The sequence below is a fragment of the Cibotium barometz genome, chromosome 16 (assembly GCF_041138505.1).
Source record: "Cibotium barometz isolate CiBa-2024 chromosome 16, ASM4113850v1, whole genome shotgun sequence".
In the NCBI taxonomy this organism is placed as follows: Eukaryota; Viridiplantae; Streptophyta; class Polypodiopsida; order Cyatheales; family Cibotiaceae; genus Cibotium; species Cibotium barometz.
Genome location: NC_141061.1, coordinates 49102910 through 49174998, shown reverse-complemented (window position 1 = coordinate 49174998; position 72089 = coordinate 49102910). Strand labels below are relative to the sequence as shown.

The window sequence follows — 72089 nt, the reverse complement described above, 5'->3', positions numbered from 1 at the left end:
TACTAAAAGACCGTGGAATATAAGAATACAGGAGGTCAGTGGATGAGAAAGCATTTAACAACATCAAGACAAAGAACCAAACCAAGTGGTGGCTCCGCTACCCACACTGCTAGTCTACATACTATGATGTGCCAGTTAATCAATGTATAAATCCAATGTATATGCCACTGCATAGGTGATACAGTGGATGACAAAGCATTTAACAACATCAAGACAAAGAACCAAACCAAGTGGTGGCTCCGCTACCCACACTGCTAGTCTACATACTATGATGTGCCAGTTAATCAATGTATAAATCCAATGTACATGCCACTGCATAGGTGATACAGTGAAAGGAGTATGAGGCCAAGAAGAAGATTAGCCCTCTCCTCCTCAACTACCCTGAATTTGAATCTCTGCCATTTGATATAATCCCAATAGAAGAATAGATGTGTTGTATAATTGTCCAATTCATTACTTCATATTAAGATGCCCTATATGTCGCCATCCACACTACCATCAACAAGTTCCTCGACACCATTCACATTTGCTTATAGAACTTCAAAAGAAGAGAAGGGCCTACCATGTAGTAATGGCACAAATATGAGGAATCATGTATGTAGGGCCTCACCTTCGTCGACATCAACCTCATGCACACACTTCGTCGACATCAACCTCATGCACACACTTCGTCAAATCTATGGGTCATTCATGCACATCCAATTTACGAAAGCATTTAGGAAGCGAGCATTTGAAGGGATATCTCATTTGAAGGGATATCTCATTTGAAGGGATGCAAGCATTTGAAGGGATGTCTCATCTGAGTTCTTTAGAGCTACAATTTTTTGTTCACATACAATAATGGGAAAACCATTTGAAGGGATGCAAGCATTTGAAGGGATGTCTCATCTGAGTTCTTTCTTTAGAGCTACAATTTTTTGTTCACATACAATAATGGGAAAACCACTCCAATGTTTAAACATGGTGCAACATTTTCATATAATGAGGTCATCACAAAGATAATCTGAAGATCCTTTTATCAACATGCCCATCATTCACAACTTTCGAGGACAGAAGCATGTCTAGAGGAAGGGGGGTGTTACCTCCTTTTTGTACATTCATTTTTTTTTGCCTCTAGCCTAGGATTAGTTCACATTATGCTGCATGGCCCCACAAGCCCAATGATGTATCAATAACCAGCCCCCATAAGCCTTGTATATATGGGTAGAGATAAGCAATGGGCACCCACTTAAGTTTGGCAATCGAGCAAAGCCCACTTGTATATAGACAATTTTTGATAATGTAAATGGGGGAATTCAATCATTTCTCAAGTGCAAAGCTTTCTTCTTCTCTTGAGCTCTTACCTTCTTGCTTGCTTGATTATATAATGCGTGTTTGTGTGTGTAGATGGAGTGTGTTGAGTGTGCATGCATATTAGCTTGAGTGAGAGTGTGATTGAGCATGAGAGGAGAAGAAGGTGCTTTAAGCTTTCTAGCTTGACCATTGCCTTTTGGAAGGATTACTTAGTTGATTTGAGAGTAGAGATTCAAATAAGAGAGATTGACACACCTCTTAGCCTCTCCAATAGGGACTTCCATGACCCAAGATAAGCGGTCTAACCACTAGCACTATGGTTCTTTGCTAGAGAGCAAGAAGGTTCTTGACATAAACACATATAATTACTGAAGATGGAAGAAAGACATATAGTTACTGAAGATAGAAGAAAGAGCATCCCGTGTATATAAAGTGCCTATTTGAGGATAGAGACAGATGATGCCAACCCAAAAATCAAAGATTTTGGCAGCATTTGGTCCAAGTGGAGAAAATAGTTTTTTACAATTCAAGAGTATGGACAAAATTATATATGGGCTTTATCAACACAACTGGTGGACCCTCTCTTCATGCCAATGAAAAGAAGTTTCACCCCACCTGAATTCGTAGGCTAAACAAAGAGTGTTATCTCATGCATGTTATAACTTTCCATCGTTTGATCTAGCTCATTTTCGATAGCATAGAGAGTCAACGATAAGGTCTCCTTTTGTGGATAAGAGCTCAGCATAGAATAGTAGAGGCAACAATTGTTGCATCATGCCATTTTATAAAGATGATCGTAGTATTTCTTGACCAGAAGAAGCACTTAAAAAATTTGACAAGGAGGGTCTATGTTTTGATGTGAATAGGGGTCCAGAGGAGCATTAGAATTTATACTAATATCATCGTCTTAGATGCTTGTCTAGATATATACACATCACATTTGAGGACATGATTGATACATCTTTATGGACACCCCATCCATACTTCAAGAGAACATTGTGCGCAAGTTGCAATCACAAAGAAATCACTACAAATTCAAAGCTTGGTAACTAGGCATTCAAGCCATGAAGAAGTTCCAAGGATGGAACTTACATTAGGTAGGGGAGGATGTGAACCCCATTTTGGGCTTAACAATCGAACTCTCTAATATTGACAAGAGTAACACAATAAGTGTCATGAAAAGGCACTATAAACATTGTACATATTATGAGAAAAGTTGGAAATGACCACGCTTAGTAGTTTAGGGTTTAAGTTTGGGTGCCCAAGTGTGAATAAGGACTAGTTATATATAAGTCAATTTCTCATAATACAATGACACAATCCACCATTGTGCTAAGTAAGTTTTCTTACTCTTTGCTCTATTGTGTGGCGAGCGAGAGAGAGAGAGAGAGAGAGAGAGAGAGAGAGAGAGAGAGAGAGAGAGAGAGAGAGAGAGAGAGAGCGGAATCACTACCATCCCTACTCTTTTGATGACAAATTTCTTTCTCCACAAGCATGACACTAAATTCACCTAAGTGTTCAATGAGGTGACCAAGCTATCATACTCTCTAGGATAAGATCCTGATGCTCCATTATGTGAGATCTTTACTTGATTTAATGATTCCAACTCCCTTCACTTGATCTTTCCACACATCCTTGATCCACATAATGAACTACTTGGCTACTTCTCCATCATGCCTCTCTATTACTATACCTAATTCTCAAGATTTTGTTTCCTTATCTAATTCATTGTTTCATAATGGTTTTGTATCCTTATTTGATTGCCAAGGTTTTACATCCTTATCTAATTCATCATTTTATATTGGTTTTATAGAACCATCCAAGCATGTGTTGTAGTAGCGTGTATGCATAGATCACTAACACTATTGATAATGGTTTTATAGAACCATCTAAGCCTGTGTTGTAGTAGCGTGTATGCATAGAATCACTGACACTAGTGACAATGGCTCACATAGTATCTATGTTCCTCCTCCCCCCCATGCCAAAGCAAGCGTGGAATTTGATGGTATTGTTTGTAGTGGTTTGGATCTATCGGATCCGCATTTGGACATTGCTTCACATTAATCCTAGTAGTAGCTATCTCAGTAGTGGCTATCTCCTACAACTCATAAGCATTCAAAGAATGGAACTTATCTCAAACTTCCAGTGTGTATAGTTAGCTCCATTGCTTCCAGTGTGTATAGTTAGCTCCATTGCTTCACATCAATCCCAATAGTAGCTATCTCCCACAACTCATAAGCATCCAAAGAATGGACCTTATCTTGAACTTCCAATGTATATAGTTAGTTCCATCTAATCCAATTGCCCATGTGTGGTGGTTGAGCCCTTATAGTTTGTGCAAGTTGTGCATTTCTACTATTAAAGAAACACTTTCCCCTAATCTTATCTAGAGCTTAAGCTCTGATACCACGTAAGAAAATACAATAAGTGGGACTTGATTACAAGAGAAAGTAATTGAATTAAGAGATATGGAGAATAATGTTGAATTAAGAGATATGCAAACCAAAGTTACAACCTAATGGCATCTAGCCACCCATGCACTCCGTCGGCTAGGAGTTTTAATGGTGATCTAGGTAGACTTTTGATAGAGCATGTCTTGCACATACAAGGGTGGTGTACTATTGCAACAATGATGGTGGTGATCCAGATTCTCCTTATGGCTTGGCAACAGGAATTAGTTTTATCCATGATGATTTCTCACCTTCAAGACGCAAGCGAGTCTTTGAAGAAGGATTTTATAGAACTGTATGAGTGCTCACTTTTTCCTCACCTAGAAACTTCTATAGCTCAGACCAAATGGCGGACCTATCAAGACATAACTAGGGTAACACCCTGGGGTCAGCAGCACTTTCGTAACAATGTCCGCTGGCCATGGTTATTAAAGCTTTGGGTTTGGGTCCCCGATACTACTGCGTCATGAGATCAAGGCATCTTGGGTTTTCTGAGCGGGTCTTCTTACTGGCGTGTTTTCTTCCTCATCAGAAGATATGCCTTTACCCCGTTTTTGGCTTGCCTCTTAGAGGTCCTTTTGTAAGCTATCCTCCTCTATCAGAGTCTGGATCACCACCATCATTGCAACAATGATGGTGGTGATCCAGACTCTGATAGAGGAGGATAGCTTACATATACAAGGATAGTTCACTATTGCAATGGTAGATCTTGAAATGAAATGAGGACTGTAGGACCTCAATTGCAACAATGATGGTGGTGATCCAGACTCTGATAGAGGAGGATAGCTTACATATACAAGGATAGTTCACTATTGCAATGGTATATCTTGAAATGAAATGAGGACTGTAGGACCTCAATTTGAAATAAGGACTGTGGAACTAATATATATAGTGTCCAATTTTAGTTGCATCATAGGTCGGCCACCTTACGATTAGTACAAATGAATCAAATCAACTACAACATCTACTGAATCAAACCACATTAGACTATAATAGAGACATACGGTTGTAGCACAACTTCCAAACCCATATGAGGTCATCTAGGTGCCTAAAAGAGGCCTCGTAATCGAAGGACAAGGTGTTCCGGGGAGGTCTTCTTCTACCCAAGAGGGCAGCCAATTGCTTACACAGTACCATGCATCCTTCCTGGAATGGTGCCAAGTGGAATGGTGCCAAGTCTACATAAGTTGTCTCTCCTACATGCCACACATGGCCAACATCCAATGTCTAAAATTGGGGGGACTAATGGGCGCTCGAGTGCTTAACACAATGACTATTGCTCATACATGGAGCCTTACAAAATAGATCAACCCATCATCCAACACTAAGAGTGATGACTGTGGAGCATTAGTTTCCAATAAAACCCTACTTTGTAAGTTATCACAAGGGTGGACATGGTTCCTCAACCTACTTGGCGATTTTCGTTTCTTAATATTCCTAAGTGACAGAGAACATATTGTAGGGCCCCATAATTCTTGAAAATAAATTCTACTTTTTGTCTCATTCCCCATGCCATTAACCTTAGAATACAAAAGATAATTTAACTGGCCATGCCTATATAACCCTCAAGAGAAGAACCTCACCTCCGTGAGTAGTCCACCCATCATTGAGGCCCTAGTCCATTTTGAGGACACATATTATGATGTTCCATATCATATTATGTGAAAGATGGTCCGAAATTATATCAACTGCTCCATGCCATCTATAATTTCTCAAATTCTTTAGACACTGAGGTGTATGGCCGCTTAATTGTCAATCCCAATTATAGTAAACATTGTGGTGATGTTACTTCCATGAGTTTGCAAATGATATTATGTTTATGGGTGGATCAACTTCATTTAGAATATTTGTGAATTTTCTAGAAAAATAGTGAATTTAGCTTAAGAAACAACACTATGGCAGTGTATGTGTGAGGTCGAATGCATAGAATGAGTCTTAAGTGAAGAAGCAACACTATGTTAGTCTATATGTGAGGTCGATTGCATAGAATGAGTCTTGAGTGAAGAAACCTTATTCTTATGCAATACAATCCAAGCTTGAGAGAAGTGGCATAGATATAAGAAAAGCAATGGAATTTGTGAGCATGGGAGGTGAGCTATATGAAGCTAGGAGGCAAGAGGTAAGGGGAGAGATTTAGAGTGACACGGATCCATTTCTGGGAAAATAGGAACTTGTAAGAAAATAGATTATTCATCCCAATAAACTCATGAAAGACCACAAATTCAACATATTCAAGAATTGATAGAATACTTAGCTCAAGATAACGACTCAACATTAGGTGCAATCATCCCCCCTCATGTGTGTGGCCTCTCCCCACACATGAGTATTTACGTAATTCTTTATTCCAAAATAGTCCATAGCCTCCAAAAGTACAAAAAGGTGCTTTTACTTGCACGGAACTCTCTTATGCTCAACATAGAGTGTCCATAAATTGAGGCTAGGGTTAAACCCATATCATGCTTTACAAAAATATTAAAGTTCAAGTCTAAGCTTGATAAATCAAAGCCTTCCAAAATAAATCAAAATGTGCACAAGCTAGCATATGTATATACAAAGTTTGTTTACAAAAATGTGTGCCAACAAATAATATTGTGCGAATTCTCCTCAATCTTATGAATGCTCTTCACCTATAAAATAACCAACAACAAATTGGTAAACAAATACTTCATAAGTATACAACCATTCACCATACACATGTTTGTCACGCGTAAGTATCCTAGGAATCACTCTTTTATACAAAAACCAAATGTAACAAACAGTGTATGCCAAACATATTAATAATTAATAATGGCATCACCCATGATATTAACATGATTTGGCATGACGTAAAGATAATCCAAGCATCCCCAATTTATCTGAGAGGGTAGAATAATATTTTTAATGAGAGCTTAAAATATTTTTAATGAGAGCTTAAAATATATTCTCATAAAGGATGATTTTCAAAAGTTACTAATATTTGATATATTAATTTCCAGTACAAGTTGATGTAATCTGATGATCGATGATAGAATCTAGAGTCAAAACTTCTTCCTAACCCTCAATAAGAGGTGGCTCCTCATACACATGATGAGTGCGAAGTGATCCCCTAAAAGGTTTTAACAAACTTACATGAAATGAGTTATGAATCTGCCAATAAGAAGGCAATTCAAGTTTTTAAAGCAACATCATTGATTTTGTGAATCATCTTAAAGGGTTCATAAAATCTTGGGGTGAGCTTAATAGCTGGGAATTTTTCAACACTTTTAAGTCTACGCTTCTCAATTATCAAAAGTAAATTTTCAAAACATATAACTTTACATTTACAGTTTGCTTTTTTATCATATTGTTCTTGAGCATGTGCAATAGAATGTTTTACATCATTCAAAATGCTACTAAAATCGATAGAGAATTGATTAAAAGCTTTGATTTTGTGGGAAAATCTAGTAGCCGGAATAGGGAAAGGTTTTTCGTACACAATTTTGAAAGGTACTCGACCAATAGTAAAATGAGCAGTATTATTGTAAGCAAATTCAAGAAGATGAATATACTTATCCCATGAATTAGGTTGTTGGGCAACATGGGCTCTGAGTAGATCCAAGATAGTGCTATTAGTAACCTCAGTTTGTCCATTTGTTTTTGGATGGAAAGCAATCTTACTGCCTAAGTTAGAGAAAAGAATGATCCAAAAGTTACTGCATAATCTAGAGTCTCTGTCAAAAACAATGACTTTGGCAATCCGTGATGTACAAATATTTGCTTGATAAACATAATCGCAGCTTGTTTGTCCATTTGTTTCTAGATGGAAAGCAATCTTACTGCCTAAGTTGGAGAAAAGAATGATCCAAAAGTTAATGCATAATCTAGAGTCTCTGTCAGAAACAATGACTTTGGCAATCTGTGATGTACAAAGATTTTCTTGATAAACATAATCACAGCTTGCTAAGAAGTCAATGTTTTCTTACAAGGTAAGAGATAAGCTTGCTACTTAAACATAATCACAGCTTGCTTACTTAAACATAATCACAGCTTGCTAAGAAGTCAATGTTTTCTTACAAGGTAAGAGATAAGCTTGCTTACTTAAACGGTCAACTATAGTCCAAATCATGTCATTATGATTGGATGTAGTAGGCAAACCTGTAATGAAGTCCATAGATATTTGTTCCCAATTTTAATGTTTAAAGAATATTATATTCATCATTCGATTGAAAGTAGCCGGAGCATTAGTCAAACCGAATGGCATAACTAAAAACTCATAATGACTGATTTAGGTTCTAAAAGCAGTCTTGAAGATATCCCCTTCATCCATTCGGATTTGATGACAATCGGACTTGAGGTCAATCTTGCTAAAGTCTTATGCTCCCTTGAGATTATTTAGCAAGTCCGCTGCTCGTGGTATCGGATATTGGTTCTTGAAAGTAATCTTGTTTAAAATATGATAATCGATACAAATTCGATATATCCCATTCTTCTTTTTAACGAGAAGAACTAGAGCACCAAATGTAGAGTTGTTGGGTGTAATAAATTCTTTCTCTCACAGTTCTTCAACTTGTCTTTGAATCTCTTTTTGCTCATGCATGTTAACTCAATATGGAGCTTTACATGGCAGAGAGCTACCAGGGATTATTTCAATTTTATGGTCTTTTAGATGAGATTTGGTAAGCCAGGAGGTAGGTCGTCCATAAAGTAGTTAGAGAACAAAGAGATGAAAGGATCATGAGATACATTTGGTTTAGAGTTAGCCTAAGGTATGAGTCAAAAGTAAACCTAAGTCACCCTTGATTTGACATTGGAGATAAATTTCTTTGTAACATTCCATTAACCACATTGTATGGGTTTCATAATCAATCTAGGGATTATGTTCATGTCTCCATGACCTTCCTAAGATAACATTAACACTTTGTAAAGGACCAACTAGGAATGTTCTCTTTTCTTTCAGTGAATTCATTTCCACTTCTAGATTCTTAACCTCTTTAATGCAATTCTACTTAGTACTTACTTAGCACGATGCATCTAGGTTCAATACTTTCAATGCCTTTTTAGAAATGAAGTCATGTGAGCTACAATCATCATGCAAAAATAGAAATTGATTTTCCTTTAATTTCCCCATGAATTCTTAATAAAGCATGAATTGAAACCTTACCTTCATTTGAATAGTCAGGGTCAGCATTACCCTCTTTCTTAAAAGAATCATCGTCATCCTCTTTAATAACGTTGAGACGAGCCACCCGTGTAGAGTTCTTTCTGAGCATCTCCTTTGGCCACATCTCTTACCCTTGTGCATCTTGGATTTATCAAAAGTAATTGAGGAAAAAATTGGTTTAGAAGACTTTGTAAAATACTTTTCTTGCATTCTAGAATCTCTAGAAATAGATGTTTTACGTTCAGAATTTAAAGTAAGATCTATAGCAGAACTAAGATTAAGAGGATGAAACATATTGACATCAGCCCTAATGGTAGGCTTAAGACTAGCAATGAATTTTCTTTATTGCTCTCTTTCTTTGAGTTTCTCAATCACTTGAACCTGTAATAGAATGTCCCAGAATTTGTTGATGGAGACATTGACATTCTCTTTTCTCAACCTGGTGTAAAGTATCCCATCGCATTAACGAGCTTTAGCCTTGTATTGAGAAGGTAGAAAGTGATTCTTTAAGAGTTTTTGGATCTCCTTCCTTGTCATAGGTCGATGTTTACGCTGCTTGATCACATTCCACCACAAAGTAGCACTTTCAATCAAGTGATTACAAGTACACTTAATCTTGTCCTTTTTCGAGAAACAGTCATCCACTTGATTAAGCCATGCAATAAGTACATGTGCATATTTCTTGCCATCGTAGTTCTGGAAAGTGAACACCTTTCGACTAATCTGTGAATCTTTCCAGGAACTGTGAGCATGCAAAGTAGCATTGACAGTGTACCTAACATGATCACTTTTCTCCTTGTCAGAGTCAGAAGAGTCACACTTGCCGTGTCACTCTAGCTTGCATCGGAGTTCACACTTGCTTGCAATTTTCTCTTGAAGTGCATAAATTTCCTCTTGCATAGTGGGTTGTGCAAGTAGATTCGCCATTACAAATAAATAAATAAAGAAAGTGCAATTTTATGTGTGGATAAAGAAATAAAGACGAGAAACTTAGCTCTTGAACCATGTTGAATTTGGATGGGTTGATCTTAGCATTGTCCTTTTACTCCAATTCCGAATGACTCCCGAGCATGGTTAAGAAGCTTGAGTTTTGGTCGACTTTGGCAAGATTTTTAAAGCCACTTCAAATTCGTTGAGTATTCAAAAATCCTTCCAAAGCTTGATGTGTTGAAGAAACCGAAATCAAAGATATCACCTCAAAAACTTTCGATTTTTGATCCCCTTTGATGATACCCAAAATTTTGGTTGAAAGAAGCCTTCCAATTTTTTGAAAAATGAGATAAAAGCTTTTCTGTAATTTCCAGCAAATTCAATAAGCCTGAAATTCCCTTTTATTGAGCTCCCTTTCTTCTTCTTCTTCTTTTGAATATAAGGGGTTTTTAAGCTTTAAAGAGATTTAAGCTTTTTCAATCAAAGCTTTGCTAAAAGTAATAATTATAAGCCTTTTAAAACTTATACCATCAAGCCCCCCTTTTTTTGGAAGATTGAAGTTGTTACACTTTCTAAAGCTTACAAAGCCTTTAACAAAACGATGGTCCCTCACTGTAAAAACCTGCGTAGTGCAACTGAGGAAAGCAAGCAAATCCACCAACAATTCACAATCCGTCTGCCGCTTATGAATTGGAAGAATTAAGAAAAAATCAATTTCTTGATTTTCCTTACATAAATTTGAGCTTCCCCCTTTGATTAAGCTCTTTTTTTTAAAGATCCAAAAATTATTTAAATATGTAATGAGCGATTAACGCTTCTTTCACCAAATTGATTTGTGGAAAATTGTCTACTCTCTATAATGGATTTCCATCAATAGAGCAGTGGTTTAACATTCTGTTAATTGGGTTTAAGCCTCATTCAATTTGTTGAATTCATCCATACAGTCATCATGGAGAGGCTAAGAATTTGGAAACGCCACTTTTCCAAGAAAAGGGTGGTTTGGTGGTTTTTGCAAAGTGGTTTGTGGTGCTCCTTTGTCTCTTGGTTCTTGCCCTTTGGTTAAAAGTCTACAACTCTTGAAACCTTTGATTTAACCTTCAAGCTTTTAAATCTTGCCTCCATCTTAATTGACCCATAGCTCTCATACCACTGACACGGATCCATTTCTAGGAAAATAGAGAAAATAGGAACTTGCAAGAAAATAGATTATTCAACCCAAGAAAATAGCTCTCATACCAGTGACACGGATCCATTTCTAGGAAAATAGAGAAAATAGGAACTTGCAAAGAGGGCATGTGCAGTAAATCAAATGGCTCTTCAAGCCATGAAAAAAGCCCCAAAGCTATCACAAGAAGCATGAACTTCTTGGATTGCTTCGTGCACGCCTCAATTTGATGCTCCTTTTGCATGCAAGGTTGCAAATACACAGCTTTTGTGTGTATGTGTGTGCGCGCGTGCATGTGTGTCGAAGAGAGAGAGAGAGAGAGAGAGAGAGAGAGAGAGAGAGAGAGAGAGACCATGCACTAACATGGAGTGCAAATGAACACATGTTGTGAAAAGCTGGAGAAAATCTCCATTGTCTAATTTAGGAAGATTTATAAGACATTTGAATATCAAAAATTTAAGGTGAGAAAAAAAGGGTAACGCTGAAGGAAAAAGTGGCTGGAATAAGCTTTCCAAATTAATTAATGTGCATCGAAAAAGTCCAGCCAAGGAAGTTTGGTGGTGAGTGCAGTGTAGACGTAGCGTTAATATGTGCGCTTGTCATTTTTTACGACCGATGTGAATTGGTCCTGCAGCCAAGGACGCTTTCTCCATTTGCGTTCTCTCTCTCATTGTTTGGTTGAAGCTAAACTAATTAAGCTGTTTAGTGCTGGATTAGCACTACGCAATCTTCTTGTGCTTAGTGTGTGCAATTGAGTTTCTTAAGCAAGGGTTAGCTTTTGCTATGCCAATACGAGCAAAGAGATTGTGCTTTTGATCCGGAGAATGAGTTGGGAAGGCAACGGAGAATCAGATTATCCTGGTTTTGACAAATTAAGCGAATATCGGAAGGTAAGTGCACTCTGCTTTCATGTAAGTAACGTGATTAATCTCATTCAGACCCTGTGTATTTCGCTTCCGATCAAGCAACACTAGAGTCGTCTACAAGAGATTAGGCAGACCCATACCCATTTTTTGGGATCATCTGATTAAGAAGCCTTCCATATGCCAGAGATCCTTTCTTTGCTTTCTAGTTATAATGTATCAGTGTCTTTTTTAAAGTGAGAGAATTGACAGATCCTTGCTGCTTTGCCCTGCATTTTTCTTTTCAAGGAACGTAGTCTCACACACCCAATGAGGCGGTGCACTTACACACCTGAATACCTCAAGGCAGTGAACAAGCCGGATAGATGACTGAGCTGCTCTGCCAGTTGGAGTGCACACCCTGCACACTTGTTGGGAGAATCATGGACATGAGCAAAGTCGTGATCTTTGATGCCAAGGTCCTTATGCCAGAGACGATGAAGCTTTGAGGAGCTGAAATGCATGCTCATATCATCACATGTGTCAAAGATGAAGGTGAAGTGCGCCCGGCAAGTTGTTGACGAAGGCCAAATTCCAGTATGTGGGTGTGGCGACCACCGCTCACTTGCATGGTACACACATTAACATAAGAACCCTCTTGCAAGAGGAATGCTCTCCAAGAGGTTTTGAACCCACGGCGTCGCAATTAAGAGTTGTGTTCTCTAAACACTAAGTGATTGTCTGGAGGGGCTTTTTTGCCCTGCATTAATTTTATGCAGACCTATGTCCATGTGTTCTGGTTTCAAACCCATGATCATTCTGAAGTTCAAAGTCCCTTAAAGTGTAATGTGATTAACATGAACAGAAGTGGAGGAAGCTTTTGAGGGCTGCAACCATACTCTTTCTCTGCCATTGACATGCCATTAAATTGCTGTTGGATCAGAAGCTCCAAATGCCACAGCACTTTTACAAGATTGGATCCCAGCTCATTTATTTCAAGCTAATTGTAAACATTGAGCCCACACAGTGATAATTTGTATGCCACAAAGCTGTTTAGGTGTTTGGAGCTTTTTGGCTTGGGAGACTCTAAAGATGACGAGGAACACAGTGGTGACTTTTTTTTTTGAAAAAAGTTTTTCTGAAAAATAGGAGCTACAATGGCAGTGCCGGTGGCGGGCGGCAAGTGGCTCAATTGGGCTGAGCCACCTCTGTTCGAGCCGTGGAGGTGGAAATCCCCAAATGAAAAAATTGAAAAGGGGGATATGGAAGATGGTTGGGCTGACCTGTAGAGTGGCGGCTATTTTTCTTGCTTCTCCTAGCTCCAATAGAGCTTTGCCTCCTTGCAAATGAAGGCCTATATGACCTTTAGGCACCCCAAGCCTCAAGGGGTCTTCTGAAGAGACCAAGGTAGGGAGAGAAGGTGGTTGAAGCTGAGGTAAAAAAGGGCTGCTCTAGCTGCTCCACGTAAGTTGCTACTGCAGATGTGAGTCCCCAGAATCACAAATCCTTATGCTTTGATACCAAATGTTGGAGAGATGTCGTAGCCAAGCACAAAAATCCACACACACACTCTCAAAGAAGCACAGTCATGAGAGTACAAGGAGAGTCACAGAAAGCAATGTTAAAGATTATGTGCAAAAGTACTACAATATGTGAACCCCATAAGTGAAATTAGGGCCGGTTCACATGTACAAGAGCTCGGGGAAAAAACCCTCTCCTAAAGTGAGTAAAAAGTGCACCGACTGGTCCTTAGTGTTCACACACGACTCCCCATATGACATAGGCGTCAACAATGTCTTCCATGTTTCTTGGTTAAAGCCCTATGTTGGACCAGCATTACAGGTCGTTCGGATGAGCAATAGCTTGAGATGGTTGATGAGATGAGCAATAGCTTGAGATGGTTGATGAAGTTGAAGTCATCTAGGCCCGAGCAGATTCTCCTCCACAGATGGAAGCATGGTTCCGGTTGTAGACAAAGACAATTTTGCATGAAGTTCAAGAACCAAGGCACTCATGAAGCCATATGGCTAGATGGAGAATTCTCCCAGGAGTACCCATAGATATTGTCGGACTACGTGGAAGCCTTGAACCTGCCGCCAAGCTATGCAGGAGGGAATGTCACATGCACCTTGCATTGTGATGCTATGTGACACATTGGCTCAGCATTTTATGTAATATCATACAATATATTAATACTCTTTTTAGGATTGTCATATGCTGTGGCCCCATTGTGAGCCCCTGTTTGGGACATGTCCATTTTGTCAAGCACTCTCTTTCTCTCTCTCTTGCTGCTTATGAAGAATACCGGCTGTTGGGGATTGTTTTGGAGGCTTCCATCGCGAAGAAATACTGAAGGCAAGGGTATTTAATCATTTATTATGATTTCTATCCATTGTACTTGATGTACTAGCCCTTGTATCGGTTGTACCAGCTTCTGTACTTGCTGTACCACCCATTGTACCGGTTGTATCAGCTTCTGTACTTGTTGTACCACCCATTGTACCGGTTGTACCAGCTTTTGTACTTGCTATACCAACCACTATACCTACTGTACTAGTCACTGTACATGTTGTACCAGCTTTTGTACTTGTTGTACCTACTGTACCGGTTATACCAGCCATTGTACCTATTGTACCAGCCACACTGTACCTGCTATACCAGCAATTGTATGTAATATGCGGAAGCTCTGGAGAAGAATCGGTAACTTCAATACTCAGAATTCAGCACTCTTTTCGCGATGGAAATTAACGCACAAACTGAAAGGAGAAGTGCATAAAATAGAGAAAGAGAGAGAGGGAGAGATGGAGAGGACACAGTATTGGGTCCCAACTACCCTCTGTAGGGCCCCCACCATGGATGGTGTATTTGTTTTATTAGAATGATGTGAATCTAAAAAGAAAATACAGAATTCTTGACCTTTCTTGGCTGGAAAATCCCTGCCCTTGACCTTCAGTTCTCCACTCCTTTGCTTGGCAACTCCCTTGGCTTGTCTAGCCCTTGATTTTCTTGAGCTCTTGGTGAATAATGAGATGAATGAATGGGATTGTGGGCTCTCCCTTTTATACTAGCCCAACTACAGCAGTCGGCCAGTACTACTGCTGTCGGCGAGTACTACTGCTGTCGGCCAGTACTACTGCTGTCGGCGAGCATTAAATGCTCCCACGACCAGAAAATACAGCAATAAATACTATAAAATGTTGTGCATCACTTTGATACTTGGCTGGGCACTTGCGCACATGGGAAATAGGACTGGGCACTTAGGCACTTGCTGCCTAGGAGGCTGGGCACTGAATGCCCCTTGTTTTGGAGGCTGGGCAGCCTGTATGGGTTTCCCCAAACTTGCCTTAAACCTCTCCCAGGGCTGGATAACCAGTCGGCTACCCTTGGCCTGCCCCTGGGGCTGTCCTACAGCCCTCCCATGGCCTACCAATGGCTGGTGGGGCCTTCCTGGCCCTCATGGGTGCGGTTTCACACCATCCCCATGCCCACACGACAACTTGGGGTAGCCCTATGGGCTGGCCCCTTGTCCTAAACACTAACTACTCAGTGATCTGGCATCCGGTACCATACCAGATACACAGAGTCCCTTACATCATTCTAGAGGGAGACTCACAGCGCAGACTAGCACTGTTTCATGTGCAGGACAGTGCACATCTGACCTTAGACTCATGTGCAGGACAATGCACACGTGACCTCGGACGACTGAGATGGATCCTTGGCTGACTCGTCCCGGACTGGGCTCACATGGGACCAGTTCACCATCCCAAGTCCTGCACCTTCTGTACAGAAATGTCTACGTAGCATCCAAGTGCGGGATGCACGTGACATTCCCTTCTGCTTAACTTGACGGAAGCTGCATAGCCTCCAAATAATCCGTCAATAACTCCGGATAGTCTTCGAAAAACTCTTTGTCGAGCCATACCGCTTCATGAGTTCCTCGGTCCTGAAACTTCGTGAGGAACTGTCGTAGTCTTTGGCCGGAGCCATGCTTGAAATGGTGCAGAAGGATCTATTCTGGAACCATAACTTCTGCTTCATCCACAATGTCTGTTTCCGCTTCGTCTTTGACCTCTGAAGGGGGTGGACCTGCATATGGCTTTAACCAACTGACATGAAATACATCGTGCATAGTCCAACTCGGAGGTAGCTTTAATTGCATAGACACCTCATTAATCTTTTTCCTGATGGGAAAAGGTCCGAAGCTCCTGAAAGACAACTTTGGGCATCGCTTGCCCACCTGCTTCAATCTTTGCTTCATAATCCGAAGATAAACCCATTCCCCTTCCGAAAACTTCATATCCCTTTGGTCTTTATTGGCCTGTCGAGTGTAGGCCTCTTGCGTTTTAGCCAATCTGTCTTTTACTGACTCCAAGATCTCCTGGTAAGACTCCGTCACTCTGTTTGCCTCCAGTATTGAAGACGAAGTCCTGGTTAACGGACGACTGGAAAGGTCTTCCAACCGCTGCCTCATATGGAGTCATAAAATCGGGCTATGGACACATAACACAATAATTCTTTCAATTAAATACATGGACTTTATGACACACACACAAACAGAATCCTCGCTCCCTCGCTCAACAACACATTGGCCCCGAAGTCCGGCGCCCCTTGTGGTATTTCTTTATTGTTAAAAAGTTGGCAAATACAAAGCACGAGTGCAACAGAGCACTCTACTTGCACCAGCTGAGTTTTACAAATTCTGGGAGAAATTTGCCAGCATAACTGCACTAAAACTGTTCCATAACATCTCAGAATGAGTCCCAACTGATGGCTCACTTCCATAGACATCAGACTACCCAATGGAGTCCAAAACATCACAATTCAGCTTGCTGTAATTTTCTGCACAGACCTATTTTCAGCTCTGTTTTCAGCCCAAATTAACCCTTGTACTGTCCTGGAGGACTTTAGCAAAGTCCTACTGCATTCTGGCATCAACCGGGCAACATAACAGCCCAAAAACAGCACCTAAACAGTGCTGAAACAGCATTGTATTGAAGAGGTTATTACCCTCTTCCGTCCCTGCTTTGGTGTAGGAACTAACTACACCGGTTCCTGTTCAAGGAGGCAACTAGCCTCTGCATATAAGCATGAAATTCACACAACTGTACCTGATTTTATCTGATGAGAGCATTACCATAGTCTGCAAGAGAGAGAGAGAGAGAGAGACTGTGGGGAGCAAGCTCAACCCTCAATACATGAGTTGCAGGGCAAGGGAGTGCACCACAATAGCTCTTAACCTGCAACAATCCACCATAATGGCTGCAAATGAGCCTCATTCAGCCCAAAATCCCACGCTTCCCCCTTCCCAATGTGGAAAATGCACATAAATTTGACACTTGGCACATTTTTAAGCCTTTTCCACATGCAATCTTCCAAGCTAAAAATCTCATGACTGGTTCACACTCTCACAACAGTCCTTTGCCAGCTTTTGGTCCCCTTGACATTCCGCACAAACTGACGCGAACACTTTTCAATTCCGACACTGCCCAAAATAGCAGTTCCCTAGATTTTAGGGATGATGTCATCTGCATTCCTTCTGGTCTCGTGACCATCTTTGACCACTATGGTCACTTCAGAATTTGCTTAGAATTCAAGATACATTCACATTTCGGTGGCGGCCACTTACTAGTGTAAACCGGCCTATGCCCTCATCCAGTGGCCATGTCCTGGACACTGTCATTCATCTTTCAGTGCAGTGCTCAGGCTTAGCCAAGCACTGGTCCAAAGTCCCACTGGCTGACCCATTCTGACATTGCAACGGCCCAAGCCCTTCCAAGAGATCTCGGGGGAAAACAACAGCAACCAAAGAGAAAGAAAAGAAAAATATATATTTATAAAGAAATGTAAATAAAGAAAACAACTGCAAAAAGTTTCACCTCCTGGTGACATACCCCCCTCTTGAAAGAAGCAAGCGACCTCGATTGCAAGTCCACATGAAAACGGATGACACAGGACGATCACAAGATTCCCCAGGTGATTAGTGTCATCGCATGTATCTCCTGCCAACGGATGACACGGGGCGATGATAGGAATTCCCCACTACCATTTGTGCCATCGCAGGTTCAAGCCTTTCAAATACATGTTTCCGGATGCAACACAGGGCGATAGCATATATCTTGTACTATTAGTGTCACAACATGTAAATCATTCATTTGAAGCGTAACAGATACAACTTCAAAGCACTGAAAGTTCATTCATTGATTAAGTCATTGACAACAAATGTCAAAACTGTACATTGCCAAACATATGATACAAGTGTACAGGTCATTCAAAATTCAGGTTCAAAAAGCAGAAATAACTGGGACAGACTCTCCTTTCAGCTTCACATCCAGAACATGAGTCTTGTCCCTATGTACAATTGTGATTTTCCTGTTGAAAGCATCCAACACTGCATGTTTCCTATGACACCATGGAATTCCCAACAAGACATCACATCCTTCCAAGGGCATGATAAGAAACTCCTTTGTGTCGACATAACTCTGTATATGCATGCGAAGTTTGCCAAGTATAGGAGTGACAGGAACTGAATGCCCAGGGCATGCCAAATCAGCCTGTCCAACTGGTCCCATCTCTTCAGCACGAATTCCCAACTTGGCTGCCAATGCCGGTGAAATAAAGTTGGCTCGAGCACCAGAGTCAAAGAAAATCAGCACTGTAGCATCTCTGATTTTACCCCATGCTCTGCACAATTCTGTCGCATCATCACATGGCTGGTCACCAACCATGTCAGGTATCAATCCTGCACTCGGCATTGTCTTCTTCTTGGGTGGCCCTTGTTTATCCTCCGCATCTTTTGCTGGCTGTTGTGGACATTTTGCAGCCATATGCCCTTTCTGTTCACAGATGAAACATTTCCCAGCTTGCATCAATGCCTTTCTCTCTTCAAATGACTTGCCATACAGTGGCCTCTTCTATCCTTTGCCTTGAGGTTCCTTCTTCACTGTGCTCTTGAAACCACCTAAACCTCCTTGAAGCAGTGCATTAGCCATGTTTGCATTCTCAATTAGTTGAGTCATGTTGGAAACATTGGTCTTAATACAGTAATCCCTGATCTCTTTGGGCAAACCACAGCAGTACTTCTCTATTTGCTCTGACAATGGCACTGTCCTGTAGGAAGTTACTGGCAAGAGTGCATCCCAAAACTTCTTATTATACTCTTCCAAATTTACACAGTTGGCTGCATCAAGTTTGTGCCATGCTGTCATAACATCCACTTCAAAAGTATTTGTAAGCCAGGCAAAAGAGAACTGCTGCTTAAACTAAACCCATGTAGCAGGTGCTTGTCCTTGCATCAACAGTGAGGTCCACCACTGCAATGCATTACCTTTCAAGAAAGTAGCAGCCTTCCGCACCTTAGAAGACTATGTAAAGTTACCCCCAGTGTATGCTGCATCAAACTGCTGAATAAAAGTCAGCGCTTTCAATTTGTCCTGCATCCCACTGAAAGTCTCAAACTTCACTGCTTGACCACCTTCTTTGTAATCCTTTTGCTTACTGCTCTTGGGGGTCAAGTAATCATAGACTGGCGGCTGTAAGAATGGTAAATCCTTCTGCACTTTCTCTGCACCAGTCCTTGCTGCTCTTTGTCCACTAGGCTGAGAAAATTCAGCCACATTAACAGGTGCTGCAGGCATCAAAACTGGACTGAAATGTGTCTGAAGTCCAGGCTGCACACCTATGTTGGCATAAAGAGGGTTCACAAATTCTGTAGGCATCAGTCTTGGTGACCCTCTTGGCATCAAACCTAGCAAAGCTGTGGGTGGTCTAGCCATGGCCTGGAAAATAGACCCACCACCAAAATAACCAGGTTGGGCAGCAACCAAAGGAGGAATGGTCGGCAGAACCATTTGTGCATTACTGCCCTCATTAACTACCTGATTCTGCACCTGTGTAACATGCTGCACTGGATCAGCTGCCACTGCTGGTGTCTGCTCTACATGCTGTGGCATCCTTGGCACTTGTTCCTGTGCCCTCTCGACTGCATGCTGAGATGATTCAGCCTCGGAATCCCCTGTCCTTGACTGCAAATATCTCTTCATCCTGGGATTCTTCACCAGCTGTTCAAAGGTACCAACGATGCTCAGGAGCTGCGCATGAAATAAATCCTCTTGTTCCTGTTCTTCTACTGACATGGTTGGCTGTGACAATGGCTGTATCCGCTCAGATGCTGACACCCTGGCACCTGTCATCTCTCTACGGTGTTGGCGGGTAGAAGAGGAACTCTCTTCTGCCGGGAGCTTTCCTTTTTCCTTATCTGCCATGCTGTCTACTGAGCCCTCAAAGGAATCATGTATCCAAAGAAAGATCTCGTAATCTTTCTCACCTATAATCAGCTGTACCTCTCTGTGTGTGTCTCTTGTTCACCCAATGCAATCCGTGTCCGGGCTCTTGCAGAAAAGAGCTATCCCGGCAATACCGGGCTATGGACACATAACGCAGTAATTCTTTCAATTAAATACGTGGACTTTATGACACACACACAAACAAAATCCTCGCTCCCTCGCTCAACAACACATTGGCCCCGAAGTCCAGCGCCCCTTGTGGTATTTCTTTATTGTTAAAAAGTTGGAAAATACAAAGCACGAGTGCAACAGAGCACTCTACTTGCACCAGCTGAGTTTTACAAATTCTGGGAGAAATTTGCCAGCATAACTGCACTAAAACTGTTCCATAACATCTCAGAATGAGTCCCAACTGACAGGCTCGCTTCCATAGACATCAGACTACCCAATGGAGTCCAAAACATCACAATGCAGCTTGCTGTAATTTTCTGCACAGACCTATTTTCAGCTCTGTTTTCAGCCCAAATTAACCTTTGTACTGTCCTGGAGGACTTTAGCAAAGTCCTACTGCATTCTGGCATCAACCGGGCAACATAACAGCCCAAAAACAGCACCTAAACAGTGCTGAAACAGCATTGTATTGAAGAGGTTATTACCCTCTTCCGTCCCTGCTTTGGTGTAGGAACTAACTACACCGGTTCCTGTTCAAGGAGGCAACTAGCCTCTGCATATAAGCATGAAATTCACACAACTGTACCTGATTTTATCTGATGAGAGCATTACCATAGTCTGCAAGAGAGAGAGAGAGAGAGAGACTGTGGGGAGCAAGCTCAACCCTCAATACATGAGTTGCAGGGCAAGGGAGTGCACCACAATAGCTCTTAACCTGCAACAATCCACCATAATGGCTGCAAATGAGCCTCATTCAGCCCAAAATCCCACGCTTCCCCCTTCCCAATGTGGAAAATGCACATAAATTTGACACTTGGCACATTTTTAAGCCTTTTCCACATGCAATCTTCCAAGCTAAAAATCTCATGACTGGTTCACACTCTCACAACAGTCCTTTGCCAGCTTTTGGTCCCCTTGACATTCCGCACAAACTGACGCGAACACTTTTCAATTCCGACACTGCCCAAAATAGCAGTTTCCTAGATTTTAGGGATGATGTCATCTGCATTCCTTCTGGTCTCGTGACCATCTTTGACCACTATGGTCACTTCAGAATTTGCTTAGAATTCAAGATACATTCACATTTCGGTGGCGGCCACTTACTAGTGTAAACCAGCCTATGCCCTCATCCAGTGGCCATGTCCTGGACACTGTCATTCATCTTTCAGTGCAGTGCTCAGGCTTAGCCAAGCACTGGTCCAAAGTCCCACTGGCTGACCCATTCTGACATTGCAATGGCCCAAGCCCTTCCAAGAGATCCCGGGGGAAAACAACAGCAACCAAAGAGAAAGAAAAGAAAAATATATATTTATAAAGAAATGTAAATAAAGAAAACAACTGCAAAAAGTTTCACGTCCTGGTGACAGTCCTGCCAATAGCTGAAGAAAAAGAACGATTCAAAACAGCTTGAACTAAAAGCAAATACGCTTCCCACTTACCTTGCTGATCGTGGACATAACACTTCAGCACATCAAAGGCCAACTGGTTGTATATCTCTGTCTGGCCATCTGTCTGTGGGTGGAATGCACTGGAAAAATTCAACTTAGTACCAAAATTATCAAACAATGCCCTCCAAAAATGACTGGTAAACTTGGCATCTCGGTCTGACACTATGGTTTTAGGAATCCCACCAATCGGGTACCAATGCTGAATGAACAAGTGGGCAACATCCTCGGCGGTCACATTGGCCCTGCAAGGAATAAGCATAACAAATTTGCTAAACCTATCAACAATAGTTAAGCACTGCGTATTATGCTTACTTGGACTGGGAGGCAGATTCGTGACAAAGTCCATGGAAATGTCTTGGAAAGGACCCTCAGGAATTGGCAAGGGCTGTAACAACCCTATCTTCTTTCCACGAGGAGCTTTCACCTTTTGACAAATGTCACAACGTTGTACATATGTAAACACATCACGCCTCATCTTTGGTCAATAGTATTGCCGTTCTAATTTCTCCAGAGTCGAATTCAGGCCCCTAAGACCACTTGTAATGGCGTCATGGGCATCATGGAGAAGAGCTGCCCTGAATGACTTCATGACACATAGTCGGCCTTTGTAGAAAAGCCAACCATCGCGTATCAGAAAATGGCATGGTCCTGCGGCATCCAATGCTTGTTCCCACTGTGTACTGAATTCCTCGGAATCCGCGCACGTGTGCTTCATGTCCTCTAGTCCTGTACCAACAAGATCAAGTCTAGTGGTCTGAATCGTAGACACTTGTCCCTTCCTGCTCAAAGCGTCGGCCACTGGATTGGCCTTTCCTGAAAGGTACTCAATCATACCACCAAACTGCTGGAATATCTGACTCCAGCGGTGTTGTCGATCACTCCACTGTGCACTTGGCATTGTCTGAATCCAGCGTAATCCCTGATGGTCAGTGCGAACCTCGAAGTCACGGCCATATAGGAAATGTTTCTAATGTTTCAAGGCCTGTATCACTGCTAGGAGTTCACGATCATAAACTGAGTAGTTCTTCTCAGCGGGCAGTAACTTACGAGACATGTAAGCTACTGGATGACCATTTTGTTGTAAAACACCTCCAATTGCAATGTTACTCGCATCGGTGATCACTTGAAATGGGTCGTCCCACGAGGCAAGTGCTAAACAAGGCGCTTCTGACAAAGCCACCTTGAGGTTGTGGAATGCCTCCAACGCTCGTGGAGTCATTCGAATCTTTTGTCTTCTTATCTTCACTCCCTTTAGCAGATCGGTGAGATCTGCTGAGAGGTTAGAAAACTTGTTGATGTGAGTGGAGTATGCCTGGCATATACCCACAAAAGATCTAATGTCATAGGCTGTCTGAGGTACTTCCCAGTTGACAATCTCGGCCACTTTAGCCGGATCAAGTCGAATGCCTTTAGCACTAATTATATATCCCAAGTAATGCACCTGGAACAGATAAAATTCCGACTTCTTTTCATTGACGTAGAGCTCGTTGCTTTCCAGCAACTTAAGGACTTTCTCCACATCAACGTCATGCTGCTCAACCGTAGCTGAAAATATGAGTGTCGTCCAAAAATATGAACACACACTTTCCAATCAAATCCCGGAAAACACGCATCATCATGCGGTTAAATGTAGCTGGGGCGTTCATCAAGCCAAATGGCATGACCACAAATTCATAGTGGGCTCGTTCCGTATGGAAGGCTGTCTTGGGGATGTCCCCCTCCACAATCCGTACCTGGTGGTACCCACTCTTTAAATCCAGTTTTGAGAACACCTTTGCTCCATTCAGCCTCTCGAGGATATAGTCAATTCGAGGCATCGAGAATCTGCTCTTGATAGTCAGCTTGTTGAGTGCACGATAATCGACACACAAACGGAAAGACCCATCTTTCTTCTTGACAAACAAGATCGGTGCTGCAAATGGCGACACGCTGGGGCGGATGAAGCCAGATTGCAACAATTCTTGGAGTTGGCGGTCCAACTCCGATTCCATTGCCTTAGAAAGGCGATACGGAAACTTGCTCGGGGGTTCCGAGCTTGGGAGGAGGTCTATCTTGTGGTCCTCCGGTCTGGACGGGGGGAGCTGGGGAGGGAGGCTGTCCCGAATAAAAATCTTTTGGAACTTTTCATGGAGAATCGAGTACTTCTCGGAAGCACTGGCCATCGTCTGGGCTGTCTGGATGTAAATCATCGCACACTATGCGCCTTTCCTGACTGCTCGCTTAGCCTGCAGGCTTATGAGCGGAAAGTTCGGAATTCCTGGCTCACACTTAATGGTCACTGGGGCGTTTGACACATTCCGATTGATCTGGAACGTGTGCTTGTCCCACTTGACATCAGGAAGAAACTTGTGAAACCACTGAATACCCAAAATTATGTCTGCTCCTACAAGAGGGGCAACCATAAAATCACGCACAAACTCTATGCCCTGAATCACTAACTTAGCACCTAGAGCTTCATACTTGACGCTCGTTGTCATGCCTGTGCTAAAACCCTCAACCTGTTTGTCCACTAAAGTCAGCTCGAAACGGGCACGCCTAGCGGCTTGTTCCGTAACCACATCCTTCGTGTTGCCGCTGTCAAACAAGACGACTCTCTGGCCACCTATGTAGCCAAATGACTTGAGCAATTATTTGCGCTTATACTCTTGGTCATGGGCGCCCTTCTGCTTATCTTCGAGCTCCCGGCTAATAATTGCTCCAACTGAAGCACCGGGGTTTGAAGAACTAGGGGTAGCCGTTGGGGTCTGTGTGGGAGCTGAACTCACCACGGAAGCTGTGGAGGCGGCGGCGGCGGCGGGCTTTGGAGGCTTCTTAGGACAATCCCGAGAAGTATGTCCTTTTGTATGACGAAAGAAACATCTACCCTCCTTCTTGTACTAAGAAAGTTTCTCAGCACTTAACTTGTCACCTGTCTTGCTTGCCTCCGCTTTCTGGTCTGGAGTAAGCTTAGATGCATTGTTCGAGTTCTTGGAGCCAGAGGCTCCCGGGCTCTGTCCTGGGGAATTATGTTTCATTTCTGCACTCCGCGCAAGCGAGAGTGCGTCCTCAAAGGTGGCTGGCCTAAACATACGCACCTCCCATTGGATTTGTGTGTCCAGGCCATACAAAAACTGCCCTTTCTTGTCCGTATCAGATAAGCCTAATTGCAGACATAACGTCAAAATTTTATTGGTAAACTGAAGGATTGGTTGCGCGTTCTGACGCGCTCCGCGGAACTCGTCTTCGAGTCGCTCAAGGTAGTGAGGTGGTAGAAACCGCTGCTTAAGGTCGCGGACAAACTCGTCCCACACATAGGCTGCCATACCTGCTCTGGTGTGGGCATGAGCCCACTGAGTCCACCAAGGAATGGTCTCACCTTTCAAGTACCAACTGGTTGAGATCACTATGTCAGTATCTGTTTTCCTAGGTGCGGCAAAGTAAGCTTCAAATTGATGTAACCATGAATAAAGAGTTGTGGGATCGAGTTTACCATTATACTTACTAAAGTTCATTTTCTTGGGAAAATGATTCGAGGGCGCCGCCGGTGTCAATCTGGCGTCTAAGGCTCTGAGGTAACGCTCGTGTTCCACGCGTCGCATGGCTTCGTCTTCTCGTTGTCGGATCTCCAATGCACGCATTTGCAACTCAAGCAAAGAGCTTTGGCTGCGGCTGTGACCCCGCGAGAGGGTCCCTGTGTCGAGGATCTGGTATTTGGGATACGGAAGGAGAGGGAGGAGGAGATGGAAAACGCGACGCTGGAGAGCGGGTACACTCCTCCAGAGCCAAGATCTGCGTCTTCTGCTCATCCAACTTGGCTGTCTGTTTTGCGATTGCTCGCATCATCTGCTGGAACATGTCTGTGACACTCAAGCCTAGTGCCCTAGCTGGGCTGCCTGGTGCACTCTGGTCCCATGGTTCTTGGTCTTTCTCGTCGTCGAAGCTCGCCATAGCAGGAAAATGCATTTCCTTTCTGGGACGCAATCTGACCATCCACTATCTGTGTGGGAGACGTCCGGAGGCTTCCGGAGGCTAAAAACCAACCGTCCTTCGAGGGACAGGAGTCACTCCGAAAGCGGTAGCCCACCGGCGTCTAAAAACCAACCACACGAGCGAGAAAAAAATTTCTAGCTTCTTTGCTGAATCTTTGTACTTGAAGTAGGCTCTACCACTGTAATATGCGGAAGCTTCGGAGAAGAATCAGTAACTTCAACACTCAGAATTCAGCACTCTTTTCGCGACGGAAATTAACGCACAAACTGAAAGGAGAAGTGCAAAAAACAGAGAGAGAGAGGGAGAGATGGAGAGGACACAGTATTGGGTCCCCATTACCCTCTGTAGGGCCCCCACCACGGATGGTGTATTTGCTTTATTAGAATGATGTGAATCTGAAAAGAAAATACAGAATTCTTGACCTTTCTTGGCTGGAAAATCCCTGCCCTTGGCCTTCAGTTCTCCACCCCTTTGCTTGGCAACTCAAGACCAGAAAATACAGCAATAAATACTATAAAATGCTGCGCATCACTTTGATACTTGGCTGGGCACTTGCGCACATGGGAAATAGGGCTGGGCACTTAGGCGCCTGCTGCTTAGGAGGCTGGGCATTGAATGCCCGCTGTTTTGGAGGCTGGGCAGCCTGTATGGGCTGCCCCAAACTTGCCTTAAACCTCTCCCAGGGCTGGATAACCAGTCGGCTACCCCTGGCCTGCCCCTGGGGCTGTCCTATAGCCCCTCCATGGCCTACCCATGGCTGGTGGGTACAGCCAGGGCCTTCCTGGCCCTCATGGGTGTGGTTTCACACCATCCCCATGCCCACACTACAACTTGGGGTAGCCCTATGGGTTGGCCCCTTGTCCTAAACACTAACTACTCAGTGATCTGGCATCCGGTACCATACCAGATACACAGTCACTGACATCATTCTAGAGGGAGACTCACAACGCAGACTGGCACTGTTTCATGTGTAGGACAGTGCACACCTGACCTTAGATTCATGTGCAGGACAATGCACACCTGACCTCGGACGACTGAGATGGATCCCTGGCTAACTTGCCCGGACTGGGCTCACATGGAACCAGTTCACCATCCCAGGTCCTGCACCTTCTGTACAGAAATGTCTACGTGGCATCCAAGTGCGGGATGCACGCGACATTGTACCTGCTGCACCGACTGAATGGAGAGTTGTACTTGCTGTACCAGCTCTATTGCATGAAGACCCGTGGTTTTTGGGGAAGAATCAGTACCCACACGGAGGTATATGGATTATGTTGTTGGCTCGGCATTTCTACAGCCTATGTTCCGGCTTGGTTGGCTCGTGTTGGGCTGTGTTATGGCATTTGTATATGGATAATCCGGCATCTCCCGTCGGGAGAGTAAGGCCCTCAAAGCTTGTACATGATATTATTCTCCTTGGGTAATAAAATACTCCAAGGGGGGGGGTCGGCCCATTCCGGCCTCTATTTGGTGTCACACATGCAAGCTCCACTTTCAGCATTTGTGGATGTTTTGTCTAGCTTTTATGTTTCATGCAAAGTGATGATGATGGATATATGTTAAGGCTGTGGCCATGTTTAAATGTTTTAATATGCATTGATGGTATCAACAAGTGTGTCAAAGGCCCTAGTCCCCCGGGCACCCGCCGCAAGTTACACCTTGAGAAGATAAACGCAATTCTTGATTGGGACATTCTGAAGATAGCTCGAGAGATACGATCCTTCGTGGGCCTTTGCCAAGTGTATAGCTTGCATATGGATTGGTTTTCTAACCTTGTAGCACCATTGACAGATTTGCTCAAGGGAGTGCAAACTAGAAGACAAAAGGTTTCCGTCACAAGAAAGGCTTTAGAGGCGTTCTTTGCTCTGCAAAAGGCGGCTTCCGAAGCACCAATCCTCAAACTCGCATCATGGGATGATCCCTTTGAGGTGATTACAGATGCTAGTAAAATCTCGCCATTGGAGCAATATAACAACAAGAAGGAAGACCCGTGGCATATTATAGCAGGAAGCTGAATGATGCAGAAAAGAACTATTCTGTCTACGACAGAGTTGCTAGGGGTTATCACAGCCTTGAAATAGTGAAAGCCTTTTCTTTATGAAAGGGAATTTACTGTGAAGACAGACCACCAAGCCTTGAAGTGGTTACAGACTATGCCGAGGGTCCTTTTCACGACATTTTGATGGATTTAGTTGGACCACTTCCCGCATCTACTGGATCTCGAATACTCAGTGTATGACGATAGTTGAAGCTTTGTATGCTTATACCATGCAAACAGATGACCACAGTAGAAGATATAGTCCGACTGTTTATCCGACATTGGTATCCAGTATGTGGTTTGCGACGGACCATTACTTCAGATTGGGATCCGAAGTTTACATCTCACTTCTGGCGAACTCTGTTTGACAACGTTGGTACCAAATTGCAATTGTCCAGTGCATTCCATTCCCAGACCGATGGCCAAACAGAGATTTACAATCAGTTAGCTTTTGATGTGCTTAAAGCATACTGCCATGATCAGCAGTCAAAGTGGGAGCTTCATCTCCCATTGGTGCAGGCGATTCTCAATGACATACACTCATTAAGTGTTGGTAGAACTCCTTATGAGGCAGCCTTTGTTCGAAGATTTTCATCCCTTCTCACTTGGATGATATCTCCTTCCTTGGAAGCCAACAAGACATCAGAAGCATTTTCAGCCATCATTGAGTCAGTCAAAGAGCGTCTTACCAAAGCTCAGGAGGCTTATGCTAGACAAGCAAATAAGTCAAAAAGAGATGTCAACTTCAAAGAGGGCGATTGGGTATACGTAAGGATCATGAAGCAAAGACGCAAGCAAGTGGGCAAGTGCTGTCCAAAGTTATCATTTAGGAGTTAGTGATATCGCCATGCAACTCAGATTGCCAGATAGTTGGACGATGCACAACACCTTCCGCATCTCTTGGTTAAAGCCTTATATCAGACCTTCATTGCAGAATGTCCTAGAAGAGTAGCAACCAGAAATGGTTGATGAAGCAGAAGTGATAGAGCTTGAGTAGAGATCCTTCTACATCGTTGGAAGCATAGTTCCGGACGACAACTTCACCAATTTTATACCAAGTTCAAAGATCGAGGGACCCATGAAGCCGTTTGGCTAGATGAAGAATTCTTCCTCGAGTATCCGTAGTCATTAGCGGACTACCTCGAAGCCATGAACTTGCCGCCAAGCTAAGCAAGAGGGAACACGTGCATCCATGCACTGTGGTACACAGTGACACACTGGCTCATCAACAATGCAAGAAACATGTATAGAAGTAGTACCTTGATAGAATATTTTGTCGTATGTCGTGACCCCTTTGTGAGCCCCAGTCTGGGACATGTCTGGCATGAGCTACGTAGGTCAACCTCCTAGCCATAGAGGTCTGTAGGTCAATTCTCTTAACCCACTTTGGAGAATTCAGCAAGTAGTCCTCATGTAGGTACATGTAGATGTTAACCTTAGGTTAGAATGCATTAGAGCATGATAGTTGCATCCATGTAGTAGGGGCCAGCCCCAAGGCTAACCCTAGGTGACAAATACCCTCAGCCAACAGTAAGTCTTAGTCGGCAGCCTCTTAGGTGGCTTGGACAGCAGTCGACAACCATGTGGCTGTGCATGCAGTCGGCCAGGTCTGATGGTTGTCGGCGAGTAACCAGAAGCCCCACGACTAAAACCAACATATAATGCTTGTTAACCCAATCGTGGCAGATTTAAATAGGCCTACAGTAGTAGAAAATAGCCGACCTGCATCCCTTGGACATATTTAAAGGTAAGCTTGCCATAGTCCAAAAATCATGAGATAAAAGCTCAAGTTTACGTTCTCAAGTCAAGCATGTGTGCTTAGGCAGCGTGCCTTTGCATACTTTCAGCATGACACTTGGCAGTGATCCAGGTATACACAGGATTTTTCCCAACCCGTATGGTTTTTTCCCAGTCGGCTAGTTTAGTTCTCTAGTCGGCCAGCTTCAATGTCTCCAGTCGGCCAGTACTACTCAGTCTAGTATCTTGCCTAGTCTATCTTTTGCTCCCTCACTTATGGGATTGCTTGTGTCTCTTGCTTGGGACTGTATTGCTTCAATATATTCAGCATAGGTGCTCCATATCTCTCTCTCTTGCACTCTCTATTCAGCACACTCTCGTGCTCTTTTGCTTCCGCTCTGTGCACTCTCACTCAGCACACCATCCCTCAGTCTCAGACCGGTGTATTCTCTTCGAAGATAGTTTCATAGTCGCCTACAACTTATGCACAGTTCTACCCAACGTTTGGCGGCAGTCAGTCAGTCAGTTTGTCCACTCAGTCTTGTGGGCACAGTTCAACTTGTATTCAGTTCTCCAGAAGAAATAAAGCAAATACTCCTGCTTGCAGGGGGAGCCCTTCAGTGGTGGGTAATCGGGACCCCATCTGGTGTCGTCTCGACTATATCTTTCAGTTCATGTATGCTGTTTGAAGGATTGCTAAAGACTCACTAAACTCAGGTATAAAGAGGGCCTCGTTCACACGGTCCTAGCTTGGTGTATGCTACAACATGACTTTTAATTCAAGAGGCACACCCTTACACTAAGGGATGTGCCTCTTCATTTGTACCTATTCAAGCCCTATTTAACAAGGCCTTGTGTCTCGATGCAACACAACACAGCTTTCCGTTCTAAGTGTCTTTACTTTTTGAGTCTCTAGTCATGCCTCCTAAAAAACTAATAGACTAAGAAGTCCTCACAATGTATCAGAGCAAACAAACTCCAACCCGTAGGATGCCCACAGCCAAACCCTAACCCTAAAAATCAGTGAGCCTTCACCGTAAAATTAGCCTTAGCATGGTTTGTATGGAAGAGCGGGTGAGGATGCCCCATTCAATTTTGGCCCCTTTGCCCAATTTTGCCTGATTTATGATTTCCTCCAAAATTTTGTAAAAATATCTTTTACACAAAAGAAGATGGAATGTTGAATTGTTACCTAGGTCCTTGTGGCCTCGTTAGAACCCTTCCTAGCATCCTCTAAGCGTCTCTATGTGCTGATAGCTTATTTGTGGGCTGAATTGTCATTTTCAACGGCCGCCTCCTTTCGAAGTGAAGAGCCACGACTGGTGACAAATAAAATAATAATTCTTTTTAAGACTTTAAAGGCTTTAAGCCTAAGGCCTTTTAAACCTTATACTTTAAAGGCCTTTAAAAGCCCTCCAAACCACACAAGGCAGCCACCAATGGCTAGCTCGACCAGCCATGCACGCCACCTGGCCTCAACATAAAAGAGAGGAAGAAGAAAGATCATCATAAAATGGCCTGCTAGCACTCGACAACAACGCCATGAGAGCAAAACCGGCGCATGCAACATTTTTTAAAAAAAAGGGAGATACATACACGATGAAGAGACACTTGTTCAGTAGCCCGCCTTTTGTCTACAAATCCTCATGAAGACTCAAATCTTCTCGCAAGATATTGTAAAGAAGATATATATCAAGTGTGTTCGTTTTAGCATTTTGTGCCTGTAAAATCCCCACTCAGCAACATAACACAAAAGCACACACAATAATGTGGCATTGCTATATCTTAGAAACCCGCCACTTCATAGTTTTTCAGACATAGCACATTTCGGGCGCCAACATTACGATGTACGGCAAAACAAGTCCCAGCATTACTTGGACCCACTTGTCCACATTGCCCAATAAATAGGTTTAGGCTTCATTTTCCAACCCATACCTTCTTATGGACGAGGCACCCTATGACCTAAGTTATCTTCAAGACACTCCTCCTCGGGCACCCTCCCTTACTCCCGTACTTGTTCCTGTTTCCCAACATTTTTCCGCATTCAGATAGCCACACCTACTTCTTGTGAATATGATTTGTGGATATTTGGGGTTCAAACCTAGATCCGGGAACAGGATTCGTCGGATTATACCTTTACATCTCACAGTTCACTAGTTTGACACTAGAGATCTCTTCAATAATCCTTGAAGATAGGCTACATGCCTTTGTCGAGGGTCTTAATCCCAATCTTTGTGTAGACGTGCGAAAGTACAACCTCACTGACCTTACCTCGGCAATTGCATATGCGGAACACATAACAAACCTTACCAACACCTCTCGGGGACCACCTCAGCTAGGTCGTCCACCCTTTTCAATTGTAGGAAAAAGTCCTCGCTCCTATAACAATAGTGGCAATACCTCTTCCTCTGGTGGCGCTTCAAATTGATTCAATTCTTAGACAAGTTCCCAGAAACCTCACCGTCAAGATGATGGCTCCTCCTCCGATTGTTCATGGTGACGATAGTCCTCTCAACTACAAGGATCAGATTGTGGACGTGACTCTAGATGTGACCAATCTCGCCATTCTAAGCTAGACTATAAAAAATTCTCCTCAAGGTCAACAAAAATTGGGATTACATACTATCTGGTCAGGAAACCATCGTTGGTTTGAGTGCCTTCAATAATCGACAAAACTCCAATGTGGAACCTTCCACCTTAGGTTCAATGTTCGGAAAATTCCAAAGGCAAGCGTGCTATGACCCTGGCTTAGCATGAATAGGCATGTGTAATTATCTCAGTGACAAGCACAATCTTCCTCTACAATTCCAACCTCGGTGTCCACACATGTATTGACACTTATTGGCTCAATTTTTACCTGCCCTGTCAAGTCAGTGTCCTGATCGACAACGGATGTTCTCACAACTTTGTGGTCACGACGAGGGTTTAGGGTTTGAAGATATGCACCACTCACAGTCCCCACACTTGTGAGATAGAGTTGGCAGATGGGTCTGGATTCAAGTGCTATTATACCATGGCTCCTTGACTTTCCTTTTGCATTCACTTCACTAATATCGTGTTAAGATGGAATTTGAGGTTATGCCCCTATCCAGGTACAACACGATCTTGGGTCAGCAATGGTTGTATCAGAACGACCCTCTCATCAGTTTTTGCAGCCACACCTTATAGTTTGTCAAAAATGCCCATGGACATCAATTGCCAAGGCGTTCATGATCAACCCTCCACTCCGACCTAGTCCACACTTCAAGCAAAGTGGTGGGTTTAAAAGGCAGGTTGTTTTTTTTTTTCCGAGAAAAGATCCTTTCATTAGTTATGTAAAAAGAACGCCCGTAGGGCTACAAAAGAGATCTCTCCTGCTCCTAACATAGAGAAGAGCAGTGAATACATCATGGCAGCCCGGGAGACTCTCCCTAGGTGCTAAAAAGGCAGGTTGTTCTTTGACACTCTTAATGATTTATTCCATGAAGGAGATGGTGCCTAACCATAATTCCAAGGTGCCATATTTGGCTCAACCCTTCTTTGCCCCACATTTGGATCTTTTTCTTGCGGAATTACCCCCAATTTTGCCTTATCGTGGATCATCCAATTGATCTACTTTTTGGCAATTTGCTTGTTGCATGCGCGGAAGCCTTGCTATATTGATCCACAGCCCGAAGCCTAATTAAGAACATTGATGCTGAATTAAGATGATTAAGACAAAGGAGAGAGAAGAAGAGAGAGATTGGGTGTAAGGATTTTCTTTATTCATATGGTACAAAAAGATTACATGACTGCTTGTACATGACTTAGGCCTATGGTCAGCCCTATAGGGGTGACCCTGGCCCTCTTCTACATGACTTATGCTGACTACTGAATGAAGGAACTTCTGAAAATGACTTGATGAACGCTGAATTGAGGACTGCTTATATATGCTTGAGGTTGCTGGTCGGCCAACTACAGAAGCTGTCGGCCAGGTTTGGACAAATAAAATGCATACTTTATATGTAATAAATTCCTGCGCTGACTTTATGATCTGTCAACATTGCTGGACCATCTTCTGGATGCTGCCGACTGGCTTCTTGGACCCACATGAAGGCTGCCGACTGCTGTTTTAACAGCCTGCCTGGCTGCCGATTGGTCATCCAGACCCTCCATGATGCTGCTGATGATGACGATGATGATTTGATGCGAATGAAGATGCTGTAGACAATGCTACTACATTGATGACTGATGATTAGACAGGGATTATGCCGTTCATTCTGAAGATTAAGCCATGGCACGGCGTGCACATGAAATTCCCTTCTGCTAAACTTGATGATGGGGTGGACACTCTATCATCCTTCCTCCTTGTACTTCTACTGACCTTGAACTGCTACTGACTTTCTACGGACTTTGAATTTACTGTCTGATATTTTTTTGTTTGAACACCTTCACTCTTGATCTCCACCTATACTTGAGGTTGCTGGTCGGCCAGCTTTGGACAAATAAAATGCGTACTTTATGTAATAAATTCTTGCACTGACTTCATGATCTGCCCACACTGTTGGACCATCACCTGAAAGCTGCCGACAGCTGTATAACAGCATGGCTGGCTGCTGACTCGTCATACAGACCCTCCATGATGTTGCTAATGACGACGACAATGCTTATGATTATCTGATGCTGATGAAGATGCTGTAGACAATGCTACTGATGATTAGACATGGATTATGCTGTTTATGCTGAAGATTAAGCCATGGCACGGGCATGCACGTGACATTGCTACCTACTTATGCTCCATATCGAGTCTCTCATACTGAATCCCAAGAAATTCAACGCCAGTTAACGGAGCTCTTGGACAAAGGTCATATTCATCCCAGTAAGAGTCGTTTTGGTGCACCCGTCCTACTCATGAAAAAGAAAGATAAGTCAATGCGCCTTTGCATTGATTATCGTGCCCTCAACAAACTCACTTCAAGAATAAATACCCTCTTCGGATTTAGCACCTTCATGGGGAAAAATTCATCCGACTTTTCACATATCATGGATCAAGAAATTTGTACCAGAGATTCTACTGTACCGGATTCACATATCATGGTAGAGGTGGTGGTTTCTCTTGGCATATTCTTGATAGGAGAGAGAGAGAGAGAGAGAGAGAGAGAGAGAGAGGATCTTTGCCTTCCATATTGATGCGTTGGGGAGGAAGGAAGTCGATATGCCTGTAAGAGGAAGTGGGCGCTTTTCCTCCGTTGCTTTCATAGCGTTGCTTTCTCCATTAGCTTTTCCCTTGAAACATTAATGTTGCCAATACTAGCTATAATAATAACATTAGTTATCAGTTATCTCTTGCACATATAGAAATGCCCAATGCATTATTGGTGAGAGTGAACTATGATGTTACTGCTCTTTCACACGATGGTCCTTGTGTGTTTCATGTCTCTCAGAAGCCCAACATATGTAGAGATCATTTTCAAGCAACAAGCAATATAACATAGATTCATGGAAAACAATTTATTAAAAAAAAGAGAATTTTCATTGCCAATGAGGTGATAGCCCAAGTGGTGAAGGTGTTTGCTTAGGACCAAGAGGGCCTGGGTTCAAAACCCCACAAGGTGCTTCCTAGGCAGCATCACCTACAGGTGGTTAAAATGGACCTATGGGTGGTGAAGAATGGGAACTACGGGAGCATCTTGGGCCTAAGGCTAGTCGGGAAAAAAAATCCCCGTCTTATAGAGCTTTGTATGTAGCATGCAATAGGTTGATTTTCGTAACGCGTGTGGCGCAACAAAGCCTTATTTATACCTGTTTATTTATGCAATTCCACTTTGAGAGAGAAGATATGATAGAGAGAGAAAATAGATAGTCGATACATTATTGGGTCCCAATTACCCACTGAAGCCCCCCTGGCAAGTAGGAGTATTTGCTTATATTTCTTTAGAGAACTTTGTACAATGAATATGAATGATGATTGAGGACTGTAAAGGACGAAGTAGACCGAACGCAGGCTGATCCAAATGCTGTCCAAGCTCCTTTGAATAGCTCTTCAATACCACTATGCAAACCTCAAAACTGAGGGATGCACAGATGTTGGCTAAATGCTGAAGAATCTCTTTGCAGAGGCCTTGGGAACTTTAGCACAATAAAGTGCTGAATGCTGAGTGTAAGTGGAAGGAGCTTGAGGCTTTAGGCACACATAACTGCTTGAGAACTGCTGTAGACTGATTTGATGATTGATGATTTATGTTGAATACTAGGCGCCTGCTTTTATATGGACATATGTTGTTGGTCCGCCACTGGTGTCGGCCTGTTTTTATGGACAAAAAAAGCCTTTTTTCGCAGCATTAAATGCTGTGCGAGATTACGTTATTGTCCCTTATGCTTGGCCGATTGGCAGGTGCTGGCCGACTTGATGTTTGTAGACATCTTTTGTTGTTAGCCTGTTGAAGGCTGCCGACTATACACCCAGTCATCCTATGGGTTATACATTTCATTCTTCATGAGCTACATGAGGTACACTTGCAGGGCGTGAAGGCACTGATGGTTCCTCTCTATGCTTTATCCTCTTTAGGCATGTGGCCTTGCTCAACCATTAGTGGAGTTACCTGGACATTTGGGATACCTGCATTTTCTTCATAGGCATCCCCATTACAAGCCAAATATGCACGTGCTGCATCCCTCAGTTGCATATGTAACTCTCGAGCTACGACTCCCAGAGTCCCATGACATAATCCATAAATGATTCAACTTTCTTGGCCAATGGATCTTGCATTAACAAGAGCTTGCATATGAGTAAGTTCAGCCCATAATGATGTGGATTCTCCTTCTTGGAATTTTTCTTTACCACGGGACAGTTGTCCCACATGCATGGGCTGGCCTTTGGCTGGCCCATAGGCATACTTCACATACAACTACTTGTCTACACTTCTATATGCTTGCTAATGCAAAGGCTAAACTGTGATTGACCTCTACATGAATCTATTTGATGGATTCTCCAAGTGGGTAAGAGGACTGACACATGTAGACTCTCTATGGCTGTGGAGACTGACTTACGTAGCTCGTGCCTAACATGTCCCGGACTGAGGATCACAATGGGGTCACGGCATACGACAAATATTCCTAAAAAGGTAAATCCTATTGTATACATGCTGCACTGATGTAGAGCCAGTGTGTCACATAGCACTCCCGTGCAGGGTGCATGTAACATTTCCTCTTGCTTCGCTTGGCGGCAGGTTCGGTCTGCCAAGAGTTGGGGATACTTTGGAAAGAACTCTTCGTCGAGCCAGACTGCTTCATGGATACCTTGGTTCTTGAACTTTGTGTAGAATTGTCTTTGTCTTCAATCCATGCTTCCATCTATGGAGGAGAATCTGTTCAGGCTCATTTACTTCGGCTTCGTCTACGACATTTGGTTGTTGCTCATTTGCAATATCTTGCAAAGCTGAACCAAACCAAGAAACATTGAAAACATTATGCATAGTCCAACTATCTGGAAGCTTAAGCTTCATAGAGACATCATTTATCTTTTGAATGATAGGAAAGGGTCGGAAGCTGTGAAAGGAGAGTTTTGGACAATGTTTGCCCACTTGCTTCAATCTCTGCTTCATTATCCTGAGATATACCCAATCTCCTTTTTTAAAGTTGACATCTCATCTTGATTTGTTGGCTTGCCTGGTGTATGCCTCCTATGCTTTGGCAAGGCGCTCCTTGATAGACTCAATGATCTCTGAAAAAGTTTCGGTGGTCTTGTTGGCTTTCAAGGAAGGTGACACCATTCTCATAAGAAGTGATGAGAAATAGCGGCCAAATTCTACCTCGTACGGAGTCCGACCAATGCTAGATGAATGAGTGTCGTTATGGATGGCTTGGACCAAAGGAAGATTGTGAAATCTCTCCAGCAATGCTTAAGCGCTATCATCACCCCCAATAGCTCTTTGTCATACATAGAATAATTCTTTTTTGCATCCTTTGATTTCCGGCTATAATAAGCCATTGGACACCCTTCTTGTTGGAGGACAGCTCCTATGGCTAAATTACTGGCATCGGTAATCACCTCGAAAGGATCATCCCACGAAGCCGATTTGAGAATTGGAGACTCAGAGGCAACTTTTTCATTGCATGAAATGCCGTAAGTGCTTTGCTCAACGGAGACCTTGTGTCGACGCGTCTTCATGCCCTTGAGCAGATCTGTAAGAGGTGCTGCAAGGGCGGAAAATTTGTCCATATGGGAACTGTATGCTTGGCAGAGACCTACAAAAGAGCGGATCTCTTGAGCATTTTTGGGAACATCCCACTTGAGAATTGCCCTTACCTTTTCAGGACCGAGGCTAATCCTGTCTGCATTGATAGCATATCATATATAATGAATTTCTTCTACTCCAAATTCACTCTCTTTTGCATTGATACAGTAGCAGAAAAGATGAGTATATCATCTAAAAAGATGAACACACACTTTCGTATGAGCTTGTTTGTTAGCGGTAAAGATCCAAACCTAATGATAGTCACTGTTGGGGTCTATCTTCGAAAAGAACTTTGCAGTATTGATTCGCTTAAGGATATACTCAATCTTGGGCATTGGGAACGTGCTCTTCACTGAGCTTATTAAGAGCCTTGTAGTCCACGCATAATCGTGCAGACTTATCTTTCTTCTGCACAAATAAGACAAGTGGAGTAAAGGGCGAGGATGAAGGTTGGATAAATCCTGCTCGAAGTAACTGGGAAAGCTGCTGCTCCAGTTCGCCCTCCAGTGCCTTAGAAAGACGATAGGGGAACTTACTGGGTGGTTCTATCTCGGGGCTCAACTCAATGCGATGATCCTCAGGACGACTGGGTGGGAGCTACGGCGGGAGATCATCCTTTAGCATGATGTCTTGAAACTGTGCTAGGAGACCATCCGGCTTTAGCTTTAAAGGGATTGCTGATTGAACAACAGACTTATTGCTACGGACATAAATCAATGCGCACTTGGTTCCTTTTCTGATAGCTCATTGGGCTTGAATTTGTGAGATGAGTGGAATACCTGGAATGCTCATATCCCCACGAATTAGGACAGGCTTAGGAACCATAACGGGAACGGGAACGGGAACGGGAACGGGAATGGAACGAAAGCACCACTAGGGGAACAGGAATGGGAAAAAGGGGGAACGGGAACGAGGGGGAACGGAAACAGGGAACGACCTAGATAATTCCTAGAAATGACAATAAATCTTAACATACAATGCTCATTTATATAACCAAATCAGAGACACACTAAAGTCTAGTGCACCACAATTTGCATGGCTAGATACTAACACTAAACAGATCTCACAAGTCAAAATAAATTAGCCCACATCATACATGACATAAGTGACAAAAAGCACAAAATGTGGCCCACAGCCTAGATAAAAGAAACAATCCAAGTCCAAAGTCTAAGCCTCAAGGTGACATGCAAACAGTAAGGAGATATCATGCATGGCTACTGCTAGTGATGCCATCAAGGAGACTATCATCTATGTCATCCAAGAAAGCCATATCATCAAGACCAACATCTGCAGCATCCAAATCTTCAATCCCATCGTGACCAGGATCTGCAAGTCCATGTGTCTCCTCATCATCCGAGGACTCCTCATCAAGCAATATAAACTTCTCTGGTTTGGGAGAAGCCATATCACCAAGCAAGCGCAAATTAGCACTTACAAAAATCAAGTCATTGACTTGTTTTGTCCCAAATTTGTTCCTCTTCTTGGATGCAACATGGCCGAACACACTCCATAGTTGCTCAATCGGAGAGGAGCTTGCACCTTGAGACAAGATCCTTACTGCCAATGATTGAAGCTGTGGTGTACGAGCCCCATAATCCTCCCACCATAAAGCAGCCCCTATCTTAAACCTATCTCTCTGTGCATCAGCCGATCCAAACCTTCCCAACTTGCTGCGATAAAATCCAAGTTGGTCTTTCACCAACCTTCGTTTATCTGCATCACGAACTTGCCTAGAAAGCATTGTCTCCCAACCATCCATCACCTCATCATCGGCCTCTTGTCCACATCCTTGGAACTCGGGATCCAAGACATAGGCAGCAGCATGCATAGGAGAATGATAACCATTCCATCGTGCTTCACATAATTCTCGAACCTCTGCATATTTCTCATCAGATAAGCCCATTTCCCCTATTTTCTCGATCATTCGGTCAGCCCCCTCATAAACCTTGCCAATGCATGGCTCCCGTCCATCTGCAATCCGCATCAAGCGCATGATCGGCTTCATCATAGCATATTGATAGTGTTGACTTCATCCCAAAATGTGAAGTCTTGTATGGTTCTTGCAATCTCTATGCCGGCTCTTGACCGAGAAAGAGCCCATCCCATCCACTCATTGCATACAACCAACTGCTTCAAAGGCAAGTGCACTTTGGATAACCTCTTCATCATGAGAAAGTTATAACCAAAGCGTGTCTCTGATTACTTCAAGAGATCCTTTTTGGGCGATCTCTTGCGGAATTCATTCAAAATAAACTGATGGTTTTAAATGAAGCTTATTATCTCCTTGCCTTTTTGAATGTGTGGATCAACCCATGGCAAGCTGCCAACATCCTTCAATAAGTTGCTCAAACAATGAGCAAAGCATGGACTAAATGTGATATGCGGATACCTGTCTTCAAGCTTAAGACCAGCTGCTCTATTTGTTGCCTCACCATCAGCTAAGAACTAAATAACATTCTTTGGTCCAACTTTCTCAATACCTTTGGCCCACTCTTCCACAAGCTGATCTGCAGTTTTTCCAGTCCCAGAAGCATCATGTGAGGAAATGAATTGCATTCTTCCTCGAGAATAAGCAACCATGCCATGAATGGACCTTTTTCGAGTGTCACTCCAGCCATCTGCAATAAGTGACACACCATTCTTTGCCCAACTTTCATGCACAGACTCTAAAGCACATTCAATTGCAGCTTTCTCCTTTTGCAACAAGGTGGTGCGTAGTGTCTCATACGAAGGAGGCTTGTATGTTGGGCCATACCATGCAATCTCGTGGACCATTTCAATGAAATATGGAGACCTGGCAACATTGAATGCTACATGATCATGATAAAAGAACCTTGCAACAGCTGCATCTACCCTCTCTATCTTGCGGAGATCCCAAGCTGCTCCCAAGGTTTGCTGCTTGCCGGAGCTTGCACCCATAGACTGCGAATCTTGGGAAAATACAAAGCTCCCAAGTCCTCCATACTGTTGTTCATCTCCCAAGTGTACATCTTTCCCATGTCTACTGAAGTAAGATGCATCAATTGCCGGTTTCTTTCGTGCACATGCTTTCTCCTCTTCACTTGGGTACTTTGCCAAAAGCTCTCTATGCATTTCAGGTGTTGTCCCTGGGCATTTGTTCACTTGTGCTTTTTCATTGTTTACATGGCATAGATGTGCTCTCACACGGTTTGGTCCTCCTGACTTCTCTTTGTTACATTGCTTGCATTTCCATCATGTTGCACCTCCCTTAGATGAATACCTTTCTAGCCTTTCAACCTCGTCCCACCAAGTAGCATTCGAAGCCGATCGCTTTGAACCCGAGTAAGCCATGATTTCTGCAAATTCGGGCAAAAAGTTGAATAGACTTTCAAAGTTAACCATTATAGAGAAATGAGTTCTTTTTCTGTCTAGGCGTCAAGCTTCTATTAAAAAAAAAAAAATCCACGTCATGGTTCCCACGTGGGGAACGGCAGCCCAACGTTCCATCTCGCGTTCCACGGCCGTTCCCTTGTGCTCCACGGACGTTCCACCACCTCGTCGTTCCTGACCCCCGTTTCCATCGTTCCCTTCATGCTAGCCATGGGGGAACGCATTCCACCGTTCCCCATGGGGGAAAACGGGGTTCCCCTGCTACTATGTTAGGAACACCATCAACAATAGTGAAAGTGTACTGCCTCCAATTAGGAATTGGTGCATAATCCCTAAACCATTGAATGTCGAGAATCATATCACACCTCAAAAGAGGTGATGTAACTCGCCCGAAAAGCGTTGGTGGGCATACAACACTTATTGACTATCAACACGATGAAACATTTATAAATAGCACCATAGCCATAAAACATATCCACAATGATGAAAATGAAAATTGTGCACATGACACCACGTTGGGGTTGGAATGCTCCCCTCCCTTTAGGAGTATTTTATTCTTGAGAGAAAGACCATCATGTACAAGCTTTGAGGGTCTTCTTTCTCCTTTTTGCGGAAACGACCAGATCCATCCAAGTATTGAGCAAGATAGAATGCCCATAAAACCATGTAATATACAAAAGGCAGCTTCTACCGGATCTTCCCACTAACAAGCCTCCATCATGCCTTCATCATGCATAAAATGAAAAGATTATACCTTTCCAATAGCCAATAACCAGTCCAAAACATTTCAGCCCTGAAAATAAGAGATTTTGTCGTGCCATAGAAGAGGAGATGCGTCAAACACAATCCCCATGCCAAGGTCTTCAAGCTGTCCACTTCTAACGCGTTTTGGAGAGGATATGTATGTAAAAACAGCCCATGAGGTGATAGCTCAAGTGGTGAAGGTGTTTGCCTAGGACCAAGAGGTCCTAGGTTCAAAACCCGAGTGTCTCCATAAACAAGAATGAGAGAAGCAAAGTACCATGGACAGCTAGTATGCAGCCATGGAACACCCAAGAAGCCTCCTAAAATGAAAAGAGAGTGCTCCAATTTATAGTTTTGAGGTTTCAATGTCTAGAATGGAAACAATAAGCTCCAAATGACAAGTGTAAGGTGAAATGACAAGTGTAGAGACACTTGTCGTGTTCCAGATGCCACATGTCCCATTGTAGATGCCACATGTTCTTATTTGAGTGTAGAGACACTTGTCCTGTTCCAGATGCCACATGTCCCATTGTAGATGCCACATGTTCTTATTTGTAAGGTGATTCTTCCATAACCTTCTATGCTAAAAATATCCCAATTGGTGAAGAATTTGACTAAGGTGCATTAGTAAGTCTTGATCCTTGCCAAAATTTGAAGGTTTTGATTTGAACGGAATTCACGTCACAGTGCCAAAAATGGCAAGTGTCCTAGATTCTAGGAATCCACCAATATATGTGCATAAAAGTACTGGATGATCCCCCATTCTCAAAACTTGTACAGAACTATTGAGCCGTATTAGAGATATGAGTGCAAAGACCGGGTGTGAGCCCGCCTACTTCCAGATGATGGGGTGCAAGTGTAGAACTCGTCTTCTTAGCCAACTGAGGAGAAACGGCATCCTCAGAGCTGCCCATATCAAAGAGAACAATGAATAGTTGTCCCTTTGCTATGTAAGCATGAACGAGGGCTTTTTTTTGCTCGCCAACCTCACCCTCCAGCTTATCGTCAAATATCATTGTGGGTACTGCGTTTAAGGTGGGTAAGAGTTGGAGAGCGTTGGTGGCTGATGTAGGAGGTGTAGATGCAGTTGTGTCGGTCTTGGATGCTTGTACAACGTGCCACTTGGTACAGTCTTTCTTTCCATGCTCCACTGTGTGGTAGAAGAAACATCTGTTCTTCCCCTTATACCGCGTTTGCTCTTCTGGTTGGAGATATCCACTAGTGATGCCCTCCTTGGTCTTTTCCTCCGGTGTTTTCTTAGGCGTGAAGTTTTTATCCTTCTTGCCTCTTGAGGTGCTTTGGGATTCTTTCTTATTGCCTTTGCTATTCTGAGCTCTCTCTCCCCTGAGATGATGACTGTTGGGTGGTGGATGACTATTGTTGAGGTTTGGAGCTAGCCTGGATTTGCTTGGGCTTACCTTCGTTCAGCATCATTTCTTGATTTGGAGCAAGAGTGAGAGCCCTGTCATAGGACTGTGGCTCAAAATTATGTACAGTAAACCTAATGTTAGTATCTAGACCTCTAATAAACTGTTTCAACTTATCCTCCTTGGATATACCCAAATGCTGTGTTGACGTGATAACTTTATTAGAGTATGTAGCACAGGTGACCTATTTTGGGAGAGTGTAAAACTCATCCTCAAGGTTGGTCATGTACTGAGGAGGTAGAAACCGTTGCTTTAGGTCGAACACAAAGGTGTCCCATACATACTGCGAAGTCCGTGTGAGCAGGTCTACCAATGATGCCACTAGATGACTGTCAGAAAATGCAGCGGAAATGATATCCAAACTTGAGTAGACAAGAGCAAGTAGACTGCAGAAAATAATCAGCACAAGAAACACAGAGAGATGTGTGTAAACTCTTCTCTATACACAAGATCCCGGAGATAACTGAATGAGAAAGTGGAGGAGGATGGGGGGCAATATATACAAGCCCATGAGGGCAGTCGGCCAGCACTAAAAAGTGCCCACGACTAGGTAAATGTCCACGACTGCTGAAAATAGCAGTCGGCCAGCATCTGATGTCCTACGCCTGTGCAGAACCAGTCGGCCAGCACTCAGACAGCCCACGACTGATACAGATGCAGTCGGCCAGCTTCAGAGTGCTTGCAGTTCTCCATCCCAAAGGCCTCAAGCAACTCATGAACATACCGCTGCTGAGAGACGAAAAACCCCCTCTGGGTCTGCCAGATCTCCAATCCCAAGAAGAAGTGGAGTAAGCCTAAGTCGGTCATCTCAAACTCCTTTGACAAGGCAGCCTTCGTCACTCCAATGTGCTCCACATGACCGCCGGTGAGAATGAGATCATCCACATAAAGGATGATGAGTGTGACCATGACGCGTTCTCGAAAGAGATACAGGTTCGGATCTGCAACCGATCTCTGGAATCCAGTCCGAATAAAGAAGGAATCAATCTTCTGATTCCAAGCCCTCGGAGCCTGCTTAAGACCATACAAGGCCTTACGTAACCTGTAAACCATCCCTTCCGATCCTGGAACAATAAAGCCTGGAGGTTGCTCAACGTACACCTCCTCCTACAGGTCACCATTAAGGAACGCTGATTTTACATCCATCTGGTACACGGGCCACCTCTGAGAAGAAGCAAGGGCAAGAACAGTCCGAATCGTGGTCATCCGCGCTGTCGGTGCAAAGGTATCCTCATAGTCGATGCCTGGCCGCTGAGCATAACCCTTAGCCACGAGCCTGGCTTTGTGTTTGTCCACCGACCCATCAGCCGCGTACTTGGTCTTAAAGACCCATTTGACACCAATGACTGACCGCTTCGACGGCCTCGGTACCAAGTCCCAAGTGTTGTTCTTCTCGATGGCGTCAAGTTCCACCTGCATGGCTTCCCTCCAAGTATCCTGTGAAAGGGCTTCCTTTACGGAAGTGGGCTCTTTATCCCGCATGATACGAGACATAAGAGCATAGTTCACCTGAAGAAGCTCCGCCGTGTTGCTTTTATCTCGAACTCGATGTGATCTTCGAGGGCCGTCCTCTGTGGTCCACTCGGAGGGTAGCTCCGTGACACCTGACTCCCGAAGGGTGTCCATCAACCACCTAGGTACTCGAACAGATCGTGGAGCCTCCTGTGGTCGCGGGGGCTCAACTCCAGCTGCGGGCTCAACCTCCTGTGATGACTGAGGTGGATCAACTGGAGTGATAGACTGGGAATCATCATCAGACTCTGGATCTCCAAGAAGTGGCGGCTCCTCGACAGTGGATGCTGGAACATGCTCGTCAAAAACCACATCACGGCTGACAACAATCTCGTTCCTCTCTGGATCATACAACCTGTATCCCTTGGAAAGAGAGTTATACCCCACAAATACCAGCTTGCGGGACTTGGAGTCAAGCTTCCCCCTCTGCTTCTTCGGAATATGTACATACGCGTCACTCCCAAAGACACGGAAGTGTGAGACATCGGGTTTCCTGCCAAAATATGCCTCAAATGGAGTCATATGGGGTACAGAAGTCGTCGGAGAGCGGTTAATGGTATGGACAGCTGTTGCCACAGCCTCACCCCAAAGTGGACGAGGAAGATCACGATGCTCCAGCATAGTCCTCGCCATCTCCACCACAGTCCTGTTCTTACGTTCAACAACTCCATTCTCCGAAGGCGATCCGGTATTGGCCAATTCCCTCTTGATGCCATGATCTGCACAAAACCGAAAGAATACAGTCGAGGAGAATTCCCCTCCTTTGTCAGCCCTGAGAGTCTTGACCTGAAATCCAGACTCTTTCTCCACCATCACGTGCCAATCCTTGAACCGAGCAAAAGCCTGGTCCTTCTGTGAAAGAAAGTAGACCCACGTGAATCTGGTACAATCATCAACAAGCAGCATGAAGTAGAGAGATCCTCCCAAGGATGGTATCTGCTGTGGTCCACACAAGTCAGTGTGAATCAACTCCAAAGGTTTCGAAGCCCGCCTGGAAGCCTGGAAGCCTGCTTCGGAAAGGATTCCCTGTGCTGCTTACCACGTATGCAAGAACTGCAGCGTCCTTGCCTACTACCAACATCTGGCAAGGCGCGCCGCAAAGCATCCACATTTAAGTGGCCAAAACGAAAGTGCCACAAATCTCCGACCTGAGAGCCTGTCAGTGAGGAGAGTGCAGAGAGCTTGTAGATGCCGTTCTCCACACCGCCTTCCCAAACAACTTTACCTGTCTCACGGTCCCTTAGAGCAACTGAATGTTCCTCAAATTCCACCCGAAAGCCAGTCTTGCATACCTCATGCACTGACAAAAGATGAAAGCCCAGAGCAGGGACATAAAGAACACGGGAAGCATGCTTGCCCCCCTTGTCGTCGGGAATGATCTCCATCCAGCCCTCACTATGTATCGGAATAGTGGAGTTATCGCCAATAAAGATACGACTTGACTGCCGTTTCAGATCCAGGAAGAAGTCACGGGATGGAGTCATGTGCCTGGAAGCACCACTATCGAGAATCCATTCCCGAGTATCCTTTGCGGTGAAGCCAACTGCCTCCTCGCTCGAAGACGATGAATCATCGGAGTCCACCATCTCCAAGTGCACAAATGCCGGAGTCTTCGCAGCTGAGGCTGAGGAATCAGCACTCTTCCCTGTCCGCTTAGGGCACTTCCTCCAGTAGTGGCCTTTCTCGCCACAATCATTACACGATCTTTCGGCCTTCAGCTTCTCTCGTTCTGGATCAGGCTTCTTCTCGGAGGACTTATCTGGTGAAGCCTTCCCTTTGCCCTTGTTGGTATTACGGCCTTTCGACCCGTTGGCCAGTTAAGGCCTCCAAACCTCCGCCTTGAGGAGGGTTCGTGAAACGTTCCTCCTGGTCCAGGACCATTGGCACAAGCTCCTCCCACGTAATGGTGCTGAGCCTGCCACTCGTGATCAACGAGGAATAGAAAGCGGAATACTGACCAGGCAAGTGGGAAAGTAACGTGATGGCCATATCTTCGGACGATATCTCTTTCCCAGCTTGAAGGACTTCCTGCTGAAGGGCCTGCAGCTTGTTAATGTGTTCCCGCATCGTCGAAGACTTTGCAGGGTTCATAACCCGCATCTGCACTTCCAAGGATATCCGCTTCATGGGTGACACCCTGTTGTACAAAGAAGCCAAGTGCTCCCATATGCCTCTCGCCAGCGTCATGTGCTTCACATGGTTGATCACCTGTGGTGTGCAATTGAGGAATATAAACGACCGGACCCTGGCGTTGACACGGTCCCACATTTGTGCCTGTGCCTCTCTGTCCTTCCTCGTCGATAATAACTCCCCTTCCTCAGCTTCCGGCCTTGGCACCCCTTTGATAATAAAATCAGCAAGATCATATGACTCCAAAACTGACTCCATCATGACCTTCCAGATGCCATAATTGGACCCGTCCAACTGACGATCCACTGGGAACGTGGGGAGAGTCGGAATCTTCACGTGCTTCTCTGCCATCTCGAGTAAATCCGCCATCTCGGAGAGTAACCTGAAAGGGTGGGTGGGTGGGAAAAATCTGAAAATCAGAAAATATCCAAGTGGCTGTCCAGCCCCTTTGCCCGCCTTACTCTTGCACCTTCACTTCCCGTTCAGCCCGAAACAGTCCACCGATCAGCAACCTGTTGCTCCCCCTCTTGCTCAGAAAAACGCCCAAGATCTCCTAGAGCCTAGGGCTCTGATACCATGTTAGAATATGCAGCGGAAATGATATCCAAACTTGGGTAGACAAGAGCAAGTAGACTGCAGAAAATAATCAGCACAAGAAACACAGAGAGATGTGTGTAAACTCTTCTCTATACACAAGATCCCGGAGATAACTGAATGAGAAAGTGGAGGAGGATGGGGGGCAATATATACAAGCCCATGAGGGCAGTCGGCCAGCACTAAAAAGTGCCCACGACTAGGTAAATGTCCACGACTGCTGAAAATAGCAGTCGGCCAGCATCTGATGCCCTACGCCTGTGCAGAACCAGTCGGCCAGCACTCAGACAGCCCACGACTGATACAGATGCAGTCGGCCAGCTTCAGAGTGCTCCTGGCATCAACTGGCAGCCCTCCAGCCACTAGAAAAAAATGGGAAAAATAGGGAAAAAATACGGGGAGTGTGGAAAAATGATATACGGGCGGGCACACCCACAACAGAGGCCATGGTGTATACAAATAGACAGGAGATGACTTCTAACAATGACCGCTTCGCCGGAAAGGTGCGGTGTTGCTTGGTGGACTTGATCTCGAGGATTTGAAAGCTTGTCCAATGGAAAATATGCTACAAACTGGTGAATGAATTGCATTACTACATCATAATTACACTTACGGAAGTTCGGTTGAGCTCATATGATGGTGGTGGTTGGCATAGTTGTCACGGTACGAAAATACGATACCGTACGGTACGATACCGTACGGGAATATTCGGTACGATATGAAATTTTGGGATACGGTACGATAAAATACGGTTTTTTAAATTAAAGAACACCTACAAACATAGACATTTTCAATTTGGAAGGGTAGAGTCTAGAGAAGTTGTTTCAAACCAAAATATCATTAAAAACAACTAAACAAGTTTGAAGTGACAAACAAAAGTACATAAGTATAGAGGTGCGATGCGATCATGCGCGCTAGGCGCGAGTACAAAAAGAGAGGCTAGAGCCAAGGCCCAAGGAGAGACTAGACAAAGGCATCACTATCAGAGCTCTCGCTGAAATCATCCTCATGAGAAGAGGACACATCAGTGGCCTCGCCGAAGTCGCCATCGCTAAGAAGGTTGCCCTCATCATCGAACTCGGGCTCTCTAAGCTCATGTGAGAAGCCAAAGGGAGCATCCTCATCTGCAAGAGCGAGTGTGGAGCTACCCGATCCACGCCGCACATAGGTATGCACTATGTCCCTGGGAGCACCACGAACCGTGCATCCACGGCTTCCTACTTGCACTCCTCTGCCACTACCTCCACGCCCACGACGAGTGCGAGTAGGTCGTCGATCAAATGACTCGAGCTCTCGATAGATCTCTGCATAGATCCTCTCCTCCTCCTCATCCTGCACTTTGTTTACACTCTGAAGAGTGTCCCCTGTGAGCTTGAATGTATCCACATTCACCTACATTGTACAATGATCAAGTGACAAGCAATGTATTAGAATTTGGTTCCAAATTTCAATAAACATTGAAGTTTGAAATTTGAATGCTTATAACTTATAACTTATAAGTTGTAACTTATACCTGTCTCGCTGATTCCATCTTTTGCATTGCGCGCAGCATGCGCAAGTTAGCGCGGCAATACACTAGCCGCTCTAACTGTTGCGTGCTCAAGCGATTACGTAACTTGAGTCTTGACTCTTGAGAGAGTGAGGCTTGAGTCTTGACTCTTGAGAGAGAGAAAGCCTAAAGGCTTGAGAGAGAGAGAGAGGCTTGAGAGAGGGCCTATGGGGGAGAGAGTGGCTTGAAAGTTGAGAGTTGAGAGAGAGAGAGAGAGAGGGGGGGGGGCTTGATGGTCACTTGAGCAAGACTCAAGAGAGGGGGGGGCTTGATGGCTTGAGTAATGAGCATTGAGAGGCTAGAGCTTTGAGAGAGGCTTAGGGGGTGGGCATTTTATAAGGGCCAAGGCCATGTAGCATGGGCCATGGCCAATGGGCACATGGGCCACAAGTGCCATGCCCAAAACGGCCAGCAAACGGCTACAAACAGCCACGAAAACGCGCAGTCGGCGGCGGCGCAACGGACAGAAACGGCCACGAAAACGCGCAGTCGGCGGCGGCGCAACGGACAGAAACGGGCAAATCTGGCATATCGTACCGTACGATATCGTACGGTATCGTACGGTATCGTACCGTACGATTCGTACGTACGATTCCAGTCGTACGCGTACGAGAAACAACCCTGGTGGTTGGGGTGGTGGAGGAACTCGCTCCTTGGCGTGCGAGTGTAGGAAGAAGAGACAGCACATTCGCATGCATAGTGGCTATTAACTGCTGGTTTTGGAGTTGCATAGTGTCACATTCAAGTCTTTTCTCGGGTAGCTTGGTCTACCCGTCTTTGGTCTTCTTTAGCCCTGCGTTTAGCGTCCTCGGCCCTTCGTTCATCCTCACATTGAGCTTCTTTGGCCCGTTGTTCTTCCACCTTTTTGGCACCTTCTTTTTGCCTTTGTTGCTTCATGAGAAGGAATAAATTATCCAATTTTGAGAGCTCTTTTTTCAGCTGTTGCTTTTGCTTTTTCAGCTGCTTCTTTGGCCTTTTCAGGCGCCGCCTCAGCTTTTTTTTTTCTTTGGCCACTTCTTCTTCTTTGGCCTCTATTTGTTGCCTTACCAATTTGTTTCGCTCCAAGAGTAATTTGATGAAGTCTTCATTGCTTTGCGGAAGTGTTTTTGTAGAGGTTGTCTTCCTTGTAGATTTCTCCTTCCATATCTTCCTTGTAGCTTTTTGACGATGTTAGTCATGAACTCTATGGTCAAGTGGAGACGCCCATGCGATCATTGCTTTCATATAGGAATGTGGGCGATGCCATTATTTCAATTCCATATGTGAAGTATGCAGATCGCGTTAGTATTTGTGTGTGGATACACCTTTTATTTATATCATTTTCCAAGATTAATATGTTTAATCAGCTATGTGCGCTGGTATGATATAATAGTTAGGATTAATGTGTTTAATTGGCTGTGTGCGTTGACTAATATTTTATTTTGGTGTAGGTGATGATTATTTTCAAGCTTTCATGGTTTATGCTATTTTGTTGAATTGTTTACGTAAGGTTTTGGTGTTCAATTTGTGCAAAGTCTACATTCTATTAATTTGTGTGTTTGAGTTTGAGTAAATCTTCTCCAAGTGTCATAAGATCCTGATAGACGATGTCTCTCCTGACATTGTGGATGCTTGGGTGGTTTTTCTTGACTGTAGTTTTACCATTCACGGAATGCTCTCACTTTAGGGTAGCCAAGTTGGGTTACAACGTGGAGCTCTGATACCAATGCAATAGGTTGATCGTGAGTTTATGCAATTTCACTTCGAGAGAGATGTGAAGAGAGAGAGAGAAAATAGACAGTCGACACAGTATTGGGTCCCAATTACCCACTGAAGTGCCCCTCCTTGCAAGCAGGAGTATTTGCTTATATTTTTTTGGAGAACTTTGTACAATGAATATGAATGATGACTGAGGACTGCCAAAGGCAATGGCAAAGTAGACCAAACGCAGGATGATCCAGATGATGTCCAAGCTCCTTTGAATAGCTCTTCAATGACCACTATGCAAACCCAAAACTGAGGGATGCACATATGCTGGCTGAATGCTGAAGAATCTCTTCACGGAGGCCTTGGGAATTGTAGCACAATAAAGTGCTAAATGCTTAGTGTAGGTGCAAGAAGCTTGAGGCTTTTGATGATTTGATTTATGTTGAATACTAGGCGCCTGCTTTTATATGGACATATGCTGCTGGTTGGCCTATTTCTACTGTTGTCAGCTTGTTTTTATGGACAAAAAATGCCTTTTCACAGCATTAAATGTAGCGCAGGATTCCATTGTTGTCCCTTATGCTTGGCTGATGTGGACAGGTGTTGGCCGACTCGATGTTTGTAGACATCTTATGTTGTCGGCCTGTTGTTGAAGGCTGCCGACTGTATCCTATGGCCATGTTGCCTACCATGCCTCATGGGCATGGGCTGGCCCATAGGCATGCTTCACATACAACTACTTGTCTACACTTCTATATGCTTGCTAATGCAAGGACTAAATTGAGGTTGACCTCTACATGAATCTAACTGATGGATTCTCCAAGTGGGTAAGAGAACTAGCACATGCAAACTCTCTATGGCTGTGGAGACTGACCTACATAGCTTGTGCTTGACATGTCCCAGACTGGGGCTCACAGTGGGGTCACGGCATACCACAAATATTCCTAAAAAGGTAAATCCTATTGTATACATGTTGCATTGATGTAGAGCTAGTGTGTCACATAGCACTCCAGTGTAGGGTGCATGTGACATTGTATGCGTTTCTTCTATTATTTCAAATGAATAAAATCAGATGACGTTGGGAAAGTTTTTAGAGCATCTGGCTGGAAATTGGGGTTCCTTGAAAAACAAAGCATTTACAATAAATAAAATTAATGTTCACTTTTAATCAAGCATTGCTACTACCTATACAAAAATGCAGCACTTTGGAATTCACTACATCTCGATGCCATTAAAAGAAACTGAATATTTCGGAAGAATAATTCTTTTCTTTTCAAGGAAAGAATGTTTCTTAATATCTACATTTTCAATGATCTACCTTGACTGTGTACTATTCTATGGCATGGCTTAATGACTTGGCGCTGGAAATGACTTGGCGCTGGCACATGTTTGTGTTCTCAAAACGCTTGAGAGGTCGCTGCAGTCATTCCGTTTGGATGTTCTGACAACTATGCTTTGAGGCGTTAACTGTTCCTTCCTTGGACATATCCGTGCCCTTTTGGTGTTGGTGTTGTGTCCCTAACTCGAAACCTTCCCAAGTCTCGAGGGTCATTGCCACACAAACTGCCTCTAAAAGACTCCAGGGGTTCTGCACGGGAACAAACATGTGTATTGGTTTCAAGTCATCCTTGAATCTATCCACCTGCTCATTTGGCTTGAGACTTTTAGAGCATGAGAGCCAGGAAGCTATCTGGTTATTGTGGGTAGCGATTTGGTTATTTGAGCCATGTAGCTATCTCGTGATGGAGCCACGCAGCTATGTGATTCTGGAGCCAGGTCGTGAGCATATCAGCCAAGGCTGCCATGTACCTGTCCATGGCCATCAAGAAATAAAGCTGAAAGTTGAAAAAAAGAAGCCAAGGGTACATAAAAGAAAACTTTTCCCAATCTTGACTTTACTGGCCTGACTCCACATGCTGATCCCTGATTGGGCAACCAATACAAATGAAATGCTAAACAAGAAAAATCATGCACAAACCCTAAACTTTTTACCAAATTTAAGACTACTGACAAGCTGTGAGTGTTTAACGTAATACTTATCTCTATATTACTTTGTGAGCAAATGCTCCACGTTACAGAAGATTGTTTCACAAATACTCCAAACCTAAGACAAAGGTGACCCATTGCAGAAAGACGCCCAAGTTGGTGAAATTCAGACGCTTCCCCCAAATTTTTGTTGGAATTAGGGTTGCAGGAATGCACACACAACTTCAAGAAGATGAGGAAGCTTGAGCACAACACAGTAGTGTATTATGAGTGCCAAAAATGAAAGATAACAAGCCCTAGAAGATAATGGGCGTATATACAATGCACGGGGGAAAAAACCTCCTAGTGAGGGAAAAAGTGCCCCGGCGGTCCTAAGTGTGTTCACACACATCACTACTATAATATGGTAACAAATCCCCCCTGGAGTGATGCGGTGAACAAGAGCTAGCACTCATGTATAGGGAAGTGTCTAGCTATGTGGACGAATCCACAAAAGGGAGTAAGCCCAAAGCTTTGCGAAAAGCTTCGAACTTCTCACGAGGCAGAGCCTTTGTGAAAAGGTCTGCAAGGTTATCCTGTGTTGGCACATAAGCCAAACTGATCTCTCCTGCAGAGAGTCTCTCCCTGACATAATGGTAGTGCACCTCAATGTGCTTCGTACGAGCATGGAACACTGGGTTCCGCGCAACTGCCAATGCGCTCTGACTGTCAGTGAAGATGGTGGTGGCAGATGGCTGCCCAACACCCAAATCAGCCATAAGGCGTCTGAGCCACACACACTCAACCGTAGCTGTGAAAGCTGCCCTGTACTCAGCTTCACAACTAGAAGTGGCCACAGTAGGCTGCTTCTTGCTCAACCATGATATGCATGAGCTTCCAAGCATGAAGCAAAAACCACTCGTGGACACGCGTGTGTCATAACAACCAGCCCAGTCAGAATCTGAAAAAGCATGTAAATCTGGCGACAATGATCCCCCCTTGGGATAAAACAACCCAAGATGCCGAGTACCACTCAAATAGCGAAAGATACGCTTCACTGCCTGCCAATGCTTAATGCCTGGGCTATGCATAAATCTGCTCACCTGTGAGACTGCAAACTGAATGTCTGGCCTCGTTATGCATACATAAATGAGGCAACCAACAGCTGTCTGATAGAGTGTGACATCAAAGTGATCTCCAGCATCATGAAGACTCAACTTCAAACCTGTCTCCATTGGAGTAGCAATAGGCTTGCAGTCTTCAAGGCCAAATCTCCGCAACAATGTTTCAATATACTTTGTCTGACACAAAGCAATACCTCCATCACACTGCTTAAATTGTATCCCCAAATAATGATGCAAATGCCCCAAATCTGACATCTCAAAAGAGGCATTCAAATCAGCCTTAAAATCAGCAATATGACTCTCATTTGGTCCTGTGAGCAGCATGTCATCGACATAGAGAGCAATGATTAGATGTACACCATCCACACGTTTAGCATACAAAGTGCTTTCTGTTGGACTATTCTGAAACCCATGTGCAGTCAAATATGCATGTATTTTTTCATACCAAGCTCGTGGAGCTTGCTTTAAACCATATAAAGCCTTTTTTAACCTGCACACTTTGTTTTCCTGCCCTCTTTGAACAAAACCACGAGGCTGCGATACATACACCTCCTCATGCAAATCTCCATTTAAGAACGCAGTCTTTATGTCCAGCTGATGTACATTCCAACCATTATGAGCTGCTAATGCACAGATGCTACGAACAGTGGTCATACGACATGTGGGAGCAAAAGTCTCATCAAAATCAATGCCCTTCTCTTGAGCATAACCTTTTGCAACAAGCCTAGCCTTATGGCGATCCACTGTGCCATCAGGCTTACGCTTCAATTTGTATACCCACTTAGTGCCAATGGCCTTCTTGCCAGGGGGCAAGTCACATAAGGACCATGTACCATTCTTCATAATAGCATCGTATTCTGCTTGCATAGCAGCCATCCAATTTTCTGAACTTTGTGCCTCATCAAATGAAACAGGCTCACTTTCATCGCACAGACTAGAAACAGCCAATGCATAACAATCTGACGCATAAGAGGCACCATGAGAGCCAGAACGAGTGCGACTAGACAAAGGGGCATCCAACTTGCTGTCACGCAAAGTCTGCACCAGCCATCTAGGCATGTTTCTAGAGCCCTCAATCTCTTGTCTCTCATCCTCAAGTGCATCATGCACATCTGCATCAGATATAGGCTGATCTGTGCCATCATTTAAAACCTGCATAGGCTGAAAAACTGCCTCATGAGGTATTGCACTTGACTGTGCACCACTGAAAAGAGGCAACAATGTATCATAGACATCACGTGAGCTGATATCTGTCTCCTTAGTACATGAAACCAAGGGCTGAACTGCATCTTCCACAAATACAACATCACGGCTAACCAAAATGCGCTTTGTCTGTGGATGATACAAACGATAGCCTTTGCTCTCAGCACTATATCCAACAAAAATACATTTGACAGCTTTGTCATCCAATTTTCTGCGATGTTGCACAGGCACTAATGCATATGCCAGGCAACCAAAAACACGTAAATGGCCAACAGATGGCTTGCGGCCATGCCAAGCCTCATATGGAGTGACAACCTGTAATGCTTTGGTGGGACACCTGTTTAGTACATAAGTGGCACACATGACAGCCTCAAGCCAAAAACCATGTGGTAGACTTTGACTCTTAACCATACATCTTGCCATTTCCATGAGAGACCTGTTTTTTCTCTCAGCCACACCATTTTGCTGTGGTGTATACGGCACTGTACATTGGTGTTTTATCCCACGCTCAGCCAGAAATGCATTAAATTCTGAAGACATATACTCCCCCCCTCGATCTGAACGGAGGGTGCCCATCTTACTTTCTGACACATTTTCAGCCATAACCAAAAACTGTTTGAAGCACAAAAACACTTCGGACTTTGCCTTCAAAGGATATACCCATGCATGCCTGGTAAAATCATCAATGAAAGTCACGAAGTAAAGGTAGTTTCCAAATGATGGAGTTTGCATGGGACCACAAACATCACTGTGAACAAGCTGCAATCTGCGTTCAGCTCTCACTGATCCATCTTTGGGAAAGGAAGCACGCTGCATTTTACCCAATATGCACCCCTCACAAACATGCTTGACAGGTGCCTCAAGCTTAGGCAAAGAAGACACCATTTCAGATTTCTGCAGGCGCAGCAAACTTGCAAAATTCAGATGACCAAAACGTGCATGCCACAGTTTTGCATTTGAAATAGCCTGCGTATCCATAATAGCACATGCTGAATCCTCTACACATTTGCCATCCATATTGAGCTTATACAGCCCTCGACATAGTGAACCAGATGCTACAATGATGTCACCACAAGAGAGATCATGAACAGTACATCTGTCATCCACAAATTTTATAACCAAACCTGTTTTGGCAAATGCGGAGACTGACAGCAGATTCTTTTTGATCCCTGGCACATACAATGCATCAAAAAGTGTAAAGGTGTTGCCATTTGCAACATTCAGCACAATCTGTCCAACTCCTTCAACGGGATAAGAGGAGTTATTGGCACAAGTGACAGTATTCCCTGTGGGAGCAGACTCAAGGAAGGTGAATAAACTGCGCTGCGAGGTGATATGCTTAGTGGCACCACTGTCAAAGTACCATACATCTGAATCTACTGCAGACATACATGTGTCATGCAAAGATGGGTCATAACTGCACTGCGCATTGAATGCCCATTCTGTATCTAGCACAACATTAGCAGATTCATTGTTAGAAGGAGAGGCATCTGCAACAACAGCCATACCAGCCTCTTTCTTCTTAGCCTCTTTCGCAGCCAGCTTAGGACACGCTTTGATGACATGATCATTTCCCTTACAGTACTTGCAAAATGTCTTCTGTTTGTCACCCTTCTTCTCATCTTTGTCTTCCTTCTTTGGTTGCGCAGCATTTGCAGATTTCTGCTTACTAGAAGAAAAGCCAGCTTTACCTTTCCCGCTTCTCTGACTAGCAACAAAAGCTTGATCTGCGACACGCATAATATTCCTGTTTTGCCTTGACTGGTCTTCTTGCAGCAAAACAGAAACTAACTCCTCAAATGATAAGGCATTGGGATTGCCTTTCATCATCAAGCGAAGAGTGGAAGCAAAACCCTGATAAGAATCTGGTAAACCATTCAAAACAGTCTGCACAAGTGAACTGTCTGACAGGATTTCATCTGCAGAAATGAGCTGCTCTTTGAAATCCTTGATCTTTGTCAAAAAGCTATCCATTGAATCACCTTCGTTCATATGCTCACTCTCCAACTGTTTTCGGAGATAAGCAACACGAGCCTCATTTCTTGCCTGATACAATGTGGCAAGTACATCCCAAGCATCCTTAGAAGTCCTGCAGGAGCGAATATGTGGGATAATGGTACGTTTGACAGACAGCGCAATCAAGGCATGAGCCTGCGCATCTCTACCATCCCAACGAATCTGCTCTGCTGAAAGTGGTGGTTCTCGAACAGCTGCTACAGCACTTGTGCCTGCACCATCATCAACAGTACCTGTTTCTGATGTGTTTGCAGCATTCCCAGCCACAATAGGACGTGCATCAATACCCTGCACAATGTTCCATAACCCCTTTGCTACCAATACATGTCGCATCATATATGCCCACAATGGATAGTTGGTGCCATCCAACTTATCCTCAGCAGCCAACATGCGGAATACATCATTGTTGTCAGCCATGGCCAATGACTGTACTAGTAGATGTAAATGCTATCTGTAAGAGGAAAACCTGTATAAAAACGACCTGTGCTATGTAGCACAGCCCAAAACAGACGAATGGGCACCTGTCCTGCAGATTTTAATCTTGACAGAAAATCTGCACAGCAGGACGATTTTGCCTGCGCAGTACTTGGAATGCAAAAACGGAGGGCGAAATGAACTCAGATCAAAATTCTGAAATGACCGAGCCCTACGGGCTCTCCCACGGCATATACTAACCTGCAGACGCTCGTGAAACCTCGTCGCAATCGGAGGAGATGAAGCGGCAGGTGCCGGTGATGCTGCCCGGGAGGAGGAAGCCTGCTCTGATACCAATTGTTGGAATTAGGGTTGCAGGAATGCACACACAACTTCAAGAAGATGAGGAAGCTTGAGCACAACACAGTAGTGTATTATGAGTGCCAAAAATGAAAGATAACAAGCCCTAGAAGATAATGGGCGTATATACAATGCACGGGGGAAAAAACCTCCTAGTGAGGGAAAAAGTGCCCCGGCGGTCCTAAGTGTGTTCACACACATCACTACTATAATATGGTAACAATTTTGGCTCAGCAGCAGGTTGACCAGCAGGTGGCCAGCAAATGGCACTATGGGGCCCTAAACATAGGACCCTCTATCCCTTGGGCAGCTTATGTTGATGGATGTCAAAAACATCAAAAAGCTGAGTTTTTTTTTAAAAAAAAGTTCCAGTGTAATTTTGTATATATATATATATTTTATTTTTTTATCTTTTGGCTTCATTAGGGACACCTTTAGCATCATGTTCTAAAGTTCTGCGAGTAGCTTGCTGTAAGATGTATGCACGTGTTTCTTATAACTAAAGGACTAGACTGTGGAAACCAATATGATCTGGTATTAATTCACATTTTACATATGTATGACCAGGACTTTTACAAGGTGCTGGAAGTTAACTATGATGCCACTGACGAATCGATAAGAACAAACTATTTGCGACTTGCACTGGTCTCTCTCTCTCTCTCTCTCTCTCTCACACACACACACACACACACACACACGCACACACACACGCACACAGCCTATGTTACCATTTGCATTCTTCCTCAAACGGAAACGTGTGTGTGCATATTCCTCTCTCTCTCTCTCTCTCCCCACGACTTATGGTGTGAGACTGGATGATGGAGTGGTGGGCCAGAGTCCCAACAAACATGCACACATTGTTCTCTTGATGTACGGGAGATGGAGCAACATGCTCTCTTGGAATGCCCAGCCTATGTTACCATTTGCACACGTTTCCGTTTGAGGAAGAATGCAAAATTCACACCTTCCTCTCACAGAAGGGGAAAAGCACTGCTTTGTCTGCCTTCATTTGAGATACTGCGCCACCGAAAGACACTTTGTCTCGAACCCTTCTTTGTATATGCATGCAATGCCTTTGCATAGGGCTCATAGGCTGTATTCAGCCTCAGTAGACGGTAGATGGTAACATGATCTCTCTCTCTCTCTCTCTCTCATGCATGTGCAAAATGTAGAAAATATTCTCATGGTTGGATGTTTATTTGTGTAATACCAGAAGTGGCATCCAGATAAACACAAGGGAGAGGATTATGCAACTGTAAGGTTTCAGGAAATTAGTGAGGCATATAGAGGTACTCTTGAGGTGAATAAATACAATATAGTTTTGTTTTAATGTTTATATGTATGCTTCCCTTTAGCTGCAACTTAGGATTTCATGGGCCTGATCTCCCTTTCTTGTTGTGAGTTCTTTAATTGAGGCATTGAGTTTTCTCTCTGTCTCGTTTATATTGCTGAGCAGTATTAAGCGATCCCATCAAGCGCTTTGACTATGATATGGGAGGAGATGTCGATGTCCAGCAGTACACAATAATCGTAAGAGCTATTTTTTCTCCTAACAAACTTTTTTTGCGAACATGCAGTTAGTTAATGTGTATGGATTTGCAGAGCTATATAGAGGTTTTTAATTGTGGCAAAGAACTTTTAATCTTAGGGCATGGAAATTTGTTAATTTTTTGTCAATGATTCAATAGGAGTACCTCAACCGATTCAAGGGACTGATATTGACTTGCAATGGACTTGGAATTGAAACTGGACCCCAATGGTAGGGGTAACACTTGTTGAGCGCCTACATAGGGCTACTGCTTGTCTGGGCACGTTGGGTGCCTATGCTATTTGGGATTTCAGCTGCCTATCTGAAGATTTACATACTCTTGCAGGGCACCTCATTCACTACAAGTAGGCTGTGATCCACAACGAGCAACCCTTGAGACTTACAGGTTATGGGCTGGGAAGTGAACAGAATTATGCATCAGGTATCTTTAATCGTTCACAGGTTTGTATCTAATGGTGGGTCATCTTTTGCTAGTCACATTGAAATATCTATTTTCTTTGCTTAGTGTAGCTACAAGAAAGCCTGGTGCGGGCGTGAGAATTGCCGACACACACCACATGATGACTGTAGGAATATCAACTTGCCAAATATGTGTTGGAGATCTAATCCTAATGATGGTAAGGGTAGTGCTTCTTCTGCCTAGCTTTATCATGGAGAAAATTTTCAGCAACACATGTAATACCTTGCGGAAGGTCTCCAGGGTGCCGTATTTGGCTTTCCAGCTTCATTAACTTAATATGATCACGGAGCATTGCCTATTGATGTTATGAGAAAGTCACAGTAGTACACACGTTTGATAGGGCGGAATGCTTGATGGGAAGGTTTGTCTCAAGCATGCAGATACCCCAGTCAATTAGGTGGAGTATGTAGTACTTTAAGACTAAGAAATGTTTGAACAAGTTTTGTATTTTGTGCGAGTGAGAGAGAGAGAGATGGTAGATTGGCAACAGATCAAAGAGAGATCAAAGAGGTACTAGACCAAAAAGCAAATTGTGTATACAATCCACGATAGAAGAAGATGCTTAAAGCATCCTCTAAATGCTACTACAACAAACAAATGATAAATTAAATGGCCTTTAAATTAGAAAGTGCTAAAGTGACTTTGTGATCTACTGGTAAGTTTTGAACATATTTTCCTTTGCCAAGCTCACAAGAGCTCTTTGTTCCCTTATGATATCCACCTCTCAACATGTCTCTATATGCAATGTATGCATGATGAAACATAGAAATATTCCATAGAAATTCTTAAAGCATGTGATAGGTGAATTTTTTCTAAGTATTTAGGCATTTCATGAAACCCCTCACATTTCAGTATGAGAAAGTGTTCTCTACATAGACTCATTCTCAATAGGAGCATGTCAATTTAAACCCATGTCATGTGGATGTAAAGCTACCAAAGCTCAATTCTAACAACTGCTTCAAAGTTGTGGTCATCTATCGTATCACATCAACAATATATTATTGTGTTGCATCTCATGCCCACAATATCAGCTTCTTGTAAACTATTTGTTTGGGCAACAAAACCAAGAAGTTGGATTTATTAAAACTACATGCTAGTCCATGCTAAATCATTTGGGTGTCTATTTTGGCACTATAACCTTTGGACAATGTCCTAGATTGTATTTTAGAAGCCTCACGTGTGGACCATTATGGAGATTATAGACTATTTAAGCATGTAGCTTATTTGAAAATGTGCCACATCTATCTAAGTTGTCCCTACACCAATTGGCCTCTTAGGCTACAATCCCATGTGGATATGGGGACGTTGGGTGCTTAGGTTGCTCGATTGTAGCTACTCTTCATGATGGGATCCATACAAACATGTTCTATCTAGTGTCAGACATTACAATATGAGGATGAAGCATTGATACATCCAACACTCCCCCCAATGGCCACTCGAAAGTAAACCTGTCCTTGTCCTTGAAAAGAGCCTTCTACATAACTATTTATTTTCTAGCAACACACCGTCTTGACCTCTTTGAATATGATGAGCTCAAGCACAAAGTGATTGTAAATCTCAATGTGTGGTGCAACTATGAAACATAGGGTTTTAAGCGATAAATATTTGGTTGTGGACGACTCCTACATCACTCCCATAACTTGTCGTATGTAATTCTCAAATGCTCCTCATTTCTAATTCTTCACATGATGGAAAGTAACTAGCAATATACTATGTCTTGCCAATGGGAGGGTTTCTTCTTGTTGATCCAAAAAAATATATCTCTTGGACCAAGATTGTTATTGATCACCTGGTTTTAAAATCACCCACCTAATTTGAGTCACAAAAGGCATTTAGGACTAAGTGTTTTGATCTAAGAAATACCTCTCTAACCAAGAAAAATCCATTACTTTGTTATTGAGCATTTGGTGTCCAAACCTCTTGCTTATCAAAGTATTGATTGCCTTGCATTTAACCATGCCAAATGCCTTACCAATATAATTATACTAAGAGTTGAAAACATTACTTGGCTTTGTTGAATCCCAACTCTCACACCATAATAAAGAAGCTCAAAATCAACCAAACTCGGGCGTCTACTATGTTCGTAAGATCTTTTTTTAGTCCTCTCTCAAGGTGACATCATCCACATAGTAAAAGATGATCATATACATGCCTTGCTTTTAAAAGATGCATAAAGTTGCATCTACAAGGCTATAATAGAGATTGATATTAAAAAAATAAGCATCAATTCATTGATAGCAATGTGTATGGGGTGGATTTTAGTGCTTCTTGCCCATTATTTACAAGCCTGAACGATGGAAAAGATGTGGAAAATGTATTTTGATAAACTTTGCACATTGGGATTCTCATCTCTCTCACGACGTTTTGGCTTGGAATACAAATGTTGAGCTTATACAAGTTGTTTCTTTAAATATCCTTGGCAATGACCTTTCCAATGCTATAATGAATGGCAATCTCATTCTTGTCAAAATGAACCTACAATATATGATCAATGATGGATGAGATAGAAAGGAGAATTCTCTTCATATCCACGATCCAAAGAATCTCTACAGAACCTTTTTTAGGCACGACGGGGATAGTATATATACCTTTGATAGGGCACTTTCGATTGTTCCCCCACTGCACCATAAGTTCATCTCCCACAAGCTTACGAGAGGAGAACCACTTCTTGAAATTGGTCATGTGCTTAGAAGCTCCACTATCAACAATGATCTAAGAACCATCTTGTACTATTACATTGGATGTTTTGCTACACACCTCAAAGGCCACAAGTAACTCTATTTTTGCAGCCTAACTAATTTATTACTTGGTTTTTTATTACCATTTTTTAAATTGCTGGCTCTTTCTTGCATGCTTTAGCTATGTGCCCTTGCCTATTGTAGTGAAGTCATTCAATTGTCTTGATTGAAGAGTTGGAATCATTATACTTTTCTTATTGGTGATAGTAGAGAAACCTTGGTTAATTTTGCATTGCTCATCTCAATCGACGGTGGCTAAAAACAAAACCTTCTTCCTTGGCTAAGCAAAAATGCAACAAGCCTAGGACTAAAGTTGAGAGAAAATCAAAACTTTAAGAAGGCAAGAGTGTAAAGGAAGAAGAAGATATTTGGCAAGTTCTTGAGTACTTCAAATCCTATGCCATTCTATATTGTCTTATTCAATTGGAAAAAAAAGAGAAGTGCTAGCAGAGAGCCACATAGGTACAAATGTTCAAATGTTCAAAGAAGAGCTCCAAAGGTCATTGGATTCATTTATGAAATTGAGTATCCTAATGGGTTTTGCTCATAGTGATCATTCAAAAACAAAGAGAGCATTGTGTACATGTCTGTCATTAGGGATATTTTGATATCTCATTTGGGAACTAAGTTTTTGAAAAAAAACCTTTAAAATTTTATCTTAATACTTGATATGGGTTTGTGCCAGGCTAGCTATGGCCAAGTAGCCCAACAACCACGTCTACCACATCTATAATAATCAGAACATGCCTCTTTTGTTGTGTGTACCATTAGGGACAAGCACACACATTGCAAGTAGGGTCCCCACCTTCTCAAGGAGCCCATTATGAAGCTTCTTCACCACCAAACTAATTTCATATTCCTCTTCGAGGAAGGAGAACATATAGAAGGGAAAAGAGCCAATGACAGTGACTACTTCAAACCTAAGAGAGACCCAAGGGATCCACAAGAGCACAATTACATCATGTCTCCGCCACATAATCCTGTAACCCCAAAGCTAGGCCAACATAAACATAGGAGGACAAGTGTGCCATCAAAACCGCACATTCTATCCAAATAGTGCAAGAAACTCCAAAGTTCCTTGAAACAAAGAGTTTTACGTAACCTTTCCCTCATGTTCCATCACATGGATGTGCATAAGACATGCTTAGGATGTCATTTGAAATGGAAAGGGGGGTTGCCACAAAAATATAGCACTTAAAGGCTCACATTTGGACAAAACAAGGCCAATTCACATATCAAGGGATGATACTAAATTTGATGGAAGTGGAGATCCCATTCAGTATTTAGAGAAGTTTGATAAAGTTTGTGAAGCCATGGGTAGGATTGATGATCCCACCAAGATCTGCTCATTTGGACTTTACCTTGAAAGCAAAGTAGGCCAGTGGTTTGGGTCACTAAACCCACTTGAAAAGGCCACAAACTTATAGATTTTTGATGAGGTCTTGAGACACACCTTCATTGTGGGATTCTCAGCCATAGTGGAGCCAAATGGATAGATGGAGCCCCATTGCTACTACACAGATCTATAAACTCAAGCAAGAAAAAAGGAGAGACCAAGTATCTCCATATAAGATGTAGCCCCCTGAAAAGACTAGATGAGTTATCCCAAATCGATCGATTCATGATAAATCTTACGATTAAGAGGCTTCATAACCATCTCTATAGGTCTAAAAACTACTACATAAGAGTCCTAGTAAATGATATGAGCATGGATGAGTTGGTAGAAAATTTAATCAACTGAATAGGCAAGTAGTGGGGCAGGGCTAGTCCCAAGGGAAAACCTTAAGGCCATCCCCAGGGAGATCCCTCATCAAGTCAGGTCGGGGACACCCACACTTATTTCCATGGAGAGACATGGTTTGGTGTGCAATTTTCCACCAAATACAAACAAGCATGGAGTGTTTGTTGCTAAGGCCAAGAGAGCCATAGTTCGTTGCACTTATTACCACCACCACTAAGGAACCATGATACAACCCATTGTTAGTAAGAAAACCTAACAAGGTGACTTGGCCATAATCCATGCTTCCGGTGCCAAAGCAACAAACACTAGCCCTACTAGCCATACCACATGCTCCTCAATTAGCACATAGTCACTACCTATTTATTAGAACCCCTTGCCGAGAGGTATGTACTGCCATCAATGCTATACCCACCTCTAGTATTACCACCCCAATCGGTTCCTCCTAATACTGTCCTTGCCCAACGGGGCTTTGAGAGTTCGGAGAGAACCTATAAGTCATATGAGCAATAATATGATTCATATGGATATCTAGAGCAACCCCCACCCGTTGAGTATGTCTCCTTATTTCGAAGCTATGGTGAGAGACTTCAATAACATGTAACGCATGCGACAAGGGCTTCCATTGTGTTGTCAAGTTTCCTTATAAAGAAATGGCACCAAGTACCCCAACTCCATCCCCAAAACAAGTTCCAAACCCCAATGTCATTCCTCATTATGAAGACACATATTACGAATGTGGATTTGAATATGCTTTCAAGGATTGCCCCAATAGAGTAATAATCACCCAGTGGTAGGAGCATTAATAACCACTTTAAGATAACTTGTTGAGTACATAAGGACTTGTTCATACAATGCCCCTTAATTCCATCACAATGCTCTAAGCCAAGACCAGGATAGTAGCCAAGCATTCAAAGGCCGCCAATAAGGCCAAGCTTCAACTTCGTAATAGCAAGCAGATAAAGGGCCTGAGGCATAAGCCCCACAAAGGCCATAGTCGCCCCTAAAAGGTTACTTAACAAGAGCCAGAGGTTTAAAAGAAGAAGATGTTGAAGAGAATGCAAAAATGTGATGCACAATCAATCGTTGAGGACAACGATATCATGACCATTAAAAGTGGTTTGGATGTGAGCTCCAAAGCTGCCTCCTTTATAGAGATAGCAAAAGCGACCTCCTTCTCAAACCGCCTCTTCCTGAAGAGAAGAAACCCACCAACTGCACCAACCTTCCAAAGGAATCTCAAAGAGTACCATAACCTTGTGTTGGAGAAAGAACAAATGAAACAAGCCCAAGAGCTTGTGAGGAAGGTACAGTTTGAGTTAGAGCCCATCCTTGAGCAAGTGGTTGAGTGTAGACCACTGACCCTACCCTGAGCATATCCTTGAATCTATCCCATATCCAATCATAGAATTAGTGAGGGAGCCTTAGAGCATGCCAAAGGCCTTGACCAAAACTATAACCATTCTTAAGAGGCTACTTCAAAGACCCAATTTTGGAGCCTCTTCCTCTATGCACAATCTAACTTGACCCCGAAACATTGCTAGATATAGTGAAGGATGATTTAGTGGGATGTGAAAGTTGTCTTTCCATGGGTCATCATAGTCACCATAACATTTTCTCCAAGGTGATGGGCGAGACTTGTTCATCAGTGCACATCCTTTAGCATCGGATTCACGTTTTGCCAACAACAACCATGGACACTCTTCCATAAAATCTTAGGACAAGGTTTGCTTGATTGGACACGGTGCTTAAATCACATCCATCTTCATGCTAGACACATTTGAAGAACTACTAGTAGGTGGAACCTACTCACCTTGAGGTTCTTAAAAAGACCACTTAACATAGAGGCTAGTTAGGACATTTTGTCTTAGGAGACATGGACCTAATTAGGCCACCCATCCCTCACACCATCTGTATCTACCATCACCACGATAAATAATTCTTAATCCATGCATGTTGGTTATTTTGAAGAAAAATTTAGCATAGCAACTAAACCTACATCTTGCAAGTTTTATGTGACCCCCACAGAGCAATGAAAGAGAGCACTATCCTCAACGAGAGCAGAGCCATTGATTATGTAATCAAGTGAGAAGAAGGACCATGGCATGCAAGCTCCCCCACGGGATGGTTACCGTACCCTTGGTGTGGATGAGGACACCCCAAACCTTTCAACATCCCAAGCCTTGCTATCTAATCACATGCCATCACCTCATGTAAAACCTAACACTTAACAATCCAGTCACCTTGCCATGTCGACCACCCCCTCAAACCATATCCAAAACCTCTCTGGTGAAAACAAAAATTACCCCCCAAATATCAACCTCAACGAGCCTTCTACCCAAGAGTACCCTAGCTAGCTCAAGAAGGTACAATGCCCAAGGAAAGACCTACCACCAATAGCCACCATTTGGCTAGAATCCTACCCATATGTAGAAAGTTGCCAAGCAAGAATCTCAAGCAAAGGAGTTTTATCCACAACTCAAGCCCTACTCAAGATATTACAAGCGCAAGGCTTCTATAATGAAAACCCTTTTGTTTGGGTCCCCAAAACCTCGAGGTCTGCACCCTAATCTCCAAAGTCAAAGAGACTCAACCAATGACCCTGAACCCCATTTTCAAGCCTAGGGTGACACTCTATTAGGTCTCAACTAAGTTGCTAGACACACAAGGCTTCTACAAAGAGAACCCCTACATTTAGGTTCAGAAGTTAAGAAAACTGCACCAAAAGCCTCTACACCTATGCCATCAAATGCTCAACCAAAAATTTCATGCCTTTCCACCGACACCAACCCCAAAGCTTAAGTAGGAATGGAGAGAAATGGCTATCACCTTGACTCATGTGTCTTCACCAACTTCAAAGAATTTCGAAGAGTAGTGAACACCAAGAAGTAAGAGGTAATACCAGGCCTGTGTGTAGTGCATTACCGAACTCCATTCTCATTAAAGAAGAGCCACACATGGTGTCAAACCCCAAAGAAATCCACACACACACACACTCCGGGATCACCACAGTCCCACAACACCCTCTTGTGCCATGCTGGAGAACCAACTCATCAGAGGACAAAACTTAAAGCAAAGCAGTGGTGATGTCAAAGCAGTGGTGATGTCAAAGCTTTTGTTGTGGATGGGCAAGCTCTTCTCCGTCTTTGCTCAATGTGTCCACATAGTAAAAAGGAAAAACCCCCCGTTGTACATATATAACATAGCACCTCCTATCAATTGTATAGGCACATATACCTAAGAATAATTAAAAACTTAAAAACCAAAACAAAAAGCAAACAAATAATAAAAAACCAAAATACACACATACGCACACTAGCACACACAATTCACACAGCAGTTAGTCAAAAAGGTAAAGGCAAAGCCTTTTCATGTGGCAACTATAAAGCAAAGGTTGAATCAACTCACTCTTCTGGCAAGGATGCCTGAGGGATGCCCATAAGGGGGGCGATAAGCCTAAGAAGAACGGAAAATGCAACTACTGTCAAAATCTAGGCCAATATATCAATGTTGTAGAAAAGGATGGATAGAGAAGAAGAAAGAGTCGAACATGGCTATGGCTGATGTATCAGCACACCAAGTACTAAAAAGAAGGAGTCAGCGAACTACACACAAGATGATTGGGAATTCATTGTCCACTATAATTATGACCCTTCTATGCATGATGTAAGCATGTCAGTAGGGTGACAGATCACATGTCTGGTATTTTGATAGTGGTACTAATAATTATGACCCTTCTATCCATGATGTATGCATGTCAATAATGTGATAGATAAACATGTCTGGTATTTTGATAGTGGTGCTAGCAAGCACGTTATTTTGATAGTGGTGCTAGCAAGCACGTTACTTCTCAATGTGATTTATTTTTTCCCTTGAGTATGCTCCTCAAGGAGATATAGTCCTCATATCTAGTGCTACACACTTAGTGGGAGAAGCACTCTGTCTCAGAAATCTTTTTTATGCTAAACATTATTGTCAGTCTTTGTCATTCCTAGGGTGGTAGACCTAGTGTTCATATTTATTGGATGACAGGTATACAATTCATGACTGTAGTGATGGAGACATCACTATGGTATTCGATACTTTTAGTCATTGGCTTTATAGGCAGGACATTTATGAGAGATTAGCACATAATGCTTGTTCAGTTATTGCCACGCATGTATGAGTGATGTAGAGTTATGGCAAGCCTGCTATGGTCAACTGAATTTTGGCAGTTTGTTGTACCTTTAAAGGCAAGAGATGGTGTCACAGTTGCCAAACTTGAGGCCCCTATTAAACAAACATGTATATGAGTGGTGAATTTTGGGCAAGATACAACGGGCATCATTCCTAAAAGATGGATCAGTAAGGACTCTCCAAAAATTGCAGCTTATATTGTAGTGATGTATGTGGTCCCATGAGGAAACCATCGATTGGGGGATATCTCTACTTTGTGCCTTTTATCAATAGCACACCTAGGTGTATTGATTAAAGCAAAGTCATAGGTTTTTACATGCTTCAGATACTTTGTTTCTAAAAATGTGTATGTATGTAAAGCTGACACCCTTTGTAAAGATTGAGGAGGGAGTATATGTCAAAGGAGTTATATATATATATATATATATATATATATATATATATATATATATATATATATATATGGTTGAAAGAGGCATAAAACATCAATGCACAATGACTTAACATAACTCAAAAAAATGGTATGGATGAGAGGAAGAACATGTCTCTCACATGTGACATTCATGTCGCATGGTTAAAGGCTAGGATTTGCCTCATGTTTTTTGGCTAGAGGTAGTTATGTGTGACGTTTATGCATGCTAAACAGATGCCCCCCACCGAGGCCTTGTGGACAATTACCCCTTATGATGCTTGGAGTGGCAAGAAACCCATTGTGTCTCATTTATGTGTTTTTGGTTATCTTGCTTGTGCTCTTGTGCTTGAGTAACAACACAATAAGCTAGATGATAAGACGATAAAATACATTTTTGTGGGATATAACTTAGAAAGAAAAGGGTATAGACTCTACCATCTAGCCATAATTTGGTGAATAGAGATGTTGTCTTTGTTGAGAACTTAATTCATTCCATGCTTTTATGAAAAAAGCAACAAAATATATGTTCATAGGACACCTTTGATACACTCCTACTATTGTACTCCTATCTTTGATACACTACTAACTTTGTACTCCTATCTTTATACAATGTTGAGGGTAGCCATATGTGGAGCAAATGAATGTTGAACATGGTGCTACAAATCAGACCATCCAGGCTAAAAATTAGCTCAAATTTCAACCCATAGATTATCATATTGATGAGGCAATTGTAGATGATATAGTGGATGAGGAAAGAGAAAGACATTGCGGCATTATTCTTTTGTGGATCATGCTCTCATGGCCAGTATATGTAATGAAAAGAAAACTATTTTCTTTGACAAAGCACACTAAACGATCATTGGATGCATGCCATATAGGGTGAGTATGACTCAATCCTAAAAAATGACACTTTGTATTTAGCAGATTTGCCTTATGGTAAAAATGCCATTAGTACATGAAAGAGCAAAAATGTGCTATACTAGTTGTCTGAATCTGTCAGTGTGAGACAGATTATATGATTGTGTATATATAGGATATAAATGCCTAAGGAGACTTGGGACACCTTAGTGAAGATATACAACACAAACACCCAAGCTCGAAAGATGTAACTAAAGTAGGAATTGCACAATGTGACCAGAGGAAAGCTAAGTATAAATGACTACTCATTGAAGGTTAAAGGTCTTGCAAATGCCCTTGCTTCTATTGGATCACCAGTAGAGATATTGATGATATAGTTACGGTGTGACCTTGAATGGTCTTGGTAAGAAATAGAGCCAGTTTTAGACTTCCATTGGAGTTTGAGAGAACTTTCTAATTTTTAGGAACTGATTGCTCTTCTTATTCGTGAGGAGATAAATATTTGGGGAGGTACATCCTCTTAAAATTCAAATGACAGGCCTTTTACTCAAACATAGGTAGAGACAAAGGTAGATCATCATCTAGAGGTTGAGGTGGAGACCATTTTGAAAACCAAAATCATGGGCATTAAAAACAATAGGAAGTAAACACACAAACAGGTGGAAGAGGCCACTCTAGAGGCAAGGGGAGCTAGAGGGGGGGCCGAGGCAGTTGGCAACAAAGAAATCAAAATTCCAATAGCATAGAGTGCTATGACTATGGCAAACCATGGCACATGGTAAAAGATGACTATAAAAGTGGAAAGTTGCAGCAAGGCAACTATGCATCATCAAGTAAACATGGTGATTACAGAAGTGAGCAATTGTTTATGATGTGGCACATGCTCATTAGTTCTACGATAGGAGATATCAGGATTATGAGATTTGGTATATGGATTCTGGCACCTCTAACTACATGATCAGTCATGGTGATGAGTGGTTTAGAGATATGTGAAAAATGAAGTTGTGTTGAAACATATGATGATGCTCTGCACCCCATTTTGCACATGTTGGCAAAGTTCCACTGTCTATATAGAGGATAGAAAAATGAAGTACTTTTGGCAAATGTACTTCATATGTTAAATATTACAAAGGACCTAGTTTTTGTTGGACATATGGTTGATCAAGGTCTACAAGTGAGGTTCAAGCAAAAGAGTGGGTAGAATATTTACTTTGAATACTTGAGGTGAAAGCGACTATGTTTGCACAAGGTACAAGTGTTGTGGCCGATATAGATATCTGGCACAAACATATTGGCCATGTGAATGATCAGTGCGACTGAAGTTTATGCAGAATTCAAAATTTTTTATAGGTGTGCCAAAGTTTAAGGTGGATAGAATGCATAAAGTATGTGAAGCATGTCAATTTGGAAAAAGCAAACAAAGAGTGTATTTCTACATGACGAACATAACTAAGAGAGCACTTGATGTGGTGCACTCGGATGTATGGGGACTGACAACGACGACATCAATGGGAGGATGTCGTTACTATGTATCTTTCATTGATGACCACATAAGGAATGTGTGGGTCTATTTCATGAAAGAAAAAAGTGAAGTGTTTATTCACTCACAGAATTTTAGAATGTTAGTTGAAAAGCTAACAGGTTTGCAAGTTAAGTGCCTAAGATCAAATGGACGGGGAGAGTAATTCTCTAATGAGTTTACTTAGTACATGAGAAAGCATGGGATTCAGAGGAGGAAATTCACGTGCAGGTACACTCTGCAACAACAAAATGGTATTGTTAAGAGGAAAAATATACACATTGTAGAGGTTTCTCGTGCATTGATGTCTGAGAAGAGCATGTCTCACCATTATTGTGCTAAAGCAGACTAACATTATGAATATGACACCCACATCAGGGCAGTAGTGTATGGTGTGACTTTAGAGGAGAAGTATACTGGCATAAAACCAAATTTGTCACACTTGAAAGTGTTTGGATGCATTGCATATATGTACACATTCCTAATGAGCTATGTAGTAAGTTGGATCCAAAGGCTAAAAAATGTGTGTTCATTGTGTACTCCCTTAAGCAAAAGGGGTACATATGTTATAACCCTACCACATGTTAGATGAGGGTGAGCATGGATGTTGTTTTTCATGCGATGCGAAGTTAGTATGCTGTTGTAAAAAGACTTGATAGGGGTTGATGCATAAGAGCAAGTGGTTGCACAGAATATACGTTAGCAATCACAATCATTGAATGGACCAAGAGATTCCTTTAGTAGTGAGTCTATTGATGGACCATGGAGTGGTAGGCATGGAGTGGCAGGCTATGTCAGAAAATTAGTCCTGCATGTTCAATAAGTTCATCTCACGTAAAGGTAAAAAGAAGGTTGATGAGTCTCTTGGTATGCTTGACATTTCAACAGGGCATTCGTAAGTTGGTGGAGAGTCTAGTGGCACTTT

The 72089-nt window shown here is 43.1% G+C and overlaps 2 protein-coding genes across 3 annotated transcripts; one reads left to right on the top strand and one right to left on the bottom strand.

The window, feature by feature from the left end:
• The first annotated feature begins 11545 nt into the window (after positions 1 to 11545).
• Positions 11546 to 60344, top strand: LOC147630697 (uncharacterized). 2 transcript variants are annotated; one of them, XM_086810655.1, is made up of 9 exons: positions 11546 to 11847; positions 51233 to 51297; positions 51515 to 51584; positions 58282 to 58359; positions 58928 to 59003; positions 59171 to 59244; positions 59403 to 59473; positions 59589 to 59684; positions 59769 to 60344. In XM_086810655.1, the coding sequence occupies exons 1-8, from the start codon at positions 11782 to 11784 to the stop codon at positions 59665 to 59667; spliced, it is 579 nt and encodes a 192-aa protein (XP_086666781.1). In that variant the 5' UTR covers positions 11546 to 11781; the 3' UTR covers positions 59668 to 59684; positions 59769 to 60344. The 2 variants fall into 2 exon arrangements, with proteins under 2 accessions (XP_086666781.1, XP_086666782.1); XM_086810656.1 differs by lacking the exons at positions 51233 to 51297; positions 51515 to 51584 and having other exon boundaries at positions 11553 to 11847; positions 59774 to 60344.
• LOC147630698 (uncharacterized) lies at positions 48054 to 48986 on the bottom strand. Its single transcript, XM_086810035.1, has 2 exons — positions 48911 to 48986; positions 48054 to 48789 (listed from the first exon to the last, which is right to left on the bottom strand). The coding sequence occupies exons 1-2, from the start codon at positions 48947 to 48949 to the stop codon at positions 48361 to 48363; spliced, it is 468 nt and encodes a 155-aa protein (XP_086666161.1). The 5' UTR covers positions 48950 to 48986; the 3' UTR covers positions 48054 to 48360.
• Positions 60345 to 72089: the final 11745 nt, after the last annotated feature.

Coding starts and splice junctions, on each gene's coding strand:
- LOC147630697 (XM_086810655.1), top strand. CDS start 11,782: ATGAGTTGGGAAGGCAACGGAGAATCAGATTATCCTGGTTTTGACAAA. Junction 58,360..58,927: donor ACTATTTGCGACTTGCACTG/GTCTCTCTCTCT, acceptor GTGTAATACCAG/AAGTGGCATCCAGATAAACA. Junction 59,474..59,588: donor ATTGAAACTGGACCCCAATG/GTAGGGGTAACA, acceptor ATACTCTTGCAG/GGCACCTCATTCACTACAAG.
- LOC147630698 (XM_086810035.1), bottom strand. CDS start 48,949: ATGCTGCGCGCAATGCAAAAGATGGAATCAGCGAGACAG. Junction 48,790..48,910: donor AGATGGAATCAGCGAGACAG/GTATAAGTTACA, acceptor TGTACAATGTAG/GTGAATGTGGATACATTCAA.